Here is a 72,089-nt window from a genome sequence, read left to right as displayed (position 1 = left end):
CTAGAAAAGCAACAGCACATTAACAAACCATAGACAAATATGCTTTCCCCTCTTCTTTGTATCGTTGTTTGATGTTCCTCAGGCAAGAATGAAAACTGTGGTGCACCACATGTTGAGGACAATGGGTTTTTATTATGTATAAAACTTCTTAAGGTTTGTGCATAATGAGTCTTGACAAACATCGTCACCTTTCAACAGAGAGAGTACAAGGAGCGTAGTTGTAACAAACACCAGCATACCGTTGTTCAATGAATCCATTTGACCACAGTGAAATTCAGTTCCAACTTCCACCAGAGGAGGGCAGTGTTGTTCAGAAAACGTGTTATTGAGAAAATAGCATGAGGGTACATTCTTCTGAACTTCATCAAATAAAAAGCATGAGAAAATATTAGCATACACCTATTTACTGTACTGTACCTGTAAGATAAAACATAATCATGTATAGACTTGGTTTCTTGTAAAGATTATGATTATTAAAGTATGCTTATTTGTCTAATTCTGTTTTCTCCTTTTCTTCAGAACAATCCTGCCAACATCACATGGCCTGTTCCTTGGAGGAGTTGATGCAAAAAGTAATTCAGCTTATTTTAGTTCACTTCCTACATTAACATGGGAATAGTAGTTAAAGCCAAACCATATCATGTCAGGAAAAATTAAGTCATACAATACTGTAGTAAAAAAATTAATGTCATAGTATTGTTGTTAATAAAGAGTCATACATTATTGTCATAGGCTGATACTTTGTTCCTGTTAGCCTAAATTGTTATCTGTTTTTGTAATGAATTAATTGATCTTCATTGCTACATAAAATGGAAGTGGTTGGGTTCAGTTTACTTAATTTATCCGAGTCACTAGAATAGCACAAAACAAATCTATGCAATTCAAGTATTGGGTATAGTGTATAGTATAGTGTTTGTCAAATGAAATGCTAGTGTCCTGTAAGTCCATATGGGCTGGGCTTCCTGAAGCATGACACTTTAATAAAGAAAAAATCAATCAATCAATCATATTGGGCTGTTATTAATCACTGATTTGATATGCTGCATCCCATGAGCGTACAGTGGTATTTTCTCAAACTTAAATCAGCTATCAAAGAGGAACTGTGGTCATAATCATAATACAACACTGTTTGAGAAACTAGTTGGAAACTTTATAGCCACCAATTATTTTAATCTATCGATCCAAAGTGACAACAGCCAGTGTACTTGATTACACAAAACCCTTCTATAGTTCTGGTTGACTAAACCTGGTTGATTAAACCTGCTATAGTTTTGGTCATGTACAAAATAACTATAAAAAAAGATTGGAAATATTAATGGCAATTGGCAACGATTCAATCAGGAAGAAGATGACACACAATTTTCATTTTCTAACCAAAGTTAGTTATACAAGTGGTTTAATTACCCATTGTGAATTTAAAAACATATTTTTGCATAAAACGGCAAAATGGACGTCATATTCACACACACAAAAAAAACTGTGATATTGCATTTCAAAGTGCATCAACGTTAAGGCGTTCAAGGTCTACATTGTGTTTTTCAAAGAGGCATATACAGTACACTGTATCTATACAGTATGAACGTAAAGACTAGCCTCCCACTTCAGCATAACAAATATCTTTCTACTGTTTTTGTAACTATTTTTAGACATATTACAGCCTAGGAGGTATGGTCAGGTAGAGCTATAGAAGGTAAACTAACAGTCTAGGACAGCGGTTCCCAACCCTTTCTGGATCGGGGTCCACTTGAAAGCGTCTGCGGCCCACCTCTCTCAGATCATGTTTAAATTAACATTCAATCAAATCAAATCAGATTTTGACACATAGTGCAAGTACACCAACATATTATACATGACACTGTAAGTTCCTATTCATCGGTATCATAGTGATGACACATTTAATGCTATATTATAATAAATCATAGTGTCTTGAAAATGATTTGAGAGACCATTTGCGATACCCTCGCGGCCCCATAGGTAGGTTAGGAATCGCTGGTCTATAGGAGGTAATGTCCGGTAGGACTATAGGAGGTAAACTACAGTCTGGTACAGCAAACGATATAGCATAACCATGGTAATTAAAGATACAGTGTATTAATGGTACCCATTCATTAAGCGTTAACAGCACTACAGTGTTAGATCTCGCTCCTCCTGTTTGTTTGTCTGTCCGTCTGTCTGTGATCCGGACGGCTTAGGTTTCTGCCTGAGCTGCAAAGACAAAACTCTGGTCTATCTTTGTATGTTAATGCTCACATTTCTACTTTAGGTTTAAGAGTGAGACTACAGTAAGACTACTGTTTAAGGAGGAAACTGCATTCAGTTCATAACCAAACCTTTTTTAAACGTAAAATATGTGTTGCAGTTAGGCCAGAAAATAATTAAACAAACAAACAAATAGTATACAGGAAGACACGGGCAGCCTTATGCCCGATTCATAATATAGCCGAAAATAGACGACCCAAAAGGTTGGCTATTTTTGACGCGAAACGGAGCATAAATGAGACTTTTGTGTGCGCACATGCATGTGTTTGTCTCCTTCTCTCTCTGTGTGTGTGTGTGTGTACCCATGTGTATGAATTTGCTTCCCTTTGTGGTTGTGCATTTGTGCTAGCATGTCCCCATTTCTGTGTTTTGTGTCCGTCTTCGTGTGCGTGTGTGTGTGTATTTATTTTTGTGCGTGTTTCTGTCCCTCTCTGTGCACGTGTCTTCTCACTGCATTACACATGCACCGCTAGGCAGGAAGTCCTGAACGTAAACGGCTACAGCCTTGGTGAGGTAGGTCATGGTGCCAAAGCGGCCACTGGGGGCGCTGTCATACAACAGCCTACACACCCCCGTGGAAGGGTCCCTCTCCAGAATGTGCTCTTCTGCACCCAAGTCCATCTGCGGATGAAGGGATGGAGGGAGGGGGAGAGAAAGAGGGGGAGAGGGGATGAAAAGACATAGTAAGAGAGACATGGGAGAGAGAGATAGAACAAGTAAGTATTTTTACCTTCATGTATTGTACACATTAGGGCTGGTAATAACTAATACATTATTTTCATTATCAATTAATAATTTTTTTAATTCAAGTGCCGCACTATGAGCTTGTAGATCTGCTTTTTTTTTAATCGTGAATGTTTTAGCAAATCTTTGAATATATATTTTTTAAAGCGAACATTTTTAACTAAATTCTTTCCTTCTGGGGATTTTTTTTAAATAAAAAACAAAACTTATGTTGCTATAATATTATGTTCTCAAACTGATATGTATTTGTCCGCGGACCCCCCCCTCCCCCATCTCAAAATATGGGGGAGCAAAGATTTTTGTTAAAAATGTATATATGTATAATATATATTCAAAGATTTGCACAAATTTTCACAATTTTGTTTTCTACAAAAAATAGCAGATCTACGAGCTCATAGCGCGGCACCGAGCTTGTAGATCTGCTCGATCGATCTGATCGATTTTTGAATAGCCAAAGAAATCTTAAAGTGACACAGATGCGTTCCCGGTCTGAATGGGTTAATCAGTCATTCAATGTAACCGCTATAGAGCATCGCAGTTCCCGCCCCTTCCGGGTTCCACCGCAAAAAACTCAATGCATTTTTCCCATTGACATTTCCAAAAATATTTATATCAATTAATTTAAGCCTAGAATCAAGCCAATAAAACATGACCATCATCATGACCATAAAACGTTTGATTCTGTGATTATTATTTTTTTAAACGGCAAAACAAAGGGTATTTATTAAATATAGTATATCATATAATTAAATATTAAAAAAAAAAAATATCACAGAAAAAAACGTTTTATGGTCATGATGATGGTCATGTTTTATTGGCTTGATTCTAGGCTTAAATTAATTGATATAAATATTTTTGGAAATGTCAATGGGAAAAATGCATTGAGTTTTTCCTTCCGGCACCAGGAAAAACCAGGAAGTGGGCGGGAACTGCGATGCTCTATACCCCTATAGTTCAGACCTGGTCTTTGTAGAACATGTCGTTGGCGATGTGCACGATCTTCTCCACGTGGATGATGCTGCCGATGCTCTGGATGTCCACGTCTGCCAGCATGGTCAGCACCAGGATGGCCTCCACCAGCAGCTGTCTGTACTCGGGCTGGGGGACGCGGTTCAACACCGTCTCCACGTGGACCGAGAACTTGATCTCCTCTGGAGTCATCTGGTGGAGAGGAGGAGATGAAGAGAGGGGGGCGAAGATAAGCATGGAGTCACAAACGGAGAGAAAGAAGAAAAGGAGTCAGGATATGATAATATGTAGAGTGTACAGAAGTTTTGTGTGTGTTTGTTTGTATACTATAGAAGTACACGGTAGGACTAGGACGCGATTCATTAAAGGGATAGTTCACCCCAAAAATTGACGTAGTTTATAGTTTTTTTCTATGGATTAGTCACCCCATGGAGACTTGAATTCATGGATATTTTTTTGTTTTTGTCGCGTTCCTAAGCCAATAATTTGATGACCAGCGGACCGATAGGCAGCGATAATTTGATGACAAGCGAACCGATCGGTTCCGGAACCGCTGCCGGTCATCAAATTATTGGCTTAGAAATGAGACAAAAACAAAAAAATATGCATTAATTCAAGTCTCTTAATTTTTGGGGTGAACTATCCCTTTTAGAGCCATGTGTTTCACACGAAAGGGTGTCCTTGTTTAGCAGGACGTCGCAGTTGATGCTTCTGAACAACAAGGCAGATGCACCTTGAGGCTCGCCTGAACGCTTAAGTGGTTAAAAAGTCATAATAGTGTAAGAGTTCCTTGTGTGTGTGTGTGTCTGTTTGTGTTCAAATTCAAGAGAGAGGAGTCAAACAAAGCGAAGACACGGATATAAGATGGAGAGGTTCTAAGCACATGTTGGGTCTGGAAAAGATGACGAGGTAGAGCAGCACAGTGATGCTACATGATACATAATAATACTTATTTATGTCCCGTGCATGGAACAACACATCATGCATATGATTCAGTACTTTATGACCTCCTTACCTCTTTAGTGGTCGAAGAAGGAAGAACAAATCCCTCTATGGAAAGTCCATGACACTGGGAAACAAAATATTAATATAATTAATAATTCATGTACTTAACATTTGAATATATGAATTGTATTAACTTCACACAGATTGAGGAGTTCAACTAGTGACTGAAAACAAAAGGAATTTTGTCTACACACCAGAGGGCATGACGAATAAACGATAAGAAAATTGACGACCAGTATTTAGCATCAAACTATTCATACAGGTTGATGTCATAGCTTAGTGGGTAGAGAGGCCCGCCTGGTAATCAGAAGGTCACCGGTTCGCCTCCAGGCCCACCTACTACGTGTCAACGTGTCCCTGAGCTAGACACCCCTAACTGCCCCTAACTTAACCCATTGATACCTGGAACGCATCTGTGTCAGATTTCTTTGGCTATTCAAAAATAGCAGATATACAAGCTCATAGCGCGGCACCGAGTGCCGCGCTATGAGCTTGTAGATCTGCTATTTTTGAAAAATCGAGATTTTTTTTTTTTTAGTTTTTTTCCAAAAACTGTTAGGATTTTGATTTTTTTAAACAATCGCCTCAGGTCTTAAAGGGTCAAAATATATGATTTATATAATATATTATTTTCAGGAGAATGAATTGCATTGAAAAAACCCTAACCCTGGTGTGTAAGCACCTTTAGTGTGAAAATTGCTTATGGTGTAAAAAGTACTAAAATGTTTTACTTGAGTAAAGGTATCAACACTGCAATGTAGAAGTACTCCGTTACAAGTAAATGTTCGGAATAAAAAAAATGTACTTGAGTAAAAGTACAAAAGTATTGGTATCAAAATGTGCTTAAAGAACCAAAAGCAGAAAGTACTCATTATGCAGGATGTCTCATTTCACTAGCCTGGCGTAGCTAGACTACATCACTGCGTGTGAGCTTGTAGATCGGCTATTTTCAAATGGCCGAAATGTATATAGGGCTGAAGTGGTTAATGTATGTTTTGTAATAATGATCAAAATCTACCAAGTATCTAGTAACTAAAGTTTTCAAATAATTGTAGTGGAGTAAAAGTACAATATTTGCCTCCGAGATGTAGTTGAGTAGAAGTAAAAGTATTGGAAATTGGAAATATTCAAGTAAAGTACAAATACCTCCAAATTGTACTTAAGTACAGTACTTGAGTAAATGAGTTACTTTACACCACTGGAAAATAGGTGTGTGTGTGTGTGTGTGTGTGTGTGTGTGTGTGTGTGTGTGTGTGTGTGTGTGTGTGTGTGTGTGTGTGTGTGTGTGTGTGTGTGTGTGTGTGTGTGTGTGTCTGGTATGGTGCACACACGTATAGTATGGTGTGTGTGATTTCACCTTCTGTAAGATCTTCCAGACTTTCTTGTAGAACCCTACAGGGACTCGGTTCAGCGCTCCGTCCAGACGCCTCCTGCGCAGCCACTGGCCGTGCCTGATGTCCCTGGCCACGGGCCCACTCATCGGGATGTCCAGAGACTCTATGGACGGTAGCCTGTACCTCTGGGATGAGTGGAAGCAGGTCGTTATTATAGGCAAAGCTATTTTCGCTATTCCTCTTAAGTTTGTACTGAGAATTACATTATTTTCCATTCCAGAACGCAAAATAAACACCAAATATTTGCCTCGTATTTAAACATGCCGCAAAAGAAATGCTACAATTGTGTTGGTGAAAGGTTTCTTACCCCAGATTCAATGTTATCTATGTCCAGCATGTGGGGGGTTAAGCTCTGAGGAGAGAGAGAGAGAGAGAGAGAGAGAGAGAGAGAGAGAGAAAGAGAGAGAGAAAGGGAGAGAGAAAAGACAAATACAAAGTAATTAATCTGAGTGAAAAAAGGTAGATCTAAATAAATAAATTAAATAAATAAATCTTGAAGCTGCCATTTTTAACTATGATTACCTACCCGGGATTCAAACCCGGGTACGGCACCAATAGTTCTACTGCTGAGTTAATACAGAAAGTCTGTTTAGAGGCAGAGGATAATATTGAGCTTCATGCAATAACACTTCTCAACCAGTAGGTGTCCTACCTGACCACAGGATATGCGTTTGTCAATAGAAGAGTAGATCAACCACCTCCACCACAGTTGTAAATTGTATGCATTAACATACTCTATCATACAGATTGGTTAAAAGTTATGGATTGCGGCTTTAAAGGGCAATCAATTGCAGATCATAGTGCCGTCACATCTACAAATAATCACTTTATATACCAACCCAACACCCAGTGGAGTGAAAGAATCGTGACTTTCCACATGCTTTAAGTTGGTGAAACAACATTAGGAGTGGAACGTGAGACATTTCACGCTCAAGTGTGTCATTACAGAAATCACATAAAAACAAAAGAAAAAAACGAATGAATTGACAACTTTCCATTCAAATACGTAGCAACATTATTAATTGTGCACCAACACCAATAACAACCATCTGGGTGTGTTGTGATAATTAGCCATGTGAATTGGTGAATTAACACCCAGAGAGACAAGTGTTAACAAAACGGTCATTGTCTTCACCTTACGATGGACTGTTGTGGGACAGTCGAGCTGAAACACAATGCAAACAACTTTCATTCACCATTCGTGAAACTATTCACACACACTAACCTTATAGATCAGAGAACCAAATCATGTTTACATGAACCAAGCTAGAGAGTTTCTTCTGAAGTCACAAATTCCCAGTGGTGGAAAAAGTGATTTTTTTTTTACTTAAGTAAAAGTATCAATACTTTTATGTAGAAAGACTCTGTTACAAGTAAATGTCCGGAATTAAAAATGTACTTGTAAAAGTACAATATTTGCCTCTGAGATGTAGTGGAGTAGAAGTAAAAGCACTGAAAACTGGAAACACTCCAGTAAAGTAAAAAAATACCTCAAAATTGTACTGAAGTATAGTACTTGAGTAAATGTACTTAGTTACTTTACTTTACACCATTGCAAATTCCAAGAAATTAAGACATAAATGATCATTATCAGTAATCTATTTTTATTTTATTTTATTGTGAACCTTATTCTCCATCAATATAATCATCATCACCTTTAAGGGCTCCGCCAAAGACAACCTGTGTTCCATCTGCAATAAAAAGACCACACTCCATAAGATCATGTTTACCTGCTCCGTTTCTACTGCCATTTATTGAAAATATATTGTTTTTTCATTCTTTTGTTGCCAGGTATCCAATTACATTTGATTCCAACCACAATCAGCCTCCTTTCTGTTCCTACTGATTGCTCACCATTCATCTTTTTTCCCGGACACGGTCAAGGTGAAGTATTTATTTATCCAATAAAGTTAATGTTTGCCACCACCTGTAAGATGACCAACATCACCTTATATGCATCTGTTAAAGACAGCCTCTGCTCCATCTTGGGCAGAAAAAACAGTTTAAAACCAGTTTCATCCTGTTACTACCAGTCTTTTCCCCCTCTTTTAATTTTTTGTTCGTGCTTTTAACCCCCTTTTTCTCCCCAATTTAGTCGTCATGCCAATTCATTTCTCCCCATACACATTTTGTGTGTTTTGTGTCACTGCTGCTGTATCCAACCGACTCACCAGCCAGAGAGGAACCCCCACCGGGAGGACGTAGGGCCTTCGCCCTACTCCTCCCACCCAACGCTCCCTGCTGACAGGTGCCCCCCCCCCCAGCCCGTAGGAAATAAGTACAGTGACAATTATCACCCTCCCTGAACACGGGCCAATTGTGTTCTTACAGACGCTTGACACAGCCGGATGCACCACGGTGGATTTGAACCCATAACTTCGGCGGTGGTGGGCAGGCATCCGCTTCATCACTACCAAGTCTGACCGTTCACTATACTGACAAGTAGAATAACTAATCATCTCATAACCTCAGGTGACTGAAGACCTCTAATAGGTCCACATTCATTTTCAATGTAAAACATATGATTGCAGAGCTGTTTAATGAATTAAACAAATCAAACAACTAACAACATCGTCATCACCTTAACAGTGTCTATCAAAGACAGCCTGTGTTCCATCTGCAACAGAGAGATACATCCAGTTACAGCCTGTATCTATTGTAGGCGCCTCCATTAATGCCTCATAATCTGCCTCTAGTTCTAATTTCTAGTTATTTTCCGACTACGTGCAGATTTCTGGGGACTTTCCAAAAATGCTAATCAACAGCTTAACCCATTAAAACCAGGAAAGCATCTGTCTAAGCGCTTTAACCATATTTTATACGTTGGCTATTAAAAAATAGCAGATATACAAGCTCATAGCGCGTCACTTTGTGTCGCGCTATGAGCTTGTAGATCTGCTATTCTTGAAAAATCTTGAACATTTCTATTATATACATTAGGATATCACCACCAACAGCATAGTCTGTGGGGTTCACCGATTACTCTCATCAATCGACCGATTAATTTCCTTAATTTGAAATGATCTGTAATACCGTTGATAAGTGCATGCACTATATCTAATACTGTAGTTGTTCCTCCTCATTGCGTCACCTTACTGATATCCGGCAGAGACAATCTTTGTTCCAGCTGCAAAGAGAGGTCCGTTTGACAGCAAGGGTGAGTGAGGTTACAGTCTCTGTGTGTCACGGTGGCAGTAGAAAAGCATTCAGTAGCTCTAGTTAGGGCTGGGCAATATCGCATTCAAATCAATATCACGATTATTTCAAACTTTTGCCAACATCTTTTTTTTAATGGCAAAAATACAAGCTCACAAACGTGTTGCATCGTGATGATTTGTGAGCTTGTAATTATATTCACAATTTTTGCAAGTCACCTTTGGACAATAAAGTATAATATAGGGCTTAAGGGGTTAATCAGATTAATCAATTTAATCGACTACAAAAATCTATTGAATTTTTTTCATGTTGATTCATTGATATATAAGAATAAAAAACATTACTAAAAATAAAGCCTTGTTTCTCGATTATTAGATCAACCTATTGGTTCTAAATGTTGGTTTCGATTTAGCTTCGATTAATTGCCCAGCCATAGCTCTAGTGTCGTGACAACTGGTGTGTGCACCCACTCACCAAGCCACCCACGTTGACACACACACACACACACACACACACACACACACACACACACACACACACACACACACACACACAGACACAGACACAGACACAGACACACACACACACACACACACACACACACACACACACACACACACACACACACACGTGAAAAAGAGAGGAAGACAGAGTGGTTAAAAGACAAAGAAAAAATAGGTAAAGAATGAGCGTGAAACATTAACAGGAAACAAAGCATCACCACCCAACACACGCACACACGGCACGCACGGCATGAACCAGTCCTTACCAGTTTCATGTCACTTTTCAGTTTACTGATGCCAGCTCTCTCACTCTTGGTGGCTCCAGCGTGGCCTATTTGATGGATGGAGAGGGAAGAACTGACGCCAGTATCAATCTCTCGAACTGCAGGAGGAAAAAAAACACAAACACATTTAAACACATCTGGTTCAGGAATTATAGATAATAAAGAACTCATACAATTTGGTTTAATAAGTAAACAAGAAACACAGCCAAAAGTACAGTTGGCTGTGATGTTCACAAGGCTCCAGATTAACATTTTCACCAGCGTCCCAAAACTACAAAAATACAAATGTAGCTGTCCAAAAGTGAATGTAAACCGTACCAAAAATTGACAGGTTTCTTCACTTTGTCTTTGTCATCTGCTTTGACTGCTATTGGCATAAAAACACCATTCAAATGCTTAGGAAATGAATGTACAAATGTATGGTCACATTCTCTTTTTTTTGTTTAAAGGCTATGTTTATACCATGAAATACGTAGTGAAACATTTTACACTTTCTTTTTACACCAGAAGAAGTATGTTCCAGCTTTCACCACAAGATGGAGATTCCTCTTAGTGAGACAGGGTGTGGTACACTTTGAAAGTGAGTGAGCTGTTGTCTTTAGTATGAATGCGGAAACAATGCGAGGACAGCTCAGTGCCAGTGATCCACTGTTTACTGGGTGCACGGCTCAAAAGAGTTCAATATCAGCTAAAGAACTGCCAGCACTCACAGAAATGTCGTTTGGGCACTTTTATTCAGAGCTAGGCACGGGCAAACCTCAGCTACTCGCCTTCACCTGAAGGGCAAAAGTATCTAGAAGGACATTTCTGAGAGTGCTGGCAGTTCTCCTGCTGCTTTAGAATTAATAAAAGTGTAATGAAAAGCACAGAATTAATGTGACACAAAGTATCACGTTTCATTGGATAATGTCAGACTTTTTCATTGGATCTGGTTATTTTGTATGAGACTGGAATGTTATTGGTAATGTTGTAGGAGACTAAAATGCGGTGGTGTAAAGTAACTAAAAACATTTACTCAAGTACTGTACTTACAATTTTGAGGTATTATTTTACTTTACTGGAGTATTTCCAATTTTTCAATTTTTCAATACTTTTAATTCTACTCCACTACATCTCAAAGGCAAATATTGTGACTGATGACTGACCACTCTTCTGCACGCCAAACTCTTTCCCGCTGAGGATGTGATGAAGAAGATTCTTCAACTCTGACGGACTGAGACTCATCAAACTCTCTGTCGCCTCCTCTCCTGTCTCACACACACACACACACACGAAAAAGAGAGGAGGACAGAGTGAAAAAAATGTGAAAGATGGAGAGAATGTGTGAAAAAGAGAGGAAGATAGTGGTTATAAGACCCACGCACACGATCAATGTGTCACCAACTCTGCCATCACTTCTCACGCTCTGTTCAGACTGCAGGCCAATGCATGTTTCTCAAATCGGCTCTGCATGCCCACACTGCTATTTGCAAGGGATCAGATAGGATTCGTCTGCACTGGTTGCTGTGTAATGCTTCATGTACACTGCACTGTAGTCCGACAATGTCGCTTGTGTGGTGAACTTGTGGATCCGCTATTTTTGGCAAGCGATGCCGTTGTACGGCTAACTATAAACCTGGCCTCAGTGTCCGAGTGTCCAGACGGACACACATCTTTAGAGATCAGATTTAAATTGCATTTCAAACCACTTAGGAATGTGGTTTGAATCTGATTCACAAAAATCTGTTTCCATGATTGTGTTTTGTTTGCTGTCCAGACTATATCTGATTCCAATCTGGAAAGGGCAAAACTCTGATTTTGGCTGCCAGTCTGAAAACAGCCCAGAGTGACTCTCTGCTGTGTTATCTTCATCTTCAGTCCATGTGTCCTTACCAGAGCAGTTGAGTGACTGGGCCAGCTCGGTGGTCATGACCTGGATGATGAGTCCAATCCTCAGTCTCATCATCTCACCGAACAGGCTGGGCTGAGTCCGGATGTTCATGGCCAGGAACACCATGATCTCCTAACAGACAGACAGACAGACAGACAGACAGACAGACAGAGGGAGGGATGGAAGGAAGAGAGAAAAGACAGTATAAGAATGACAGAGATGTGAATGTGGAAGGTAGGTTGATGATTAATTAAATTTAGTTTATTTCTTTTTACTATTAAAGCTGCTACAGGTAACTTTCACGTTTAAACCCAAGTACCCCCCGCCTCCCCCCGAGAGTCCTGAAGTTTTTACTGTTGAGCAATAAAAGTTTGAGCTCTCGTCACTTTTTTAATGCAATACCTCTTGTCAACCAATAGGTGTCTCAGAGGAAGAGTTGGGAGACCACCTCCAGTTATATTGTAACATACTCCATACAGATTTGCTTTATTCTTACCAAAAAATGAGGATTGTGTGTGTATGTGCATGCGTTTTGTACAACAAAAGGAGCTTGAAAACGTGTCCAAGCTGCAGGAGTATATGAACAAAGGATGTGGTTTGAGAACTCACATGCCTCCTTCGATATACATGTAGTCACTAGCCATGTATTTTCACCTGACTGTGAAAGGGAGTTTATAACATGTCGAGGAACACGCTATCCCTCCAAGTTCTGCTCCCTGCTGAACAGTTGCCCCTAACAACCTTTAGAAGTCACCAGTGCAGTAGTCTTGTGTGGCCAGACTGTTGCCTCCCACAATTTTCAAATGCTTCCGGTCATACAGTCTGGAGCACGGAAGCTCTGATCATGAACAAGCGATAAAGCGGATGTGAAGCCCACGGTCCCTCTACATTAGTGAGTGACCCACCTGTGTGAGTATAGCTATCGTTATGTTGTTCTCGCTGGCTTCGTCTATGAGTTTGACCAGCTGGTCAGGAGGGATGGGGGCGGTGATGGTCTTCTCTCTGGGCTCTGGAGGCAGACCCACCGTCAGGTGCTTCTGGTGGGCCAGCAGATCAGAACAGGCCTAGGAAGAGACCACAGCTAATGACAAAGAGCTCTGGAAATATTACATAAAATCATAATCTGCAAAAATACAAATGAGACTTTGTGTGAATTTAACTGAATTATGTGCCTGTGTGTGTGTGTGTGTGCTTTACGTACCCAGTCTAGCTCTTCCACCTTCTTCCTCAGCATGCCAGAGATCATTCTGATGAGACCCCACTGTTTGAGCTCTCCTGCCTTCTCATACAGGTCAGTCAGCAGAGAACGCACCGTAGAGCCATTACCATGCAGACATGTGTCCCAGTCCATACCCCTGCGCGCACGCACACACACACACACACACACACACACACAGTGTTAAGTGAGCAATGAGCATACACACTGATCAACGATAACATACGGTCAACGTGTTGAACATAAGTGACGTGTTGACTGTGACACCCTGTACATAGGGAGTGATTTTGATTGTCTGTATCAAGTCACTCTGAAAGTGATCCTAAAACTTCCATTATAGTTGTGGTGTAGACTCCTTAGAACCATTTAAAATGCTATATTCATATTAGTTACTGTTATAGTTATCATTCTTGGTGAGGAGAGCCCTTTATGTCTTTTTGGCTTCAGAAAAATTAGCATTATGTCAATAACTGTGGCATAATTATGGAAAGGCTGACTGACTTGTCCTTGAAGAGAATGTAGAGTATGTCAGCCTGGTCCTGCAGACTATGTGTGTCCTTCAGCAGCTGAACCAGGGCCTTGTAGTCTATGGCTCCACTGGCATCTTTGGGTATGTCACTGTCTGTGGAGATCACTACTGGACAAGCCTGCAGGAGACACAAGAATGATAATATGGCATTAACATAGATTACATTTCACTTTAACCTCAAATGAGTACACATCACAGCACTGAGAATGACCGCTTAAGCTATTTTATACTTTGTTGTTGTACAACAATACACATAAAGTATGAGCGAGTGCACACACACAAACACACACACAATGATGACATTGCTTATCACCAAATTTGGGTACCACTTCACTCCGATCCCAGCCCAAACCCCCACACACACACACACACACACACCTGGCTCTCTTGTGGTATAGTGGGATCCGCCAGATTGAGGCTGAGCGAAGAGTGGCGAGTACGGACAAACAACCTGTTTGGCAGGTACATGTTCACATCTGAGAGAGATGGGGAGAGAGAGAGAGAGAGAGAGAGAGAGAGAGAGAGAGAGAGAGAGAGAGAGAGAGAGAGAGAGAGAGATGGAGGGAGAGAGATGGAGGGAGAGAAAGAATGACAAAAATAATGAGAGAAATCCATCCATCCACCCTTCTCTCAAGATAGTAGATAGGGGTCACAGATATGAAATACAAACAAACAAACAAAAAACATATAAATGTGGCCTAATGTTGAATGTGTGTCAACTGTGGGTCATTGAAATTAAAACAGTTGATAATCACTGAGTTCACTGAGAATACATAAACCAACCAACCTCGCACTGCGAGGCGTTGTGAGCTTGTAGATCGGCTATTTTCACAATGTTTGCCTATTTCTTACGTAATATTTGACAATTTGGCCAAATTGGTAAGGTCTTAAAAGTCATTAAATTGTAACTTTAGAAATGTGCAGACACCCTGTATTGTATACACATATACTGTATGCTGGTTTGTTTACTGTTGAGTGAGAAAACAATGTTGCACATTAAGCTAATGATCTGGGGACCCTCCAAAACTATTTGGGGACCCTCCCGATCCCCAGTTAGGGAACCCTAGATGCCTTAGATGTAACCACAAACCAAATTGTGTCACCCAATCTCCTACGAGATAGTTTCTCAAGCTGAATTCACACCAGCAGCAGCAGCAGCAGCTGTCTGTAGTGCGGACATTCACAAATTACAATAAACTGGGCGTGTTGGAGGTTATGAGTGACACCCTCGTAAATAAGTGAGAAATGTGCTACAGTAAGAGCTTTGCTGGTACGAGCGGATCAAAGCGAACAGCTGTGCCCTCCTGGGGAGCTCACATACAGGGAGGAGGAGAACAGACACTCAGTCCTCATCTCTGACAGCTTGTTTGTAAACTATTTATAGGTTTTAGGTAAGGAATAGGCCATGTAGTTGGCCAATCTTAATTAATTTCTACAACTGCAAATTCAAAACTTTGTTATCAATATGCTGGAACTTCCATACAGTTCTTTTTCTGTGGTCGTGTATGCTTATGTTCAGAGCACAAAGCGCTACTGATTGGCTTGCCGCTCTGTCGTGAAGTGCCAGAGTTGGACTTCACTCAACTTTGACGCTTTTCTTTTGTTTTGCTTTCATCTGTCACCCCTCTTTATAGCCAATGCATTAAACCTCAACGCTTTATTAGAACACGGGCAGCGAAAGTCCACTGTTCCTGTGAATACAGTCGTGGTGTAATAACGTGGCGGACTTATCCCTCACTGTGAACGTCGAGTTCGTGGGCCGTTTTCATCAGAGAAACCATCTCTTTGGTCTTGGTGGCAGCAGCCCTGAACCGGCCCAGTCCTGAAGCCACCTTGGGACTGTGTTTCCTGGGAGCAGCGTGCGCAATCAGCTGGTCCAAGTACTGGGCCAGGTCATCTGATTCTGGAGGGATGGAGGGATGGTGGGAGAGAGAAGAGAGAGAGAGGGAATATGAGAAACATACAGTAAGGCCACCTCACTACATCCCTCTCCTAGGCAGGGTTGGACCAGCTGAACGTAACTTCAGTCGTTAAGTTAGTAAGTAAGTCCCTACTACTGGCTACAAGTAGCTACTAGTTAGTTTGTAACTAGTGAGTTACTAAATTATGTTGCACCACAACTATTTATGGCATAACTCAGCTAGTAGTGCGTAGACTGTTCGTAATGTAATGTCACATAAAATGACATTTGAATCATCTAATCCAATGAATACTGATTTCACCTGTAAACCACTTCTTAATGACTGAACCCAAAGAACAGAGGCACTCGATTCACTTAAATTCTTTAATGACGAGGTTCAAACAAACTACTAACTTTTCGACACATACCACGGTGAAGTCTAAACAATCCGTGGTGTGCTCACACAGGGCTAGTGCAACCCAGTGCACTTGCCCTACACACGGAGGATTTGTGGATGTGTCTTTCTTGGAAAACCATCATACATAATGGATGTTGTATAAAGTTACCTCTTTAAGAGTGTTGACAAGGATGGGGTTGTTTGTTAGATTCAATAATTCATTAATTCATTGATGCACTCAAAGCGGTCTACCATTATAAGTAGATGTTAGCGCTGCTTCAGGGCTTGCGTAAATATTTAGTTATTACTTAACGATACTTTAAATAGTTATGCCATTAAAGGGATATTTCACTTTCAAATAAAATGAACATTTAAAAAATATATTAAAAATAAATGAAAAAAGTTATGGAAAAATCACGGCCCCCTCACGCATTAGAGTGTCCTACTAATGTGTGAGGGGGCCGTGATTTTGCCATAACTTTTTTCATTTTTTAAAAATATTTATTTTTAATGTTTATTTTATTTGAAAGTGAAATATCCCTTTAATAATAATAATAATAATAATAAACTTTATTTGTATAGCACCTTTCATGACATGAAATGCAGCTCAAAGTGCTTTACAGAGCAAGAATACAATTACAGTTAGAACCAATTTAACAATAAAGCAAACAAAGATAAATTAAAATAAAATAAAAGCAAGCAAAAGCAAAGGCATAAAACAACATTAAAATAGGGAATACAGTGAGGAATTAAAAATCAACCAAAGAATCAGCTAAAAGCAAGAGTGAAGTAATAGGTCTTGAGCTGTGCTTTAAAGCTATCGACAGAGGCTGCCTGTCTTAGGTGTAATGGGAGTTTATTCCACACTGTCGGTCCGTAAAAGCAGAATGCTGCTTCACCGTATTTTTTATATGTCATTGTAGGCACCTCGAGCAGGTCAGCACTTGAAGACCTGAGGGCCCGGTTTGGAACATATCTCTCTAGGCAGTCAGAGAGGTAGGTAGGTGCCAGACCATTTAGAGCTTTATAAACTATTAAAAGAATTTTAAAATCAATCCTAAAAACAACCGTTTAAGTAGTTAGGCCATTTATTTATGCTATAACTAGGCTATGTTTGAACTTAGTGAGAGGTGGTTCACCTGGCATAAGGGCTATGTCTACAACTATAGTTAAATAGCACCCATCCATCCTTCCTTTCATCCACCTCTCTTACCGTCGTCAAACCGTATTTCAGGCATGTTAGTCGGGGAAAAGTCACCAATACTGGACTCTTCATCCTCATCCTCATCCTCATCCTCATCCTCGCCGTGGTGGTGGCCGGAGGAGGACCTGCTATCCAGGAAGCTGAGGTGAGCGAAACAGGAAGTGGTCAGGAACTCTGACAGCTTCCCCGTCTGGATCCTGGGGAGAGAAGTGGTTGAAGAAGACAAATAAGACATGAATGAAGAAGAAAGACATTATGAAACATAATTTTAAAAAAATCTGTGAAATGTAAGCTTTTTGTCAGTTAATCTGTACATTTTAGCAAAGATCATGAATAATCAAACACCTGATGTATTTGATTTATTATAACGCATGGCTGTAAGACAAGTTATCTAGATTAGAACATGATTTGTCTGTATGTACAGTATGTAGTATGCATGTCTATCCCCTCAACAGTAGACCAATCACAGCTTATGCTGCTACACGCATGATGTCATAAAACTAACCACTTTTGACCATGACCGCCTGAAATACCGGGTTACCTAAAAGTGGAACTTATGAAGGGTGTGAAAGTTATGTCACAGCTGAAAATCTATGCATCTAAACACACCATTATTGTTGTTGTGAAGCACTTTTGTTCTTATTTATAAAGAAGATCTCTATTTCTATTTGGTCAAATGCAGCATAGACCATCACCACAATAGGGCAAGAACACCAGAATACACCATAATAAATAGGTAACATTTGGGCAGGCCACAGCGTTATTAGACTCTATGTCTGGTTTAACTGATGTTATTAACAGTCCATATTATTCTCTCAGAATAAACCTCACCTCGCTCCTCCAAAGTATCCATCCTGGAGTTTCTTCAGAGTGGCCAAGACTGCAGGGTCCAGATCTGAATGGTCCTCCGCTGGTATGCACACGCACATGCACACACAAACAAAGGTAAGCTCAAGCACAAACTCATCAATTGTAAGCGTTTTAACTTACTAATCGACTATCGAAAAAGAAACAACATGAATCTATGAAACTAACCACAACCTAACACTAACCTAAACTCTAAAAGGTTCTATACAAAGTGCAAAGTTATCGGATGATAGGAGGGTTAGCCATTGTCAAACCTAACCCCCTCATGCTCATATTTTACTATACTTGTGGGGACATTGGTTTCTCAGAAGTATAGTTCTTCCCCTGGCCAGTTCACCATGTTAGTTTTCTTTGAATTGTGTTTTTCTGTTATTCCTTCAACGCTTGTTTATTTCTTGTGCTTTACTCACTATCCAGGCAAATAAATCCTCTGTGTGTGTGTGTGTGTGTGTGTGTGTGTGTGTGTGTGTGTGTGTGTGTGTGTGTGTGTGTGTGTGTGTGTGTGTGTGTGTGTGTGTGTGTGTGTGTGTGTGTGTGTGTGTGCACTCACTCAGCATGGTCTGTGATATGGGGAAGGTGACGGTGGGTCGTCCAGTCAACCTCCATCTTGATGACAGGTAGGACAGATCTGTCCTCAGCATCTCAACGATCATCCTGTTGTCCAACGCCAAGTAGAACTGATGGTGATCTATGAACTGAACACATGTAGAACTGATGGTGATCTATGAACTGAACACATGTAGAACTGATGGTGATCTATGAACTGTTACTGAACACATGTAGAACTGATGGTGATCTATGAACTGTTACTGAACACATGTAGAACTGATGGTGATCTATGAACTGTTACTGAACACATGTAGAACTGATGGTGATCTATGAACTGAACACATGTAGAACTGATGGTGATCTATGAACTGAACACATGTAGAACTGATGGTGATCTATGAACTGAACACATGTAGAACTGATGGTGATCTATGAACTGAACACATGTAGAACTGAGGGTGATCTATGAACTGAACACATGTAGAACTGATGGTGATCTATGAACTGAACACATGTAGAACTGATGGTGATCTATGAACTGAACACATGTAGAACTGATGGTGATCTATGAACTGAACACATGTAGAACTGATGGTGATCTATTATCCATACATTTTATTCTACATTTTAATATCCTAAATTCCTCAAAAAAAAGTTTGTAACTGTGTGTTTGTTTGATCATATCTTTGTTGTTACTGTTAACTGTTGTTACCAGTTGTAAGGATCATGCATTTGTGAGATGAACAAACTGTCGTGCCAAAGTCAAACAGTGTATTTGTCCTGGTGGCATCGACCCCATTGTCACCTGACTGGCTGCTGGGTCGTGCTCTACGTGTTATAGAGTAGTCTAATAAATACAACCACGTTGGCTGACCTTTGCTGGATGGAAGGAATGGAATGCCAGCCCACACAGCAACATGTGACCAGGCTGGTGCTCAGCATGAGGAGGAGGTAAAATGCTGCTGGGACTTCGTATTACTTTTCTACCCGATACTGAGGCTTTAGACTATTGTTTGTTCAATGAATAAAGCATCAAATTGCCAATATGTCCCGTTTATTTCTTCTTATTGATAGGGAGTTGGTTGTTCTGTTGAGTACAGATGATGGCAACTTTGTTTACCTGTGGTGTGAACGCGAACACATTGTTTCTGATCATGTAGAACTTGGCGGTTCCCAGAACTCCCATTCTCCTGTAGGGCCGACCTGTCAGACCCAGCCTCTGGTTACGACCTGAGGAGAGAGACAGATTGATTCATTGATTGATCACTCAACCAATAACTCACTCAGTTAGATCAATCAATCTTTATTGTCACATCAAGGTTACAAGGTAAAAGCGGGTGAAATTATTGCTTGTGCAGGCTCTCACTATTGCAGTTAACCCATTAAGACCGGGAATGCGATCTGCTATTTTTGGAAGAATCGTTAACATTTTTGCAAATCTTTGAATATATATATATATTTTTTTAAACATGTTTTTTAACTAAAATCTTTGCTTCTGGCGATTCTACAAATATCTTCTAAATCCTAACAGTTTTTTGATTGTTGCTATAATCAGTGGTTCTCAAACTTTTTCATATCAAGGACCCCCAAAATGATATGTATTTGGCCGCAGACCCCCATCTCAAAATATGTTGTTCCAGGGACCCTCCAGGAGCAAAGATTTGATAAAAAATATATATATTCAAAGATTTGCAAAAAAAATCTAAAATAGCAGATCTACTAATAGCCAAAGAAATCTAAAATGACACAGATGCGTTCCCGGTCTAAGACAAAGTAGGGTTAGAGAGAATACAAATATAGTGGAAAGAACACGTACAGTGCATGCAGGAAGGGATGGAGAGATGGAGGTTGGGGCGAAGGACAAAGAGAAGGAGGGATGGGAGAAGGAAGACAGTTTACCATAGAAATGCAAAGCAGAAAGGTGCTGGTACAGTAGCAAAAAAAAGCGTTGAACATTGGAACATATGAATACAATTTAAATTTCTGTTTTGTTTTTTTAGGCTTGTAATCACAATTTGCACAGGGCAGATATGACAAATAACTTAAATATACAAATAAATATATATATTTAATACAAATAGTGGAAATAGCTGGGTAAGCTTGTAGATCTATTATTTCTGCTATTTTTGGAAAATGTTTTGAAACTGTATGAACATTTTTCAACATGCAAACGATGATGCGATTATGTAATAATTGTGACAGGCCTCCTAAAGACACATAGAAGCTGTTCTAGGTTTTTACCCAGCCTGGCGTAGATGTGGCTCAGGACTTTGGAAGGCTGGACGTGTATGGGATGGATGTCAGCTACTGTCTCCACCTCGATGCCGTTCTGCAACAGCAGCTCTTTGATCTCCTCATTCTCGGCCAGGATGGACACTGCACAAACAGAGATGGAACTTATTAGGCACGCAAGCACACACACGTACAGTATATAGGAAAAAGTGAAAATTCATGCTATTGGCCCTATATGGATTGTTTCTGGTCCTGTGTGAAACAAGTAAAGTAGCTGTCCCTTAATGTGTAGGTGAAACTGGTACCTATCATGTCCCTAAAAAGACATGCATGTTTGCATTTAGTCAACCTACTCTTCATAAATAAAAAGTGAATAATGTTCGACACAATAAGCTATTAAAACATTCTATCTTTCATTGCCAGAAATAATTGCTTATACGGGCGTGTGCCGTGCGTGTGTGGTTTCAGCCCCATGGACATAGTATACACTATTACTTTATTTAATAGTAGCCTTCCCTTGTCTAACCAAATTAGACCAAGAGGTAGAGAGAAGAAAGGAGAGAATGTGTGCAAACAGAGGAAGAGAGTCATTATGAGAAAGAAGAGAGAAAACCTATTCTGTGAAAAAAGAGAGGAAGAGATAGTGGTTATTACCGAGAAAGAAAGAAAAGAGAAAAACAATGAGCGTGAGAAACAACAGGAAGTCCCCCCACCCCACACACACACACACACTCACACAGACACACACGCACGCATGCATAGGTTCATACATACATACTGTTGCATACTGACTTTGTGCGAAGAGTCTTTCAAACTATTCAGCTTAGTAACTAGCAGAGTTATTATAGTTTTACAATACAATACTTTTAGATTTTTTTATTTAGTTTTTTTGTTTAGTGTTTGATTTCAGTCTAGTTTTATTTGTAGGAATTGAGCAGTTTTAGTTTATTTTTAGTTTGAGGCTTATTTTTACTTTTTCAGGTATGTGAGGAAGGCCTTGGTTTATAGAAGCTGAATAATGTAGGATGAAATGACATCAAATATGATGGTGGACAAAGTAAAACCAAAGATCATTTTACATGCAATTCAATTTAGTTTCAGTTTAAGAGCACAGCAGTGACGACGTAGAAATGTCACAACATTTGTGAAAATCGTAGGATAAATAGGGACTTATTTCGATTGGTTAAAGCTGCGATCCATAAGATTCATGGCCTACCCGGGGTATGAACCCAGATCCCCCGTGTGAGCACCAAAATGTCTCTTTAGCTATAAGGGAGAGCCTGTTTGGGAAGGTAAAACATGTACCTTTGACATATATGCAATACCTATTTGAACCAGTAGGTGTCCTACAGGATCTAAACGTCTCAATGGAAGGGATAGTTATGTTAGGTTCAGTGGTGGAAATTAGTACTTTACTTGAGTACTTCCAATTTTCGATACTTTTACTTCTACTCCACTACATCTCAGAGGCAAATATTGTACTTTTACTCCACTACAATTATTTGAAAACTTTAGTTACTAGTTACTTTGTAGATTTGATTATTATTACAAAACATACATTACCCACTTCAGCCCTTCATTTCTACATTGCAATATTGATACTTTTACTTAAGCAAAACAATTAAGTACTTTTTCCACTGGTTATGTTAGTTATACTGTATCAACACACCCAACCATATAGATTTGTAAAAATATTGGTACCTTCTATTTACAAAAAAACTAAGTATGGATTTCAGCTTTAATACCACCACACGTGATGTTTCGAGCATCAGCTCTTCATCAAACAAAGGAGCTCTTTTGAAACTGGTGGTAATACATTGTTATGGGAGCATTTTATATATATATATATATATATATATTATTTGTGCAAACTTTTCTTTTCACTGATGTAATCATCATTCAGTAATCTACAGCTGCATCTGAGGGTGCGCCTGTAGACGGAGTTTGGCTCTCTGCCAGGCATTCTTGCGGCAGACAACCACCATAATCTATGACAGAGCCGATGAACTGTTTTATTAGCTTAAGCCCTATTTTATACTTTGCTGTATGATGTGTCGTGTAGTAGATCAGCCATTTTAGCTACTTTTAGAAACTTTTCGCCTGCAATGACATGCCCAAAATGGAGAACGCTGAAAGTGGTTAAAACCTGTGTAGACATATGTAGACACGGCCACCCACCCTGTACGACAACATCAGGCTTGGGGATGGTAGAGAATCTCCTGTTCAGTGGGTCGATCTCTCCAGGGGCAAGGAAACCCTGTAGCACAGGAAGAGAGGTTGAACATTGAAAAACATTACCCTCCCTCTGGAGTTATCACAACCACATTTTATATTATTACAGTTTAATTACATAAGATGAAGTATTGTGTATTACATTAACATGTATTATTAATTCAGATGGAATGTGTTCAATCATACTATCAGCTATCAGCAATCATCAGATTTTAAAACCTTGTGATGACAGAATTTGTGCCTCATTTATACTAGATACCTATACCTATTTTTGACCTGCTTTTGTCTTCACTTTTTATGTTCAGCATCTGAAGTTGAATCTGATGTATGACTTGTGCTACATGAATAAAGATTGATTGATTGATCCGATTGATTTTTTTAAAACATGTACGGTTAACAATAAAAATGATACACCCGCACACGTCAACCTGCACGGTACAGGAGCAAAATGTATTAAAGAAGCAACTTTCGGTCTGAAGAAGGCCATCTGTGACTGAAACTTTGTGCCGCACTGCGAGCTTGTACTATTTTAGATTTTCTTTTGAAAAATCTTGAAAGTGTTAGAACTACTGATTTAGAATGTATTTGTAGAATCGGTCTTAATGGGTAAAACAAAACATGCATGGTTAACAAGTAAGCATTCATGGTAGGTATGCTGAGCATGAATGTACCTTTTCAGCAACGTCCTGCCCAGTCACACACAGAAAATGGATTGACTGACTGACTGACTGACTGACTGACTGACTGACTGACTGACTGACTGACAGACTGACAGACTGACTGTTTGTTTCAGGTTTCAGTGTAACAGGACTGATAAGTGATTCCTCACCTCAGACAGTAGGTTTCCCAGTATGTACAGAGACTGGCCCCATTTCAGAGGACACTTCCCCATAGGAATCCTCTCCACAGTGTGAGGATTCATGTACTCCTCCTCCACCTGAAAACACCAAACACAGGAGGAATAAGGTTATATGGGCACCGGTCAAGATGACATGACAATGAAAGTGACATAGAAGCATTGTCATGTGATTTTGTTAGGATTAAATTAAGATTGCATCTGTTATTTAGCCACAAGATCAAGATTTGACTTTGAAAACACTGCAGAACCCTTCAAATGTCACTATAAAAACGACTTATCTTATCAGCTAGATAACAAGCTATTATCTAGAATAACAAGATGTTAAAGCCTGATTTATACTTAGTTGAGCTCTGGTGTTGCACGGCGAAAATAACCGATCTACAACATCACAACATTTCGCACTGCATCGGGTTGTGAGCTTGTAGAACTAAATCTTGCGTTAACGTTCTGACCTTGTCAGCAGGGACACTGTAGAGTTCTGGTACCAGCCTTATTCCATCCTTCTGTTTGATCAGAATGCCTTCCAGAGCCTCCTGGTACTCTTGAACCTACGTGGGCAGGAAATATACAACATAAAGCATGTTAAATACAATATCATACATGTCTTTACCCTGAAGAACGTAGATATCAATAGTATGAGAAAGATAATAGAGGGACAAGTTTATAACACCATTTTTTTAAATCTTGACTAAGGTCGCACACGTGCACACACACGTGTACCTGTTCAGGGCTGTTGATGAAGATTCCATCTAGTATGAGGTACGTCCAGAACAGGGGCCACTCACACTCAATGTTCTCAAACAGTTTGAGCTCTGCAGACTCATAGTACAGACGGTTAGGGTCCTGGGAGGGAGGGATGGAGGGAGATAAAGAGATAAAGAATGGACAGTAGAGGCATGAGAGAGAAAGAGTGAAAGAGAGAGACAGGCAGGGGGGAAAAAAAGAGAAAATGGGAGACCAACACAAACAGACACAAACAGATGTGTGTGTGTGTGTGTGTGTGTGTGTGTGTGTGTGTGTGTGTGTGTGTGTGTGTGTGTGTGTGTGTGTGGGCAAGACTTGCATGAGAGAGAGAGACCAGTACAAACCTGCTCTACCGCAACCGCTTCTCAGAGGAAGCAACCTTACATCCACTTCCTGTTTCCACAGGCCTACACTTTTGTTGCGCTTTACTTTTTTTTTTTTTAAATCAACTTTAGCTGCTCGTTTTAAATCCAAAATGGTTTTAGTTTCTGAACGTAAACGTTTTTCAGCAGCACAGACAGATTTCTCCTCTCACAGAGCTACTTGCTCTGTTAAGCCAAAATCCTCATCCCTCGCTTAAAGCAAACAGGTCCCAGGTCCTAGTACAGACAGTACAAACAGATCCATTAAAGAAACTAGCACCTTGCTTAAAAGCACACCTAAACGGTAGCCGTTCTCATTCAATTACTACTGGCTGATTAGCTACTCACACAAAAGCACACACTAAGTCCAGTTCCATTAGTTCTGCCACTGTGCATTCACAAGAAGTCCTCAAATAACCTGAACGCTGGTCAATGAGATGCTTTGCAGCAGGTTCTGTAAATACATCTGATACCTTTTATCACCATTTGAGACGTGCTGCATATTGGACTGTGAGTGTTGTGTTACATAACTTTTTTTTTCTCCTTGTAACTGTCACCAAGTGATTGCTCAGGGGGGAAACATTGGATCTGTGCATGAAATATAAAGCGTCTCGAGACAACTTCAACATTTTTGGTCTTTAAGGTCTGATAGTTTAATAGTGTTTCCTTTAAAAAATGCTGTCTAAAATTCTATTCACAGCCAGCATACTTGAAGTTTCATCGTCAATTGACATCACATGGTATGAGAATGTTGTACACCACCTGAACATACACAATCACAGTGTTGAGCATGGAGCATGTTTTGTTGTTTACCTCTTTAGGAGTTTTGTGTCCGTCTCTGAGAAACCTGCAGCAGCCGTACCGACCCTGAACAGACAGAAAGAAAAACAGAGGACAGGGCTTTAACTATATCAATTTAAAGTGACAATGTAAGCACATAGCAGACGCTCTATTCCATATTACACAGTGTAAGATCAGAGTAAATGGCATGAACCGCAGTCAAAGAATGACATGGTAAATGGTCATGTAAATAGAGCGCAAAGAAGGCAATTCATTAACTAGGATACCAGGTAAACATCAAACCTAAACACTGTTTACACTGTCACACTGGGGGGGGGGGGGCATAAAAAAAATCTCGCCTGCCCTAAATGTAATTCCTGGGGACACTACTATTTATGTGTGGAACATGTCCTGAAGGTAAAGGGGGGGGGGGCATGCCCTTGTAGGTAGCAGGTGTAAATAACTATATGCAGTCCCAAAAGCCTCACACCTCCTCCTCATGCTTATCAACAGCTTGGTCACATGTTGCTCTGGGATGTCATTCCATTCCTCAACCAGGATTCATCACAGGTCAGCCAGTGTGGTTGTATTCGTTAAGACTATTCTAACACGTACAGCATGACCAAGCTGCCCATCAGATGACAATGAGTCAATATATACTGAAGGGTTGGGAAATGATATTCCGTTTTATTCTGAGCTATAAAGCAGCAGAATGGTAGGAGTGAGATAGTGAGCAAGTCAATTTCACAGCTTAAAATCTGTAAGATTTATGCCAAATGTCTCCCTGAAATTTCTACCACTGAGGAAATAGCTGCTTGCTCAGGAGAAATATTGCCTGACCTTTGGGCAATAACACTTGTCAACCAGCAGGTGTCCCATCTCATGTCACTGTACTGACCTGCAGCTTGGAGATGATCTCCTCTTTAGTGATGTTGACCAGGTTGAGGTCCTCCACAGCGAAGGCAGGGTAGGAGATGATGGCCAACACGCCTGCGTCCACTTCCTTAGATATGGACGCCTTGGGCAGCATGGAGGTCAGGATGGACTGAAAGACCGGAAGGAGAGAGAGAGAGATAGAGAGAGAGACTTATTTATTTATTTTTTACATTTTATCCAACACGAGGTTGATTCGTAGACCGAAGATGATGCACACCAGAATATAAACATATGTTTTTTTGTTTTAATGTATTATGAATGGATGGATAAGTGCACGTGTGCGTGTGTCATGGAAACTGATTCTTGTGAATCAGATTCAAACCACATTCCTAAGTGGTTTGAAATGGAATTTAAATCTGATCTCTAAAGATGTGTCTCCGTCTGGACACTCGGACACTGAGGCCTGATTTATAGTTAGCCATTCGACAAAAGTAGCGGATCCACAAGTTCACCACGCGATCGACATTGTCGTACTACAGTGTACATGAAGCATTACACTGCAACCAGTGCAGATTAATCCGATCCCTTACAAATAGCAGTGTGGGCATGAAGAGAAGATTTGAGAAACATGCATTGGCCTGCAGTCTGAACAGAGCGTGAGAAGTGATGGCAGAATTGGTGACACGTTGAACGTGTGCGTGGGTCTTATAACCACTGTCTTCCTCTCTTTTTCACACATTCTCTCCATCTTTCTCATAATGACTGTCCTCCTCTCTTTTTCGTGTGTGTGCGTGTGCGTGTGCGTGTGCGTGTGTGTGTGCGCGCGTGTGTGTGTGTGTGTGCGTGTGTGTGTGTGTGTGCGTGTACCTGACAGTGTTGTATATCATCAACCAGTGCATGGACCACAGAGCTGGGTCCTCCTTCAGCTCCAAACAGGTTCAGGTCATCCAGGGCCTCCAGGGCTGCCTGCAGGGCAGAGTCAAACACCACAACACAAGTATTACATGACAGCAGAGTATTACACATGGTACTAGAGAGGCCCTCTGGGAATCAGGAGGTCACCAGTTCTTCCCCACCACCAGTTCACTCAGGGACACTAAACCCCTAATTGCTCCCTGAGCACTGTATTAATGACATCCACTGTTCCTAATATAGTTAGGAAGGATGGGTAAATGCATTTGTGCAAACTAAATGAACTGTAGAAAATACCCTAACAACAACAACAGTCAACTTGCGGAACTACTTGTGTTGGTGATCATAATCTGTAGTCGCGTATTACTATTAACTAATAAATGGTGCTTGTACAATTGTTGCATAAAAGTAATATCACACTCATGCTGTTGAACTGAATATCAGCATTATATTCAGCACTCAGCCTGTAATTTCATGCTTATTGACTGGATCATGACTGTGTTGACATACAGTACAACAGCACTCAGCCTACAGCCTCACGCTTATGAATGAAACACAGTTGTGTTGATATACAGTCCAACAGCACTCCTTCTAGTGTGATATTGTTTACTGAACTCTAGTGTCCCTATTTTGGGCATGTAATAAAAGGTAAACAGGTGAATATGCTGCAAAGATATAAAAAAAATATATCACAATTTAACATAAAACAAAGTATATTGTTATGTATGTATGCTAAAGTGGTTAAGTAAATCAGAGCAGAGGGAAGAGTACAACAATATAGTATTGTATAGAACTGATAACACAGCAGCACAACATGAGTTCAAATCCAAGCTCAGAGAAGAAAAAACAAAAGCATAATATAGTACAATAGTATAATTACAGTAGTATATAGCATAGCATTGCATAGAATAGAACAGCATAACAGCAGAGTACGGTTTTAAATCCCAGCTCAGAGAAGAACAGACAAAAGCATAATATAGTACAATAGTATAGTATAGTATAGTATAGTATAGTATAGTATAGTATAGTATAGTATAGTAGAGAATAGAATAGAACAGCATGAACAACGGCAGAGTATGGGTTCAAATCCCAGCTCAGAGAAGAATAGACTAGTACAGTACAGAACAGATAACAGCACAACAAACATCACAGCGTGGGTTCAAAGCTCTCAGCTCATGTTGTGTTGCTGCTGTCAACACCACTGATGATGAATGTGACCTCCTGACAGGGCGAGTAGAGAATGTACCACTGTGGTGCCCCTTTCCATTAGGTCTGAAATTAGCCTGTGTGTGCATGTGTACTAGGTTATGTTGACATTCTTGGAAACCTCTGAGGTTTTACTACTACTGTATGAACCTGATACCCTCACAACCAACTGAACCAAGGATAACACGGGGCATGCCATGTGTGTGTTTGTGTGTGTTAGGGTTAGGGTTAGTGAGCAGAACTGCAGATTTACGTTGCATTCATGCCTACAGTATGAGTAAGAGACTGAGGACACATTGAATATATTGAAAGAAGTCAAGATTGTCTGCCTGTACACGAGCGAGCGAGCGAGAGAGAGATAGTGTGGTGAGTGTGACGAAGAAAAATAGCATGCGCGCGTGTGTGTGTGTATGTGTGTGTATGTGGCTGGCAGGTATATCAAAGCAAAGTATTCATTATCTCCTCAGTCATCCACGAACCATTACATTCTCAGCTGCCCAACAGTGCTCTCTCTCTCTCTCTCTCTCTCTGTTCTCTCAGTGCGACCCCGGGGTCTGTGCAAAGGTCACATGTGGTGACTGAACTGAGGTTTCTATGCTAGTAGTAATGTTTATGGTCATACAACAGATATGTGTTAGTTACTTGTTCAGACCTTTTTGTATTCAGATTAACAAATGTGAAGAACGCCATTTAGATAGCATGTTGTTTAGGCAGATGCCAGGTTCATTGTTTATCTGATATCCTAGTTTCTTTGAGACACTACATTATTCTCTCTCCACTCTACTTATGTGACTGTTTACCTTGTTGTTTCTCGACTAGGGTTCATGCTTACTCTGCTTATTCTGATCTCGCTCTGGGTAAGAGAGTCTGCTAAATGCGTAAATTGTCATTTTAACAGGCATTATGCATGCTGGTTTGCATAATCAACATTTCTTCATGAAAATGAATATAGTGGAGATTCACACAGACAGTTTGATATCATCTGGATTGACAAATGCCTTCTTTTCTTTTTAAATTGACAAGAGTGTATGATGAAGAGCATAAACGACTCTGTGGGATGGCTGATGGGAGACTCAGAGTGAACTAGATGATGTTAAACTGTCTTTATGAATCTCTGCCATTGGTGTGTGTCATTATGTGCATTCATACCAACCTTGGCCATGCCTATGGAGCTGGCATTCAGCTCGGTGATGCCCTGGTTCGTCTTGTCACCTCTTTCCCACATCCCATAATCCTGTGGGACACCAGAAGACGACAAAGTACTGTCATGACAAAACAACCTACTGTTAACACTTTGGGGTGAATACGTATGTTTGTGGCACCTTTGTGACACCAAACGCCTAGTACCCTTGTCCCGCTTTCTTTTTTTAACCCCCTTCCCCCCCATTTGTTTGGAGCGCCCAGCCAAGCTGGAGGCACTAGAGGATTCAAACCTCTAATCTCTACGGTGGTGGACAGGACCTTTACCCTGTGCAACCAAGAATCCCCCTGTTTTAGCTCTTGCTCATTTGATTTTCCTATTTGTATCATCTGTTTAAGAAAGTAGGTAGCTGATATATTGCACTTTTACTTTAGCGGTAGGTACACTCTTAGTTGCTTGTTTTAGAAGAGAATGCACTAAAGGTAGGGTAAGTGATATTTTTTGGTTAAAACAAAAAGTATTTTGTTAAAAGGTTAAAATACTATATTCTGATAGTAATCATTGCTATAGAGTGTTTTTTCAGTAACAGATGTCTCCCTGTCTCTCCAGCTCTTTTATAAACAGAAAATACATTTTTCGGTAGGTGTCAAAATCTCAGCCAATCAGGAGAAAGTACCCATTTTTAAGCTTAATTTGTATAGTGTTCCAGTTCCAATTTCGCATGCTCATTTCTTAGTGTCATCACTTCCAATTTCACTTGTTTAATCTGTATCCTGATTGAGTTCTCTGTCCTGATTGGATAAAATTGGAAATGAAACTGAAGCTGAAACGAAAATGCATTTTCTGTTTAATAAAGAGGTGGAGAGACAAGGAGACTCCTAATACTGAACAAACACTCTATAGCAATGAGTACTATCAGAATATAGAGCTATTTAACAATTATTTTAACCAACGCAAATCACTTACCCTACCTTTAAGACTTCTGGTGATTAGTAGTTTCCTTGCCTACCTATGATGAATGCACTTATTGTAAGTCGCTTTGGATAAAAGCGTCTGCTAAATTAATGTAATGTAATGTAATGCTTTCTTTTCAAGAATATAAACAAAAACCACCACCTGATTTTTCGGTCCCTGTATCTCTCCCAGCTCTCCAACTGTCTGAATGGACGTGCAACATTTTTTGGGTATACATTATACAGTACAAAGAATGCTTACAGCAACTTTGTAGGCAGCCTCTATGTAGAACATCAGGTTCTGAACCACATCCACTTCGTCTAGCGTGTAGACAATATGGAGACCTGGAATGTGCACAACACACACAGAATTTGTTAAAAGGCAAATGGACCGGTACTCTCTTCTGCTATGTGAGAGTAACTGTGCATTCTATTATTATATAAATATTAACCAGTTTGTTGTTTAAACTAGTAGCCATGATATAGACCTATTCAAAGTGATGAGGATAAGGACTATAGAGCATTCTGCATTGTAACACAGGCATCATCTGTGTTATATTCCAGTCACATGAGACAACACGATCAATACTCAGATCAATACCCTGAGCATTCAATCCAAGGCTAAAAGCATTTCATTTGCCTCACATGGTTTAACTACTGTTTCAGAGGAACTACGCCAATGAGAGGGAGCATCTGCCTCTCTCACACACACACACACACACACACACACACACACACAGTCTCACCTGAGGCAGTCATCTGAGCGAGGAAGAGGAGGAACAGAGAGGTGGCGTCCACCTGCAGATGTCCCCACTGGTCATCAGACACCACCGTCCCACACGTCCTGATGTTGTACTTGGCATGCAGAGAGTCTGACGTACTCTTACTGTACTTAAACTTCTCCACCTTATCCAGCTGTGGGCGGAAGAGAGTTAGAGGAATGTATGGGTAGGTAGGTGGATTGAGGGGTGGATGGACTGATATATTGATGGATAGATAGATGCCAATTGGCTGGTTTGTGAATTGTTTCTTTCTGCAACCTGTGTGCACATGTAGTCTCAATGTTTGTATACAAAATAACTGGTCAAACACAGACACTAGGGGGCGGGGCTCTATTTTCATTTCTCCCCAAGGGAAATTAACCATTGTCCTTAATCTGTGCATGTGTGTGTCAGAGAAAGGGCGTGTTTGATACACTTATTTGTTTTAGCTCTTGCTCATTTGATTTTCCTATTTTGTCTCATCTGTTTATGAAAGTAGGTAGCTGATATATTGCACTTTTACTTTAGCGCTAGGTATACTCTTATTTGCTTGTTTTAGAAGAGAATGCACTTAATACTTCTGGTGATTAGTAGTTTTGTTCCCTACCTATGTTGAATGCACTTATTGTAAGTCGCTTTGGATAAAAGCGTCTGCTAAATGACTTTAATGTAATGTAAATGTAATGTGTTTAGTTGTGCGTTGGAAAGAGTGTGCGTTTAGCACTGTTGACATACCTGTCTCATAATGCACTGAAGAATCCCTCTCATTAGTTTCACCACACTCTAGAGAGGAACACAGACACAGACGGTGACATTTCCAACACAGCATCCTCTGTAGGCACTCGGGCACAGAAATATGACACTACTGTACTCCATGCCAACTGGAACGCTCTCTCAGCACAGGGACGCAAGCATGCGCGCACCCACACACACCCAAACACTCACACACACCCACACCCACACCCACACCCAACCCCCCCCCCCCACACACACACACACACACACACCACACACACACACACACCCACACATATAACCCCCAAGCCCCCAGAGTTGCTGAGAAACATTGAAGCTGCCACCCCAGTGGCCAAAGCTGGAACTGCAGGCGGGGAGAAATACATGCACGCGCAAAATATGCTGAGAGATATTTATATATATAGATATAAATATGTAAACATATTATACATAAACACATATGCATTTAGTTATACATAGGCATCTCGAGTGTATTTAATAAATATATCGCGTTCAATCCTTGACACACGGGCTGCCGTAGAACGCAAAAAGGACACTAGTGCGCATGCTCATAACTCTATGGGGGTACAAAATCAAACCAATAATTCTACTTCCGGCAGGTTTCCGGGTGCTTCAAAACGCCACTGAGCACATTCATTGAAATGATAGCTGGGGGCGGGGCAATCCGCCCTCTAGTTATATTATACCTCTATGATAACCCCTGACTGTGCTTTCCCTGCAGGATAGGCGAGACACAATCCTTGAGCCTGGACCATATCTAAAACCAGGGGTGGGCAACCTTTTTGGGCACCTGATCACAGCCGTTTTCTAAGGCTTACGTGATCGCCCAGTACCAGACAGTGAAAAACAAAATAATTAAACCTAACAAAGAATGAGTCAATAATGTAATATGAGTAATAAAGATACATTCTGTATAAATTCTCTATCTAGAGAGAAAGGTTTTATGGAAATCATACAATAACGGTATTTTTTTTATCAACTCAATTGATCACATCAGTAGCCAACTCTGATCACCTGGTAGATCAATAAGAGGTGGTTGCCCACCCCTGTCCTAAACCATTTTCAATTAATCCTAGTCCCAAGCGAACTCTACACACGCGCACACACACACACACACACACACACACACACACACACACACACACACGGCCTACCTGCTCCAGTTCGTAGGCCTTGGCCTTGTCCTCATCTCGATCAGCGTTCTTCCTGTAAGCCAGACTGAGAGCCCAGACTGACAGGATGCTGTACACGTTGTCTCTGACCCAGGCATCAGGCTGCTCTGTGCTGGCTGGTAGTAACCCTGTTACTGGGTCCTATAGACACAATAAAACACAAAGTAACCCTGTTACTGGGTCCTAGACACAATACAACACAAAGTAACCCAGTTACTGGGTCCTAGACACAATAAAACACAAAGCAACCCTGTTACTGGGTCCTCGACACAATAAAACACAAAGTAACCCTGTTACTGGGTCCTAGACACAATAAAACACAAAGTAACCCTGTTACTGGGTCCTAGACACAATAAAACACAAAGTAACCCTGTTACTGGGTCCTAGACACAATAAAACACAAAGTAACCCTGTTACTGGGTCCTAGACACAATAAAACACAAAGTAACCCTGTTACTGGGTCCTAGACACAATAAAACACAAAGTAACCTAGTTACTGGGTCGTAGACACAATAAAACAGACAGTAACTTTGTTACTGGGTCCTAGACAGGACAAAACACAGTCACAATAACCCTGTTAATGGGTAATCTAACGCTTAGATATATTATCCCCCCCTGCTCAATTTTCTTGAAATGTGTGTTCTGAACAGGATAATCACCCCTAACTTTCTGTTGCATGGCCCAAATCCATTCATAATCCAATATGTGGTGTGTGTGTGTGTGTGTGTGTGTGTGTGTGTGTGTGTGTGTGTGTGTGTGTGTGTGTGTGTGTGTGTGTGTGTGAACCTACACGGAGTGATGATGCTATTACCATCATCATCATCATCCCTTGCTGCCTGCTGTTATGACATAACAGGCCTGCATGAGTTTGGGAATCGGTTAATCTGGATTGGAGACACAGTATAGTGCAGAGGTTTAATCTCCTCACAGCAGGACAGATGGAGAGGTTGGTTTTAACTTAAGTTAGCAGCACAGAAAGCAGCACAGGAATCATCGTGTACACTTAACAGTAGGAGCCAGGCGAGAATATATTTTGTTTTTGGGGCGTTTTACCTCACAGACTAAACTCTAAAAAACTACATTCCCTTTCAGAAGATTTTAGATAGTGACGACTAGTCAAACATGAATTTCTCAATCCCCAGTGTTCTCCTGGCTCTGAAGGAGTCTAGCCGTCTATAAGAGTGTCAAATCGTATTGTGTGTGTGAGCAGCACACTGCCAGCAGGCCACATTCATTTCTTCAACCTCATCTCCATATGATCCACCAATGCTCTCACTATCAGACGGTACTTTTACTGTCTGCTCACTGTGTTTCAGGGGGATAGGCTGTGGAAAGCGCCAAAGTTTACAGTACATGCCGGTGACATTATTGCCAGGGATTTGTCTATTTATTTATCTTTTACTGATGCAACCACAGGGGCTACTAATGGCTACTATTTAGCATGCCGACATTCCTGGAAGTAAAAAAATATAGTTTTAGCTTGAAATCCGATGCCAATGCCAAACACTAAAATACCTCCCAATCAAAAACAAAGCATGCTTCCTGCATATTTGACAGCCATTATCATTGTTGGATAACTAGAACTTAACTTGCAAGGTTCACAACTTGCTTAGGCTACATTTTACAACTGGACGACAAAGGACACAGCAGAAGTTCATGACTTTGCGTTTCAACATCAAACTAGCTTTCCTCACTGACAGATGTAGGCCACATGTGATCAAACAAGCTAGTGAGGTTACATAAGCAAGCAAGCACTGCACACCAATTGATTGGCAGAGTCTAAGCATGGGGGTGTACAATTGAATTCACCTACAAACAGTTGCAAATAATGCCATGGTACTTCATTTGTGCTGCTGTGCTGACTGCCCTGACTTATGACTATTTTCATTGAAATATGTAAATACATGATTTGCAGGTTTTTTTTGCACAATGCTGACATTAGAACTAAGCAGCTGGTGATTCCTGAAAGTGTCTGTAAACTCAGTTCTAACAGGTAGACCCTTCACTACATTGCTATCATCCTTTAAAGATCATTTTAGGGCAGTTGTGGCTTTATTTCACACAGGACAGTGTAGAGACAGGAAGCTAAGGACAGACAGGGGAGAAACATGCACGTTTCAACACAGGTTTACATACAGAATCGAACCAGACATTGCAATAACCGCTGTCCCTCACATCATCTCTAGTGTCACATGTTTTGTTGGAAGCATAATGTAAAAACAATCCTGATAGTTGTCAATTTGTACACTTTTAGAGTTTAACTCAGGATGTTACTGTGTACCTTTTGCAAGATGTTTCTCCTAGTGGTCCAAATAAACTAAAAACATGAGCTACATTCCAGAGAATTGAGTCAAGTCCAATGCTAGACCAGATTCAGAATGCATGATCTGAATCAATGGTTGTCCTGTTTACATTTTGCAGTGTGCAGTGCAAGACTAGGGCTGCTAGCCTGCTACTATCAATTATCTTTTAACGATTATTCTATTGATGACTTTTTTGATTGACAGAGAAGTTTGTTAATTGTTTTGTATATTTTCTATGCATTTGTGTATTTATTTATCAATGAATCTACAAACAAATCTGAGATTGTTTTTTCATAATCGACTAAATCAATTTGTCTGATAAACCACTTAGCCCTATTTTATACCTCTTTGTACAATAAAATAGCAGATCTACCAGCTCACAGCACATGTTGTGAGCTTGTAGATGCGCTATTTTGATGTGCTATGTATCATTTTATTAAAATCCATTAAATCAATTAGTTCAATTAACTGTTAACTTGCACCGCTATGCATTTAACCACATCTCAACAACTGTCAGACAGATGGATAGATTTATACACTCCAGTCTTCTCCTATCCAGTTACTGTCAGATCAGTGCTGTTCTAGGAAATGACTGGAGAGGAGATGAAGCTATTCTAGTCTATGGGTTCAAGTAACTGCTGTAAGGAAAACATTTGTGTGTGTGTGTGTGTGTGTGTGTGTGTGTGTGTGTGTGTGTGTGTGTGTGTGTGTGTGTGTGTGTGTGTGTGTGTGTGTGTGTGTGTGTGTGTGTGATTCAGCTGCAGAATGATGAATGACATGGCATGTGAGTGCACGTGTGTGTGTGTGTGTGTGTGTGTGTGTGTGTGTGTGTGTGTGTGTGTGTGTGTGTGTGTGTGTGTGTGTGTGTGTAACATGAGGCAGCAAGGAAATAATGTTTAACCCAACTGAACCATTGTGACATGAAAGCTACTGAAACCTACTACTACAATAATACATGCTTTATGAACGTTATACAGAACTTCTTACACTTATTATAACTGTCTACTACAGTGTGTGTGTGTGTGTGTGTGTGTGTGTGTGTGTGTGTGTGTCAGTGCAGAGTTGAACAGTTACCATTTTCTGCACTTTCAGTGTCAACAAAAGGTTTACACTGAACACCCCCCCCCCACCCCCCCACCCACACACACACACACACACACACACACACACACACACACACACACACACACACACACACACACACACACACACACACACACAACTAAAGCAACAACACTCACTTGGTATTTCAGGATGGTTTGATGAACAATGCGAGCATAGTTGTCGAGTTTCACGCCTGAGTTACTTCTGCTTCTCATGTTTGATCCTCACGAAAACCAAACAAACTTTAAACTTTGCATTCATTAAAGTACAGCCATGACTACATCCACGTCCAGAACATAGACTGTAAAGAGTCCCAAACTCTGATAGCAGTAACACGGAGGACGGTGAGGTTTTTGAAGTGTGTCTGTCAATAGAAATGAATTGTTATGACAAGAGAACCGACAGAGCTGTGTGGCAGGGTTGCCAGGTTTGGCGAGAGAATCAAGCAAACAGGTCTATGAAAACAAGCTCGAGCTTGTAGATCGGCTATTTTCGAACAAAATCTTGAAGAAAAAATTGGAATATTTTTTGAAACATTTTAACACCACACATCTTGTATAGGGGTCCCTGGCATAAAATATTTTCAGATGGGGGTCCGCAGACCAATACATATTGATTGGGGGGGGGGGGGGGGGGTCCTTGACATGAAAATATTCGAGAACCACTGGTTTAAACAACATTAGGAAACAAGCCCAAATAAGCAACTACACTAGACACAAGCCCCCCCCCCCAAAAAGTCGCTTATAATAAGCAGATCTGGCAACGCTGCTGGGCGGCTACTAACATCACGTCACCAGGCTTTCCACACTCTGTCCAGTGGTGGATAAAGTACTCACAGTTTTTACTTTAAGTAAAAGTCTAAGTATCAATACTGCCATGTAGAAATTAGCCCTGAAACATAACTGTCATAGCGTCACGTAAACCATGGCTATGTAGTAATACTCTGTTAGGGCACGCCACGGCCACACCAAACTGATAAACTATTGTGGGCAGCCGACTGTTTTTTGCAGCCAGCGCATTCTAAAAAACGGAGTAGCTTGCAGCCAGAGTGTTGACGAGGAATACAAGAAGACTCACTCCAAAACCAACTCACCCCAACTCAAAAAGGAAAACTCACCCCGGAGCTAGGAACACTCACCCCGGGGGGTGGGTAAACTCACCCCAGGACCTGAGAAAACTCACTCCGGAACACTCACCCCGGGGGTAGGAAAACTCACCCCGGGGGTAGGAAAACTCACCCCAGAAAAACTCAATGGTGTAAAGTGCAGTGAGTTTTGTTTTGTGGGTGGGTTTAACTTTTCCCCTCTACACCAAGTCTGTATGTTTAAAAAAGGCACATCTACCGGCTTGTGAGCTTTCCTTTTTCACAGAATGCTTTCATAATGAGACATGTTTAATCCATACTGGATTAAATTCTTTCTTTGAAGGTATAGAATTACCAAATTATGTCGTTCAATGATATTTTTGTGTTTAAAATATTGTCATCATTGTCCATGTAGACAGGAGGCAAGATTATATTGATTTCAGCAGAAAAGCCCAAAACTTGTAGAAACACTGCTCTAAATATCAGGTTTACACATAAGCTACAAGTTGCTGTTCACCATAACACAACACAAGAGGTCAAATGTAGGAATAGATCAGTTTATTTGACAAAAGAGGCAGTGTAAAATAAGATGAGTCTGTTTGTCAATCTGTGTCTCGCACAAAGATCCGGCGTTTAGAACCAAAAATCAGACATCAGGGCGCGCTCCCACCAAGAGTTGGCTGGCCGCTGTTAAACGCAGGTTGTGCACGGCCACAGTTTTTTGCAGCCAGCGGATTCTAAAAAACGGGAGTGTCGCGCCTGTCACTCACCTTCTTCAGGAGCCTCCCCGTAGCCCGCACCAACTCTATGCTGCTGCCTTGAGCACCATGTTGCTTCCTGAGTCTTGAGACGGTCCGCCTTCGACTCACCCGATTGGACAGAGGGAGAAAATCAGCGCCTGCCTCCAGCAGTTTTATGCTTAGTCGCGGAGAGCAGATAAACGCAAGGTCTGCGCGAGAGGCGGAAAAATCTGCTCTTGCGTGAATCAACGCATTTGCATTGACAATGCATTGGCAGATTCTGCAAACAGCGGCCAGCCAACTCTTGGTGGGAGCGCGCCCTCAGGCAGCTTTTTATACTGTTCTAATTTCCATTCCTTGTTTCTTGGCCCAAAACATCTCTTCTGCTTGTTGCCTCTCCTAAGCAGAGATTTCCAAGCTGATATTTGACCATGAAGGCCTGATTATTGTAGTCATGAAAATGGAGGAAACACATTGAATCAGATGGTGTTTGCCAGGGTTGTGTCCAAACTTTTGGCCTGTACCGTAATACATACATAGACATACATACATACATACATACACACACACACACTCACTCTCTCTCACACACACACACACTCACTGTCTCTTTCTCTCTCTCTCTCTCTCTCTCTCTCTCACACACACACACACACACACACACACACACACAAAGAGTAAGGCATCAAAATGTACCAAAAGTAATATTTCTAAAAACTAAGTTCTCAAACAATGTATGTGTGCAATGCAATGTTCTATAATGTTATCATTTATACCAGCAAAGTAGTAGGTAACTAAATATCCTAGGTAAAAATAGGGAAAAGTGTTTAATGCATGTTTTACAATAGTGAAATGTATATCTGATAGTAACTAAAGTTCAATAATGCTTACAATAGTGAAATGTATATCTAATAGTAACTAAAGTTCAATAATGCTTACCAAAAGCTTTTCTCACAAATGTGTTCACACAGAAAACAAAACATTATACCTGTGTTTTACCTTCACTGGAGTTTTTCTTAATTTTTCTTTGTTAAGTTAGTATTTGTTTGCATTATAAACACATTGGAATGTTCACTTTTCTGATGAAATCTACCTTGTATTTAAAGCACTTTAATTAGCTAAATATAATTGAACAACATAATTTGGTAATTCTATACCTTCAAAGAAAGAATTTTTATTTTTTATTTTTAAAAAAAAACATTTTTCACCATCACATTATGAAAGCATTCTGTGAAAATGGAAGGCTCACAAAGTTAAAAACCATTGGGGTGAGTTTTCCACAAAGTTAAAAACCATTGGAGTGAGTTTTCCGGAGTGAGTTTTCTCAGGTCCTGGGGTGAGTTTTCCTACCCCCGAAAATCTTGGGGGTGAGTTTTCCTACCCTGTGGGGTGAGTTTTCCGGAGTGAGTTTTCCTAGCAATGGGGTGAGTTGGTTTTGGAGTGAGTCTTCTTGATACCCTGTCGAATATGACCCCCCCCCCCCCCCATATATTGCGAACCCCCCCTCGTATATGACCCCCCCATTTATTGTAAACCCCCCTCCCTCCCACATATTTATATATAAACACATGTAATAAAGGAGCCCAGATGTGAACTTAGTTTTTTTTCGTTTTATTAAAATAGTAAAAGAAAGTTACAAATGCATAAAGCAATCACAATTGTACAAAGCAGGATGATGTGGGCTATCACAGTTCTGTTGGGCTTCTCTTGTCTGTAACAATAGTCAGTGGTGTAAAGCATTGGTTCTTGAAGTGGGGTCCTTGGGGGGGTTCCAGGGGGTCCACAGTCAAATGATTGATAGGAACCAAATGGACCCTTGTGGGTCTGTAACTCTGAGAGTGTACAAATGGACCCTTGTGGGTCTGTAAGAGTGTACAAATGGAACCAAATGGACCCTTACGGGTCCATTTGGTTCCATTTGTACACTCTCAGAGTTCGATTAACATTGGTTTTACAGTGTATATTGGGGTCCCAGAGGTATAAATGCCATTAAATTGGGGTCCGTAGCCTAATGCATGTCAAACTGGAGGTCCTTGAAATTAAAATGGTTGAGAATCACTGCTAGAGAGCCGTAAAAACCTTCTCTTATTGGGGTCCCTGGCTTATCTTTTCAAATGGGGGTCCACGGGGTAATAAGTGTCAATTAGGGGGTCCTTGACATGAAAAAATTTGAGAAGGACTGGTGTAAAGTAACTACGTTTATTTACTCAAGTACTGCACTTAAGTACCATTTTGATGTATTTTTACTTACTGGAGTATTTCCAATTTTCAGTACTTTTACTCCACTACATCTCAGACAAACATTGTACTTACTATATTTTTTGACAACTTTAGTTACTTTGTAGATTTTGATTACAAAACATACATTACCCACTTCAGCCCTATATACATGTCAGCCATTTGAAAATAGCTGATCTACAATCTCACAATGGGTTGCTATGTAACACATTGTGAGCTTGTAGATCTGCTAGATTTATATACATTTTAGACCATTAGGACAGTCTGCATAATGAGTATTACTTTTACACAAGAAACGTTTGAATTCCGGACTTACCACAGTGAGGATATGCATTTTCTCAATATGTCAAACAAGCAGTAAAATAAACCCCACAATACCATACCATACCAGCATTAGAAAAGAGATAAAACAGTGCAACTACATACATGTGTATCTATGACATTGTAAATACCATCATTGACAGTTATACGTATTTAGTCTTGCTGTAGACAGATTGCCTGCTGCTAACCCTAAAAATGTATTATAGTAAACAGAAAGAGGACTGAGGCCCCATCAGAGCTGACATTGACCAGAAAGAGTATCGTTTGATGTTGGTCCACTATAAGAGAACTCAGTTTTGTTTGTTAAAGGGATATTTCACTTTCAAATAAAATAATATAAAAATATTTAAAAAAAATGAAAGAAGTTATGGCAAAATCACGGCCCCCTCACACATTAGTAGGACACTCTAATGCGTGAGGGGGCCGTGATTTTTCCATTACTTTTTTCATTTATTTTTAATATATTTTTTAAATGTTTATTTTATTTGAAAGTGGAGTATCCCTTTAAGGGTCTGTATGTTACAAGGCAATGTAGCCTGGTACCACAGACAATTGCTTTTAGAAGTATTTCTTAAAACTAAATTAAGACCTAAACATCATTATATTGAACATTATACTTTGCTGATAAAACATTTGGTCCATTAATTGAGTTTTGGACTCTTCGATTTGATCCAAAACAAGAAAGTCCTTGGAGTGAAGTGATGAGCAGAGCAGCTTTCATTCAGTAGGCAGCAAGGAGTGTGTAGACATCAGATGGTCTGGAACAGCAACCATTAGACACCAACAGCTGAAAAGCAGAGAAAACACATATTAACCACTTTAGCCATAGGCCATCTCCTATTTCTGTAGCCTGAGGTAGCTTGATGAACAAGTACACCCCCTGGAAATGACGCAGGGATCCCAGTCTTTTCTTGACTAAATGTGAAAGATTTTAACAACACATCCTCGATGAAACATTACCGTAGCAAGATTGTCTTTGGGAGTGATGAGTAGATTTCATTCAACAGAGTAGAAAGAACAGCAACACCACACCAATAAGACAGCAGCTGAAACAGAGAAAACATGTTATATTGACCACTTAAACCCTCTAGACTTGGTAAACTTCATTGCAGACTAAACTAAAATCAGAAAATATAATTCTTACATCAATATAATATGATGCTGACTCGTACAGTCCTAGTTGGTGCATTTGGAGGGTGGATAGTGGGTACCTTGCAGCCTTTCTCGCTGTCGGGGAGGTAGCAGTGTCGAGGAAAGCCTCTGGCTGTGTAGGGCTTGCCTGGGTTCGGGTGCCTCAGGTCCCTGGTCAGGGAGAGAGAGGGGTCACATCAATTAATTTATCATCATCAAAGTCTGAACTTTTTTTTATTTTTCCTTTTGCAATTTATTTGGTTCCGGCCACAGTCATACACCATACACCAAGATCATCTCTGCTCAGACAACCTAATTGTTGTGGTTTTGTGAACAAACTAACATTCAATAACACACTTAACAATACTAAAATACATACAAAAGAAAAAATACTACACCAACCTAAATAAACTAGATTAGAAGAGGGCTGTTATGGGCTATAATAGTTCCAATCGTTGGAACTATATTGAAATAGACAGAGCACTTCCGCTGTCCATTCTTTCATTGGGAGTCAACGCTAGTGTCATAACTCTTATACGGCTCTGCTTGCAGCGCCTTCTGTCCCAATAACCAGTGACGCACCTGTCACTCACTTTCAGGACCCTCCCATGCAACAGCTACAACCAGTTGCTCTATCGCGAGCCCTTCTCTTCGCAGATGAGTGAGGCTGGGAACGAGGCTTCCTGAGTCTTGGGACGGTCCGCCTTCACCCGATTGGAAAAGCAGCATCTGTCTCGAGCATTATCTGCTTCAAATAGACAAGGTGTATGAGCAATTGGTTCTTAAAGTGGGGTCCGCGTCCGGGACCCCCAGGGGTCCATGGGGGGATACCAAGGGGTCCCCAGCAAAATAATAAAGCGTCACAATCATTTTAACACTTTTATCCATATTTTATACTTTGACTATTCAAAAATAGCAGATCTACAAGCTCATAGTGCAGCAGTGCCGTGCTACGAGCTTGTAGATCTGCTATTTTTTTTAAATCTTGAAAATGTGTGAAAATGTATCTTCACATCTTTTTTAACACAAACATTTGGAACACAAATCTTTGCTTCTGGGGGTCCCTGGCACAACATGTTTTCGGGGGATGCATTAACTTCTGCCTTATCCTGACTGTATGTGTGCTTTTAATCACCTTTTTTGGTGCTATAGGCTATAGTGTGTGTGTGTGTGTGTGTGTGTGTGTGTGTGTGTGTGTGTGTGTGTGTGTGTGTGTGTGTGTGTGTGTGTGTGTGTGGTGATGTGTGATGTGTGTGGTGCGTGTGTGTGTGTGTGTGTGTGTGTGTGTGTGTGTGTGTGTGTGTGTGTGTGTGTGTGTGTGTGTGTGTGTGTGTGTGTGTGTGTGTGTGTGTGTGTGTGCGTGTGTGTGTGTGTGCGTGTGCGCGTGTGTGTGTGTGTGAGCAAGCACCAAGGTGTGTGTGGCTGAGCGTCTTACCCTTATCTTTTACTATGGTCTTACCAGACAGGAAAAGGTCACTTCAGACAACAAGAAGCAGCAGAGAGGTCTATGTCAAACATCGTAGCTGTTACTCTGTTAGTGAGTTCCAGTCAGTTTGTCAGAATGGAATTTGCATCAACCTATATAATATCATGTGAGTACTTTATGTCCATTTGATATTTGGTTGACTATAACCATTGAACTTTATTTAGTTGAAGCTATAGAGCGTTTTAGAACACAGTATTATATTAAATGGGACAGGGATCCCTATTTTATTACCAACAAAGGTTATTAAGGTGCTGGAGAGGTACGTCTTTAGTCCTCTCTTGAAAACATCAACAGACTGTGGAGCTCTCAGGTGGTCCGGGAGAGAGATCCACAGTCGAAGGCCCGGTCGCCCATGGTGCCGAGCTTGGTTTTGGGTGGTCGGGGGCAGTTATTGTTTCCAGAGCGGAGGTTGCGAGTCGAGGTTTGTGGCTTGAGCAGTTCCTTGATGTGGGGCATTACAGTGGATGCATTGATAGTGGGGTACCAGGACACTCAGTCATTTCAAATTCATGTGAAAGTTTATTTTTCACTTCTAATTTGTAGATAATGGTCTATAGAATAATTTGGTCGAGGATCAAGAAACCGGATTGAAAAGAAATATTGTATTGCTATAGCAAGTCAATACTATGTGAGGAATCAAATATGGATGTTTTGAAAATTCTGGTATGGAAAAAAATAAGATGCTGCCAATTAACATCGAATTACTTCAAATTACACCTAACTTATATTAGGCCTGGACAGTCAGTCATTTCAAGTTGTTGTGTTTTCATTTCTAATTTGAAGTGAAGGGTCTATTGAACAATTTTAGATTAAAAAAAATCTTAACCCTGAAGGCAAATTGTGTTAATTTATGGCTGGAAGATCAAAGTTATGGGGGACCAAAAGTTATGACAGTTCTCACACACGAACCAGAAATGTTCTATAGGCCCTTACTTTCAATTTAGTAGTGAAAACAAAACTTTCACAATAATTTTAAATTAAAACAACAAATTACCCATACTCGGTCCCCTACTATATATCCATTTTTGATGATATGCGCCAATACTGGGAAATGTATTATAGGTAATATGCTTGAAGTACCAAGTGCTACTCCTGATCCTGAATCCATACATATCTCATATGTTCAGATCGGATAATCCAATCAAAAAGTTAACATATTTTTCTAGGGCTGGTGGGGAGTTGGCAACTGCCGACGCCCCCCTAGAAGCCAATTGTTTTATCTGGGTGTTTTATCCTGGACCAAAATTGTACTATAGACCCTTACCTTCAAATTAGTAGTGAAAACTGAACTTTCACATGAATTTGTAAATGAAAACAATAAATTACACTGACACGGAACCCCACTATGATGAATTAACAGAGAGATCTTGTATTCTGTCCGGGAGGTGATGGGAAGCCAGTGCAGTCAATGGAGTATGGTGTGATGTGTTCATATTTACGCACTCTCATCAGGATCTTAGCAGCGCTGTTTTGAATGTTGCTTGGGATTCCTATGAGAAGTGTGTTGCAGTAATCCATTCTGGAGGAGACAAAGGCGTGGACAAGCTTTTCGGAATCAAAGAGAGTGAGGTGCATGCAGAGTATGTTCCTAAGGTGGAAGAAGTAGGTTTTGCACTGGTGTTTATTGTGGGCCTCAAAGGTGTGGTGGGGGTCCATTCCTACACACAGGTTGGTGACAACAGAACAGAAAGTCCTGGCCAGAGAAGGTGATGCTGGTTAAGGGGGATGATTGGCAACTAGAAGGGCTTTTGTTTTGGAGCTGTTGAGTTGTAGGAAGTTTTGTTTCATCCACCACCCAAGGAGACGCACTCAGTTCTACCAACAAATGACTGGTTCCGAGGTTTATCTATATGTAACATTAGTCGACCTGAGGTTCTCTCTGTATAACCCCAATTACTTTTTCTTATTTCATAGTATTCTCTAGTTGGATAATGAAATATTATTCATGTACTTTGAAAACAGAAAGATTATTGAAATGAACTTAAAAACAATTAAAATTAAATGAACTGAACCATGAAATGAAATGAACAAATTGGAAGTCTGAATTGATTACACAACGTTGCACTTTACATGAAGTTGCATAACACTGGATTCAAATAAGATAAGTGTGCAGTTTAAAAAAATAATGATCTCATTAACTTTCCACACAGTGTTGTATCTTCTCATCTGCTGTGGACCTGCTCAAACAGATGGTGAGACAACTTCAATGCAATGCATTATGGGTACCATCCTGTTTATATACCCTAAAGCCTAAACCTTAATTCAGGGATTTTCAAACCCCACATAATCCACCTCAAATGAATGTACTGTATAATTGATATGATTCATAGAAAGTAAATATATTGGTCATTTGAATAGTCTGTATTAACATTGTGTGTAATTCCTTTTGACACTATCCTGAAACACAGGGCACTCTTGTTTCTCTCTACCATAAAACATGGTTATCTGTTCTTTAATGGTTGCTATAAAAACCCTTGTGGGCATGTGTGGCATCATGACAACATTTAAAACAAGGCATTCATTAGTAAACATCTATTTGCTTAATGTAACTCAACAATTATGTAATTGCACAAAATCTAATTGATGCACAGCATAGCATAAGGGATTTCCTCAGTGGGTGATTTGTTTTAGAAAAAACTGAAAAAAGATGATATATGCATCCTCAACTGACTTCCAAAGATGAACACATTGCAGTCAGTCAGTTGTTATTCTTTCATCTAATAATAAAAATGCTCAACTTGGGATTATAGACATGTTGGTGTGCACCTTTTCCAACATTAATAAAACATGAGAATGCCAAATTAGAAAACAAGCTCTGTTTTTTCACGGTATTTGAGTATACAGACCTTAAAATGATTGGTTGGCCTGCCTTTAATGTTATTTACAGTGACAATTAGCAGCTCAGATCTGATCAGAACATAATGTCTACAACAGGTATAGAATGTATCTCTCACTCTCATCCCTTCTTTCCCTCATCCCTTCTTTCCATCTTATCCTTTCTTTCTTTCTTTTTTTTCTGCCCCCTCCCCTCTCCCTCTCTCTTCTTAGTGTCTCTGAGAGTCGGTCCTGAAAGAACTCAGTTCTTTCAAGGTGAGTCCATCTCACTGAGCTGTGAGGAAGAAGGGAATTCTATGCCAGGCTGGTCTGTGAATAGACAGACCAGTGCGAGAGGGACTGGAACCTGCAACGATGGATGGGGAAACACCAAAGGTATGTAGGGAGGGAGGTAGGAATGGATAGATAGATATATGATGTATTTTTACTGTAACTGAAATCTTCTTTCTTTTCATTGTGATTCTGTGTAGGAGGGTCCTGTATCGTGGTGCTGTTTCATTGGGATGGTGGAGTTTACTGGTGTAAGTCCACGTCAGGAGAACGCAGCAAGTCCATCAACATTATGATCTCTGGTACAATCAATTACATCATAATCAATATATTGTGGTACAGTAGACAGACATAATTGACTTACTATCACTGTTAACACACAGACAGTTCAGTACCATTCAAGAGGTCAATGTTATATGTGTCCTTTTGCTAACGTTGACAAGCCAATCCTACGTCTGTTCTCTTGATGAAGTTTTAAATATAAATCAGGGGTGGGCAACTTTGATGATAGAGAGGGCCACTATATTTATATACTCACTCCAGAGGGCCACATTGCATATACTGTCATTCTATGTCACACAAAAATAACAAAAATAGCAGATCTAAAAGCATAAAACGTGTCACAGCAGATCTGCTATTTTTGAATTGGAATTCAGATTTATTTTTTGCTATTTTTGAATTGAAATCCAGATTATTTCATTTTAAATGCATTTCGTTATACTTATGTTAACTTTATGAATACAATTGGACATAAAAAAGACAACATTTTAATACTAGTCATTAAGCTACTACTAATATAGTAGTAGTAATTAAAGCGGGTCATGTTTGCAATTGTAACAGCTGAAATCAATAATGTATGAGTATTTCGAAATGTACCTGCGGGCCGCATTAAGTGATGGTGGGGGCCGCATGTGGCCCCCGGGTGGCCAGCTGCCCATGTATGATATAAATTATCACTCATCTCCCGGGTTACTTCCAACAAATCTATGTCAGGAGAATTAATAAATTAATTCAACTCATTTTAATAAGCTTAATTAATACACTGCTGTTGGTTCTAGATGGAGATGTGATCTTAGAGAGCCCCGTACTTCCTGTGACGGAGAGAGGTGTCACACTCCGCTGCCTGTCCAAAGACAAGAAAACTGGTAAACCATCCTCTGGCCTCCCAGCTGATTTCTATAAAGATGGATCCTTCATCAGGACTGAGTCTACAGGACAGATGACCATCGACAATGTTTACAAGTCTGATGAAGGATTATACAAGTGTATAATATCTGACCTTGGAGAGTCAGCAGAGAGCAGGATGGATGTGAGAGGTGAGTTAGTCATACAATAATGCAAAATAAATAAATAAATTACACACTAAGGACGCTATCTTGCACCGCCTGCTGCAAATCGGAGCTAAGCACAACACAGATGTCATTGCTATACTGTAGTTTCAATCCAACGCAGCTGTCATTTTCACAGCCATCGTCAACATTCCCTTCTTAAAAGGAATTGGAGACCCTGATTTGTCTAATTTATGTTATGCCCAAAACACACCCATATTTCAGAGATTATGTTAAACCCCCTTGTACTGTGCGTCTAGCTTCTCTTAAGAAAAAGCACTGTTTAACTACCAAAATTGGCGCTGGATACCCAACACATTTAAAACCTGCGCCAAACACATAGATTGTCTAATATGGAAAATCCCTGTTAGCAGCCCCTAGAAGCAGTCCTGCTCTGTTACACCCCAAATGATCAGAGTGGTTTGTACCGACCAAACAAGTGTCCGTTCAACATTGAGATCACACACACTCACTAGCAGTGCTAAAATAAATAAACGCAGTCTGATTTTCACTGGTGCTTCTGCCCTTCAAAATACAAATCTGTAGATAGAGACAGAATTGAAATGAATGACATTTAAAAGAGATTCACAGCTCTTAAAATGTGTGTTTGAATATGTGTCTCATTCTGCTTCAGATTCTCTTGTCTCCAAATCAGACCCTCCCTCTTTCTCTCTCTCTCCCCCTCCCTCTCTTCCTCCCTCTCTGTCTCCCCCTCCCTCTCTTCCTCCCTCTTCCTCTATCCCTCCATATTTCTACCCACTGATGTGTGCTGGAGTCTTCATCTTTCTGCTGATTCTGGGTCTGTGTCTCTGGAAGAAATGCAGAGGTATGTTAATGATGTTCAGACATAAAGCCATTTAGAGAAGCTGTAAGATGGACCCCTTTAGCATCAACGTCATTACGTCAGTGTTAGCTGGAGGCAAAACAAAGGAATAATGCATTGGAGGCAATAGGAATAACCTCAGAATAGTAGCAAAGTTATTTGGTACTGTCGTAGGCTAGGCTAGCTTCTCACCTACTGAACCTGCCATAGCTGTATTGTTGGGTTCCAAAATCGAAGGAGTACAGTATGAATGAATAAGAATGGCTCCAACTTGAAGAATTTTCTCATAATAAACTCACATCTGCAGGCTTTCCTTGGTTTCACATACATTACACGCACACCACTATAGACCCAGACCAAATCGGCAACCTGCAAAGCAAATTGATCCCAGTCTAATCACAAAACAGCTGCCACTGCCAGTCAAATAAAATCAAAGACAACTAATAAAATGAAAGGATTGGACTGAGGCGATGATAAAAAATGCTTGTGTTTCTATATACTGTTGTAGGTATGGATATATGTCTACAGGTTTGTCATGTCCATTCATCAGAAACAGAACTAGGAAGAAAATAATAGATTACCGATATTTCTCGTAACTCAGCCCACGTTGTGATGTGATAGTCAGGTGTGTGTTCAAGAAGACGTAGTCCCTTGTTTTCTTCTGAATCAGAATCAGACTTTATTGTTCTTATAGAGGCATGTAGTCCGGGCGTTTCGGGCCATATTTTGATGGAATCGTGCACTTTACGATAAAAGCATGAAATTTGGCACACAGTTAGGGCATGCCATAAGGAACATTTTTGGCTATAGGGCCATCGCAGATTTGTCCTGTGGTAACCATGGCAGCCATTTTCCAAAATGGCCTCCATCTGCTGTTATTTTACCAATAACTCAGGTTCTAGACCACCTAGGATCTTGATTCTGGTGACTAATCCTACATTTTCAAGGATGAGGAATACAGTGGCACTATTTACAACATGCTACTACCTAACTACATATATCTGGCATTCAGTTAATTAAATAATAGTAAACCCATCAAAATATGTAATGATGTAGTACAGTACATGTTTACAAACTGACACGTGAGAGTCAAGAATGCAGTACTTCACTGTTTCTTTTATTAGTAGTAGTATTGCATAATTATTTTCAATGGACTATAAGACACAACAAAGGCAGAGTACTCATGAGTCATGAGACCTGATAGAATGGGTTTCATTTCGCGCATACTGGTTCCGCGCATACTGGTTCCGCGCATACTGGTTCTTATCAGTGTGACGTCGTCTGTTAAGGGGTCTATTCAATAAAGCCAGATAATCTACACAATGTTAGTTGCACAGTCCACCACACAGTAGCAAAGGGCAGTACACTGAAGTGCTGCCTTAACACATCTGCATTGTCCACTGCATCCCTTTTTGCAACCACAGCGGAGGAGTTCCCGACAGGCCAGGCTCATAGAGCAATACCACAAATCGCTCCAGAGGCTCCATCCAGTCATCTGTTTTGTCTGGGGTGGCAGCTAAGGAACTGAAGGCACGTGTGACGTCACCATAGGTTTTCCAGGTCTCCCATGCCGAAAAATGTAGGATTAGTCACCAGAATCAAGATCCTAGGGGGTCTAGCACCTGAGTTATTGGTGAAATGACAGCAGGTGGTGGCCATTTTGAAAAATGGCTGCCATGGTTACCACAAGACAATTCTAAATAGTGCCACTGTATTCCTCATCCTTGAAAATGTAGGATTAGTCACCAGAATCAAGATCCTAGGGGGTCTAGCACCTGAGTTATTGGTAAAATGACAGCAGGTGGTGGCCATTTTGAAAAAACAAACTAATTTCATGGATTGGCATAGATGTGTTGAGTGTCTACTGTGTTCAGCAGAACTAGAAAAAGTGCTCCTCGGAGCATAGGTCTCCGCCAGGTCAGGTAGGGTATTGTAGGCCAGCAATGTTCGGAATTCGCCAATCAGGATGGAATATGAAAAATCAGACAGATCCGTCTTGATCACTTGACATCACTTGTGTAGGAGTGATCTAAATTTGTTTGTGTGCAAACATCGGCCTCCTAGTGGCGCTATAACATGACAATGTGAAAAGGGTGGCATTTCTGGAAATGGATCGTTTTTTTTTCTTCAAAAATCGGCCTCCTGGTGAAAAATGCAGAGCAGAGGTTTTTTTTTTGGCCAGGGAGTGTGCGGGCAAAGTTTCACACCGTGCTGTTATAGGTAAAAACGCGGCCTGTTATGGCGCCACCATGAGTCTGATTTGAAAAAATTCGGGTGGCATTTCTTCCTCAGCCTTGTGGGAATGTGCCTGTAAGAAATAAATACTCCTGGTGGCCCTTGTCAGCAGGGAATGTTGAGTAGGAGGTGTAGGTGTAAGGCTCCATACGTCCTCCCAGTGGGGGCTTTTCACTGGTAGGTGAGCCAGTAGGGTATAACAGCAGTGGCACGTTGTGGGTTGACAGACTCTTTCTCGTCCGCAGGCTGTAGGACAGTCAGTGCGTCAGACAGACAGAGTGAAGATGTGACTTACGCTACTGTGACTGTGAAGCATGGAGCTAACCACGCTGCAAGGCCAGGCAGACAGGGTGAGGATGTGACGTATGCTGCAGTGAGAGTGAAGCAGGGAGCAGCCAAACACACTGCAGGCTGCAGTACAGACAGCCAGAGTGTAGATGTGACATATGCTGCTGTGACTGTGAAGCAGGAAGCTAAACACAGGAAGAGGAGAGGTAGAGTATCTCACACCACACTGAGCTCACACACAGAAACATACTCTGGTCTCTTTTTGTTGTTTTGTGTGTGTGTGTGTGTGTGTGTGTGTGTGTGTGTGTGTGTGTGTGTGTGTGTGTGTGTGTGTGTGTGTGTGTGTGTGTGTGTGTGTGTGTGTGTGCGTCAACTATTTTAACACAAGTGTTGCACATGAAATGCTCAGACATACAGTAGTTCAGTCCACAAAGCATAGGACCACAATGGAAACAAATAACTTTTTTGTGTTATCCTTTTAGGCTAAATGTGCTCCGTGCTGTTTACATTTCTGACTAATAAAGTATTCAATCATTCAATCAAAGTCAGGAAACTTTGCAGTTGCTGCCGGCCGACTATTGGTCAGTCTCAGCTCTACGCATCAATTCACAACCAATTAGACACTCACTTCACTAATAGACTGCCCCATTTAAACGGGGAAGTTTGCATTGCTCATTTGAATGAAAAATAAAACGTCTTTATTATAGAGCCAAATCACAACAAGTTGTCTCTAGACACTTTACAAATGTGCTGAGACACCCCCCACCCTTAGTAAGCATTTCTTCGATGGTTGCAACGGGAAAACTCCCACTTAAAAGGAGAGTAAATGGGCCCTAGACGATCTATAGTGCGTACCAAAAAATCCTGAAGGGGGCGTCAACAAGTGTCATTTGGTAGCGCGGACATCTTGGTGGGGTGTAAACAGGTTGACTTAACATTGACCCCCACCAGTATGTCTGCAGCTACTATGCCACGCGCCCCGTGGTGACGACACGTTGGCAAGCACTATAGTGCAAGGTCTAAAAAGCACCCCTGCTTTTCGCGGGGTAGTAGCGGTAAAGATTATTGGACTTCATTAGAAAAAGTCTCGAAGCAGTTACGCTATACATATACATTTACATACCTTCTCAGAGTTGCTGTGTTTAGACCAGTGGAGTAATATCTAGTCATGTAAACACTGCGTTTCAAATGTAAATTTCACAAACCTCTTAACTAAGTTTTGCTGTTGTCATTCTCCACCAACCTATGTTGCATGAACATTAGCCTAATCCATGCATGATTTCAGAGAGGGTTGATGGAAATCCTTTATGATTTTAGATTAGAGTAGGCTTAATCACTGCTTCGTTTCAAGTGGGTTAATGAGGCTTATTGAAAACAGCTGAGAAACCTCTATTCAAGGAAATATACATTATGTCAGAGGGCCCTACAGGAGGGCTGGGGGGCGGTCCACATATTTGAGTGTTAACCTACGTATATACTACGTGTACATTTAGGTTACATTAACTGCTCCATTGGCCCAGTCCATAATCCGTCATTGCCTAAAAGCAGATACGACAAACCAAATGTACTGCTCATTTTACATTCATAAAAGATATGTATTCTCTTTCATTTTTCTCCAGACCAGACCTCTGAAGGACAAGACATCTACTCCACTGTGAAGATAAATACAGGTCAGCCACACATGTACACACACAGCTATATGCTGATGGGTTTTAACCAAAGAATCAGTCTGGTTTACATGAAGGAAGAACAGTCCTAGGTAATGATAAAAAAAAGTATAATAATAATAATGATAATAATAGTAATAATTTTCATCTGCACATGAGTACACACACCATTGTAAAGCGTCCTTGGGTCTATGAAAGGCGCTATATAAATTCAAGCTATTATTATTATTATTATTGGTAATGTAAGTCAAAGAACCATTAAACCACAATGTATTTGTTTCCTTCTAATATGTTACTCTGTTTTGTATGGTTTTATCGTGTTACAGATGGAGATGTTTGAGTGAAGAAGAGAGGACGAGTTCAATGTGACAAGTGCAAGGTCAACAGCTTCGGTACCTCGCAAACACACACACACCTACACCCACCTGTTTGTTAACCGCAGTGGTAGGAACAGTTGTATGAAAATCATAAAACATGTCATTTAAAAAAAAAAACGCAATAAAGGGTATTTATTAAATATAGTATATAACATAATTAAATATTCAAATATCTTTTTGACACAGAATCAAATGTTTTATGGTCATGATTCACCAGGAGCCTGAATGGATTGGTTCCAGGCTTAAAATATTTTATATAAATATTTTCTGAAATCTCTATGGGGAAAAATAATGGGTCTGTGGCACCACAAAATGGCCACCACTGCTATGCCCTATTTCAGAGATGAAATGCAACCACCTTGCACCTTACTTTGCACCAAGTATCCATCTATTGTACATAGCAAAATAGGACACATCCCCAATGCATGTGTGCCATGTGCTTTTTAGACCATGGGGCCCTGTAAGGTTTTGTGGTGGTGGAGGACCTTACTGAGGTGGACAGCGAGGTGTAGAATGATGAGCCAGGCAGAGATGGTTTCAGAGTTTTGCCATTTACTTATATGCCAAAACCTTTTACAAACATTTGGCCATGACTAGTGCATGGTTACAGCATGTCTCAGGCTGGCAGATAAAAAACAGACCCCGCCTGGTTACCCAAGCTGGTACACATATAACCCCTGTACTATACCATCACCTCAATAATACTGTCAGGGCACTGTCACATTCCCCCTCTAATACACCCTTCAAGAGCAACATCTACAGACACTCAATTACCAATTACAAATACAATGCCAATACAAATCAAAACATACGTCTAATCAACTAAAGAAATACCAAACAAAAACCCAAACCAACATAACCCTTCCAGCCACACCCCTCTCTCTTCCTTGGCCCTTGCTACAACCTGACAAGTTAGTTGCCAGGCTTAGGACCTTGAATGCTAACATTATGTACATTGTTTGATGTTTCTTGGGTGTTTGGGACTGTAGACTGTAGATTATATTGTAATGTAAATATGACATTGTAACTATGTTGTTACTTGAGGTATTATTAACATTGTTTTGTTATGAGTTATTACACCATATATTTGAGATTGATTTTAAAGATTTGTTTGAATTTTACGTTTTGTAATTTGTATTTATATAATATAATGTATTTTTTTTGTGTGGACCACCACATAGAGTATCTGCTGCTATTGTAGTAGCTAATAAAGATCCAAATAAACGGAGATCGAAGATCCAAAAAGAATTTGGCCGGAGATTAGCTGATCACAGACAGAAGGACACACGGACGGTCGGACAGGGGGTAAAATATCTCGCCATGCCTTTCGGCCTGGCGGAGACAATAAATAAACGGCCTTCTCCTGGGTGCATTGTGCACTCCCCTTAAAACCCTGCCTCCAGGAAGCAGACCTCAAAGAGAGGATTATGGATGCCCACAATAACAATACAACATAATAACTCAATAACCCAAATAAACGTAATGTATTAATTAGCATGTCTTGTCAATCACAACAGTCGATATGCATCTGTTGCGTCTGTTATTCACCTTAGTGAGGGGGTGTTCTTCAGCGCCCTCACAGGCACCTTGTGCCATCTTCTCTACCAGTGCTTATTTTATGTTAAAGGAGTACTTCACCCAAAATATTACTTATTTTCTATCAATTACACACCCCATGAAGCATTGAATTCATGGAGATTTTTTTGTTTTTGTTCCATTCCTAAGCCAATAATTTGATGACCGGGTGTATTTCCGGTAGGAGACACAAAGAGACTCTTTTGAGTCTCCTACCGGATACATTAGCATCTTTCCGCCGCTAATCAAATTATTGGCTTACGAATGGGACAAAACTAAAAATATCCCCATGAATATTCAATGTGTGTAATTGATAGAAAATAAGTCATCTTTTGGGTGAACTACTCTTTAAGAAAATGAGGTGCTGGATCTCATGAGCCTGATTTTGTTAAACATATTTTTTCTATTTCTATTTTCTATTTTCTATTTGACCATAATAGCCTAAGAAAGGCCAAAAAACAACAAAAGGGCTACTGTTTCCACATTAAATAATGCATTTATTTAATGCTAAATATTATTATTCATGAACGATTCTGTCCAGTACCCTTTGTTTTGATAATTACATAATGTAGCTAATATTCTGCATTCATAACAAATGCTCTAATCACTTCAGATTTTCATGTATACAATATAGATATATGGTAAATATAGATTACACTCAAACGCGATGGGGACAGATGGGCGGAGGCAGTGTTAGGGGGTATAGGCATGTAGGAACTAGTAGTTGCTGAGGAGGGCTTAGTAAGGCACTTACACACAAACTTAGAAATGGATAATAATAAAAAATAGCTGGTGCTATCGAGTCCAGATCAGCATAGGGGTTAATGTCCATAAATTATTCTAAACCATATTGTCTACTTCTATATCTTCTGTACTTTGGCAGGACAGAAGATAAACTACTTTGGCTTTGTAGAGCGATTCAGTAAATGCATTGCGACCGAACGCAGGAACTAGAGGGATCATTCTTATTTAAAATGTCATGCATTTTGTCTGTCAAAAGAGGGTGATCACATGTTGCATATCCATTTACATTTAACCCTAAAAAACCCTAAATAAATCTCCTGGTGGAGGTAATGAACAAGGCTATTATCATGAGGAAAAAAAACAGCTCAAAATCTATAAATTAGACTCAACAGGATATGTCATGTGACTTACTTCTGCACCAGTCAAAGACAGTGATATGGCTATAAATGGGGTGGAAAGTAATTACATTTACTCAAGTACTATAGTGACATTACTCAAGTATTGTACCGACTGTACAATTTTGAGGCACTCATACTTTAGTTGAGTATGTACATTTTTCAACGCTTTAGACTTCTACTCCACTACATCTCAGCGGCAAATAATGAAGCATTGTGTTAGTTCATGCAGGTCATGGGAGTCATAGCTGGCTGTTATCAGCAGTCAGTCTGCTCATTCGCTCAACAAGGCAGTCCGTTTAAATATGTCTTCCTCTTACACTGGATCTATGTGTTTCAATTGCTGCCACACACATGCTGCATGTTGCTGGCAAAGTTTGGCTCCACCACCCCAGCCTTCACCTTCTAGTTAGAGTCTTGAATGGCACTAAAGTAAATATAGTAAAATAAAAATTAAATGTATGTGTGCATGACTCCGAAGTAAACTGCTATTCAAATTTGCATGACTCAAGTTAATCTGATTAAATGTCTTGCCCGCTCTTGTAAACCTATGTGGGGTTTTGCATAGCATTCTTAGCATGCTGTATTCTATTTGTTGCAATAAATGGTTAAATCTATTTATGATGTGAGTGGTCCTGACTGAATTGTAGTTTTTACTCCACTACAGTTATTTGAAAACTTTTGTTAATTGTTTTGATTGATTGATTGATTGATTGATTGAATGAATACTTTATTAACAGTTTGCAATACAGAGGTACATTTATACAACAATGCTAAAAGGATAACACAAAGCCCTGAGGGCTTGTTTCCATCGTGGTTACTTTGTAGATTGAGCTTATTACTACAAAACATACATTAACCAATTAAGTCCTATTTTATACTATTATTTTCGAAAACATTTTACACATTTTGAAAACTTATAGTATATGGGGAAAAAAGAATGAGTACTTTTACTTTAGCTACTTTAGGGCACAGTCACACCGCACTTTTATTGTACCTACTGTATGAGGGTGGATTCTGTCAATGCATTTCAATGGGAATGGAGCGTTCTTTTTTGCAGAAATCCACAAATGACTCCACGTGTTTAGTGAACTCTAGGCAATAAACAAGGTAAATAATCACACAAATAGAGTGCAGAGAGAACCTTGCAGGGTCTCAAAGAGACTAGCAAAACAGGTAAGCAATGAACCTAGCAGCTGTCTAAAAAAATATCATCTAAGTAATATTATGTACATTTTAAACTATAGGATACAAGGAAATCAATTAACCCAGATCTGTCTAAGTAACATGCTATCTAAATCACATTATTGATATTTGTGGTTAAAATAAATTAATACAAAATAATAATAATTATAATCTAAATCTGAAAAAACGAACAAACAAACATAAGAACTAGTGACCAAGATAGTCTGCATAGTAGTTCTCCTATCATGGTGAATCGCTATCATCAATCGAAAGAATAGGTGGCAGAGAAAGTGAAGTGCTAGGGGGCTGAGGTGACGTGTTCTCTGTATAGATGTAACATAGCACATAACAGGTCTACCGGTATCATAGAAGGTGCATCCCCTCTGCTGTAGAGAGACCAAACTTTCTGCCAGCCTGATAGGTCCCAGGTTTTAATTAGTGTGGTTGCCCTAACAGGGCATTTTTTTGACAAAAATGGTACACATGATCTCTGGCCCCTAGCGATAAACATATCCAAACGGCATTTTGATAGTCCTTACAGTTCGTCCGTAATTGGCTTCCAAAGTTAGTGGGAGGGGCCCGTTTTACAAAGAATGCCAAATATCACGAATGAAACGAAATCGCACGTCGCGCGGCCTCCGACGGTAATCCTCCCGGCGTATTCCTCACGTCCCGGCGGCCGCCTGCGACCCGCGACCGGCGTTGGCGCAACCACACTTTGCAATTTCCCAGAATTGCGACGCGTCTAGTTTAAGCTGCTGTTGTGGATTTTGATAGTTATAGGCCAAAACGTGAATTGGGCTAAGGCCACCATGAGGCCGATTTGAAAGATTTGCGGCGGAGTTTCTTCCTTGGCCTACTGTGAGTGTGCATGCAAAGATGCACGGCAATCAGCCCTGCGTTCAAGATTTGTGGCATTTTGTGCAAAAAGAGCCACTGATAGAAGAATCCTCTGCCCCCCACCAGTATGATGCTACTGAGTTTTATTCCAATATGGTTTGTGTTGTAGAGAGAACGAAGCAACCAGGTGCTCACCGGAGACATAGAAGTCAACAGAGTTAAAATAGAGAAAATAGGAGATCCGGGCACTCGAGGTTAAAAGAGGGAACAATCTTTATTTAATTCACCAACATGTTTTGACCAAAAGTGGTCTTCATCAGCCCTGATGAAGACCAAAAGTACAAAAAGCAACGTAATTAATCTTTCTAAATTAGGTTGATTTTTATGGCGAATAATGAATGAGGCATGACCAAATTAATATTTTGAAGTGAAATATTCTCTACGCATTTTCCCATCGCTTGTTTGTCAAGTTCCCTTCGTGTAAGGACCTTTAGGATACACATATAATATGAACAAATAATCAAGGGTAAACAAGGTTAGGGGACATATTTGAAGGAAAGATTCGATTGACATTTTCTCATTTGCAACAGCGATTGCTTTTTACTATTCATTTAAGTGAAACTTTGTTTTTGTTTTCAACCTGGGCCTTTTTTTGCATCATTGGGGCCATAAATGAAGGTTGATGTTGGAATTTGTCCATTTGTTTGCTTCCATACAGTACATTCTACTTTCCGGAGGGGCAAGTCGGTAATTCAAACTATGCCTTTCCCCCCCAAATAGGCATATATTATTTTATTTGTCTGAAAACATGATTTTGCCATGAATATAGAAGTTGAGTTGAGTTGTGCTGCTGGAAGTGGTCGGTTCAGGGCAGAGGAGTTTGTCGTTTAGCGGAACAGCATCCTTAGCATTTACCACTACTTCTAGACTCAAGTCAGAATATTCTTCTCAGTTCTCAGAAGCTAGCGTATAGAATAGATGAGGTACTTGTGGGCGGAGGTGTTATGTGTTTACCTGTTTATGTGTCAATCTGTCTGTGTGAGTATACAAGGCTAATCTTAGAAACAGCTAGACTGTTCATCAGTGTCAAATTACTTTATGCACACAGCCAAGGGCGTATCGTCATAGAGGCCAATGGGGCCATGGCCCGGTCTGGAAAACTCTGCTCCCCCAGGGGGAAAAAAACAAAAAATCAACATAACAACATTAGCACCCCCTCACCCTATTCTCTTGTAGCCAACCACAGAAATTCACCTTTGTTTTCAAGTCGGGCTTATTTGCATTCGGCCGAATTGTTAATGGGTGGCCATTAAAAAACGGTTTCCCCGTCAAACCGGTTCTCTTGCCAGGTAAACAGTATAAAGCGGGTCCAGAAATAGCTCTACATTTCATTATTGTTGTGACTAGTCTACTACTCTACAACATGAAGAAGCTCAAGCCACCAACCAAAAAACGATTCGTCCAGAGCAGCATGCTACTACACTTCGCCGCCAGCTCCAGCAAGACGCCAGCAAAGGAGGACAGCAGCAGTGCCAGGACACCAGCGCTCATCACCATGCCAGCGGTGACGACTGCCCCACCAGCGGCTGCCAGTGGGGCCAACCAATATTGTGTTTTATTCACGTTTCTCTCTCTTGCATTAACGCTGATGGTAATTCTCAATAGACTGTCACTTATCAGCCATCGTTGCGCGAGCCCCCACCCGCCCCCGCCCCCCCGCGAGCGGGGCGGGCGGGGGGGGGGGGGGGGTTAAGAATCTGGCCCGGTCCACGTTAGAACCCACCATACGCGCCTGCACACAGCCAGTAGATCAAGGAACTCCACCCAAGATATTTTCACATCGGCCTCATGTTGGTGAAATACCAGCCCGCTTTACATTTTGGCCTATAACTCTTGAACCGTAGCCGTAGCTCGTACAAACAACCCTGGATTCCTTGGATCATGACGCAACTCCCCATGTAGGCCACACCCATTTCCACCCAACTAGGTTTTCTGTCATTCTGTATTTTCTGTCTTTTCCGGAATTTGTCCAAAACTCACTAATCATTTCCATTGTTTCGGGTAGCTATAGCCATTGTTTCTTTTCTCTATACATACACACACACACACACACACACACACACACACACACACACACACACACACACACACACACACTTCCCTTGATCAGTTGTGGTTAGCCAGTGGCAGCAGCTAGGGGCGACAAATCACTCGCCTTATGCTCAGGCTCACGAAAGACTGCATTAGAAGCACCATCCTGTGGTCACAACCAATAGCACGCACGCGTGCGCGCGTGCGCACACACACACACACACACACACACACACACACACACACACACACACACACACACACACACACACACACACACACACACACACACACACACACACACACACTTTAAAGTAAGCAGGTAAACTCCAGTAATGCTGCACAGTACTATTCTAATTCCTCTTTCTGTGTGTAGTGAAATAACAAAATAACAAAAACTAGAAACCCAAAACACATTCTAATTAACTGAAATATGAAGCTTAACAATAAAGTGAAAACTAACTAAGTCAAAATAAATAAACAGAGAAACTGCCCTTAGTTTTAGACTTTTCAATATTTCATATGTATAAGGCTAATATTTTGGGTTTATATGAAATCCTACCTTACAATATGTTTTAGCTGTGGAGATTAGCTGATTAGCTAATATATTTTGGCTGTGCCAGTTTTAAGCTCTGATTTAAAAAAAAGAAAGAAAACAAATCTAAACTAAATTGATTACATAAAGGCAAAATAAAATAAAATATTGAAATTAACCAAATGGAGAGCTGAATTAATTAGCTTTACGTGAAATTCAATAACCCTGGATTACTTAAGATACTATATTTTGTCATCTCATGTCTCTGTCTATCTCTTTCTCTCTCATACACACTCACACACACTAGAGTTTATTTTACACATCTGACTGACATCACAGCCAGTCAGATATATTGATGTTCTTTCATCTAATGTTATTTACAGTGACAGTTTTGTATGTGTGCATTTGTTCACTTTTTTTGGTGCTCTCTGTATAGGCTTGTACAGTGTGTGTGTGTGTGTGTGTGTGTGTGTGTGTGTGTGTGTGTGTGTGTGTGTGTGTGTGTGTGTGTGTGTGTGTGTGTGTGTGTGTGTGTGTGTGTGTGTGTGTGTGTGTGTGTGTGCGTGCGTGCGTGCGTGCCTGGTGTGTGTGTGTGTGTGTGTGGTGTGTGTGTGGTGTGTGTGTGTGTGCAAGCACCAAAGTGTGTGTGGCTGAGCGTCTTACCCTTATTTTTTAACTCTATGGTCTTACCAGATCAGACAACAAGAAGCAGCAGAGAGGTCTATGTCAAACATTGTAGCTGTCACTCTGTTAATGAGTTCCAGTCAGTTTGTCTGAATGGAATTTGCATCAACCTATATAATATCATGTGAGTACTTTATGTCCATTTGATATTTAGTTGACTATAACCACTATAACCTTTATTTAGTTAAGGCTATAGGGCGTTTTAGAACACGTTATTATATTAAATGGCACAGGGATCCCTATTTTATTACCAACAAAGGTTATTAAGGTGCTGGAGAGATAGTTTTGTGTTTTTATCTGGAGCAAGTGGAGGCCCAGGCTGAAAATAATAATACATTTTATTTATATTGCATTTTACATTTGAAACAAATCTCAAAGTGCTACAGTAGAGAATAAACACATTCGCATAAAAACAACACACAAGACAAAAGAGTCTAAACCTGGGGAATAAAAACAGAAAAGCTAACCGAATACTTTATTGAAAAGGTACGAGCTTGGTTTTGGGTGGTCGGGGGCAGTTATTGTTTCCAGAGCGGAGGTTGCGAGTGGAGGTTTGTGGCTTGAGCAGTTCCTTGATGTGGGGCATTACGGTGGATGCATTGATAGTGGTGTACCAGGACACTCAGTCATTTCAAATTCATGTGAAAGTTAATTTTTCACTTCTAATTTGTAGATAATGGTCTATAGAATAATTTGGTCGAGGATCAAGAAACCAGATTGAAAAGAAATATATTTTTGTATTGCTATAGCAAGTCAATACTATGTGAGGAATCAAATATGGATGTTTTGAAAATTCTGGTATGGAAAAAAATTAAGATGCTGCCAATTAACATCGAATTACTTCAAATTACACCTAACTTATATTAGGCCTGGACAGTCAGTCATTTCAAGTTGTTGTGTTTTCATTTCTAATTTGAAGTGAATGGTCTATTGAACAATTTTAGATTTAAAAAAATCTTAACCCTGAAGGCAAATTGTGTTAATTTATGGCTGGAAGATCAAAGTTATGGGGGACCAAAAGTTATGACAGTTCTCACACACGAACCAGAAGTGTTCTATAGACCCTTACTTTCAATTTAGTAGTGAAAACAAAACTTTCACATAAATCTGAAATTAAAACAACAAATTACCCATACTCGGTCCCCTACTATATCCATTTTTGATGATATGCGCCAATACTGGGAAATAAAATTGATTCTATGGGTAATATGCTTGAGGTACCAAGTGCTACTCCTGATCCTGAATCCATACATATCTCATATGTTCAGATCGGATAATCCAATCAAACAGTTAACATATTTTTCTAGGGCTGGTGGGGAGTTGGCAACTGCCCCCTAGAAGCCAATTGTTTTATCTGGGTGTTTTATCCTTGACCAAAATTGTACTATAGACCCTTACCTTCAAATTAGTAGTGAAAACTGAACTTTCACATGAATTTGTAAATGAAAACAATAAATTACACTGACACGGAACCCCACTATGATGAATTAACAGAGAGATCTTGTATTCTGTCCGGGAGGTGATGGGAAGCCAGTGCAGTCAATGGAGTATGGTGTGATGTGTTCATATTTACGCACTCTCATCAGGATCTTAGCAGCACTTTTTTGAATGTTGCTTGGGATTCCTATGAGAAGTGTGTTGCAGTAATCCATTCTGGAGGAGACAAAGGCGTGGACAAGCTTTTCGGAATCAAAGAGAGTGAGGTGCATGCAGAGTATGTTCCTAAGGTGGAAGAAGTAGGTTTTGCACTGGTGTTTATTGTGGGCCTCAAAGGTGTGGTGGGGGTCCATTCCTACACACAGGTTGGTGACAACAGAACAGAAAGTCCTGGCCAGAGAAGGTGATGCTGGTTAAGGGGGATGATTGGCAACTAGAAGGGCTTTTGTTTTGGAGCTGTTGAGTTGTAGGAAGTTTTGTTTCATCCACCACCCAAGGAGACGTACTCAGTTCTACCAACAAATGACTGGTTCCGAGGTTTATCTATGTGTAACATTAGTCGACCTGAGGTTCTCTCTGTAGAACCCCAATTACAGTTTCTTATTTCATAGTATTCTCTAGTTGGATAATGAAATATTATTCATGTACTTTGAAAACAGAAAGATTATTGAAATGAACTTAAAAACAATTAAAATGAAATGAACTGAACCATGAAATGAAATGAACAAATTGGAAGTCTGAATTGATTACACAACGTTGCACTTTACATGAAGTTGCATAACACTGGATTCAAATAAGATAAGTGGGCAGTTTAAAAAAATAATGATCTCATTAACTTTCCACACAGTGTTGTATCTCCTCATCTGCTGTGGACCTGCTCAAACAGATGGTGAGACAACTTCAATGCAATGCATTATGGGTACCATCCTGTTTATATACCCTAAAGCCTAAACCTTAATTCAGGGATTTTCAAACCCCACATAATCCACCTCAGCAAACAAATGAATGTACTGTATAATTGATATGATTCATAGAAAGTAAATATATTGGTCATTTGAATAGTCTGTATTAACATTGTATGTAATTCCTTTTGACACTATCCTGAAACACAGGGCACTCTTGTTTCTCTCTACCATAAAACATGTTTATCTGTTCTTTAATGGTTGCTATAAAAACCCTTGTGGGCATGTGTGGCATCATGACAACATTTAAAACAAGGCATTCATTAGTAAACATCTATTTGCTTAATGTAACTCAACAATTATGTAATTGCACAAAATCTAATTGATGCACAGCTTAGCATAAGGGATTTCCTCAGTGGGTGATTTGTTTTAGAAAAAACTGAAAAAAGATGATATATGCATCCTCAACTGACTTCCCAAGATGAACACATTGCAGTCAGTCAGTTGTTATTCTTTCATCTAATAATAAAAATGCTCAACTTGGGATTATAGACATTTTGGTATGCACCTTTTCCAACATTAATAAAACATGAGAATGCCAAATTAGAAAACAAGCTCTGTTTTTTTCACGGTATTTGAGTATACAGACCTTAAAATGATTGGTTGGCCTGCCTTTAATGATATTTACAGTGACAATTAGCAGCCCAGATCGGATCAGAACGTAATGTCTACAACAGGTATAGAATGTATCTCTCACTCTCATCCCTTCTTTCCCTCATCCCTTCTTTCCATCTTATCCTTTCTTTCTTTCTTTTTTTCCTGCCCCCTCCCCTCTCCCTCTCTCTTCTTAGTGTCTCTGAGAGTCGGTCCTGAAAGAACTCAGTTCTTTCAAGGTGAGTCCATCTCACTGAGCTGTGAGGAAGAAGGGAATTCTATGCCAGGCTGGTCTGTGAATAGACAGACCAGTGCGAGAGGGATTGGAACCTGCAACGATGGATGGGGAAACACCAAAGGTATGTAGGGAGGGAGGGAGGTAGGGATGGATAGATAGATAGATATATGATGTATTTTTACTGTAACTGAAATCTTCTTTCTTTTCATTGTGATTCTGTGTAGGAGGGTCCTGTATCGTGGTGCTGTTTCATTGGGATGGTGGAGTTTACTGGTGTGAGTCCACGTCAGGAGACCGCAGCAAGTCCATCAACATTATGATCTCTGGTACAATCAATTTAATTACATCATAATCAATATATTGTGGTACATTAGACAGACATAATTGACTTACTATCACTGTTAACACACAGACAGTTCAGTACCATTCAAGAGGTCAATGTTATATGTGTCATTTTGCTAACGTTGACAAGCCAATCCTACGTCTGTTCTCTTGATGAAGTTTTAAATATAAATCAGGGGTGGGCAACTTTGATGATAGAGAGGGCCACTATATTTACATACTCACTCCAGAGGGCCACATTGCATATACTGTCATTCTATGTCACACAAAAATAACAAAAATAGCAGATCTAAAAGCTCAAAACGTGTCACAGCTGATCTGCTATTTTTGAATTGGAATTCAGATTTATTTTTTGCTATTTTTGAATTGAAATCCAGATTATTTCATTTTAAATGCATTTCGTTATACTTATGTTAACTTTATGAATACAATTGGACATAAAAAAGACAACATTTTAATACTAGTCATTAAGCTACTACTAATATAGTAGTAGTAATTAAAGCGGGTCATGTTTGCAATTGTAACAGCTGAAATCAATAATGTATCAGTATTTCGAAATGTACCTGCGGGCCGCATTAAGTGAAGGTGGGGGCCGCATGTGGCCCCCGGGTGGCCAGCTGCCCATGTATGATATAAATGATCACTCATCTCCCGGGTTACTTCCAACAAATCTATGTCAGGAGAATTAATAAATTAATTCAACTCATTTTAATAAGCTTAATTAATACACTGCTGTTGGTTCTAGATGGAGATGTGATCTTAGAGAGCCCTGTACTTCCTGTGACGGAGAGAGGTGTCACACTCCGCTGCCTGTCCAAAGACAAGAAAACTGGTAAACCATCCTCTGGCCTCCCAGCTGATTTCTATAAAGATGGATCCTTCATCAGGACTGAGTCTACAGGACAGATGACCATCCACAATGTTTACAAGTCTGATGAAGGATTATACAAGTGTATAATATCTGGCCTTGGAGAGTCAGCAGAGAGCAGGATGGATGTGAGAGGTGAGTTAGTCATACAATAATGCAAAATAAATAAATAAATTACACACTAAGGGCGCTATCTTGCACCGCCTGCTGCAAATCGGAGCTAAGCACAACACAGATGTCATTGCTATACTGTAGTTTCAATCCAACGCAGCTGTCATTTTCACAGCCATCGTCAACATTCCCTTCTTAAAAGGAACTGGAGACCCTGATTTGTCTAATTTATGTTATGCCCAAAACACACCCATAACTAATTCAGATATTATGTTAAACCCCCTTGTACTGTGCGTCTAGCTTCTCTTAAGAAAACACGCTGGATATACCCCCAACACATTTAAAATCTGCGCCCGGTGTCCTGCTCCAAACACATAGATTGTCTAAATATGGAAATATGTGTTTAAAATCCCTGTTAGCAGCCCCTAGAAGCTGTCCTGCTCTGTTACACCACAAATGATCAGAGTGGTTTGTACCGACCAAACAAGCGTCTGTTCGACATTGAGATCTCACACACTCACTATCAGTGCTAAAATAAATAAACGCAGTCTGATTTGCACTGGTGCTTCTGCCCTTCAAAATACAAATCTGTAGATAGAGACAGAATTGAAATGAATGACATTTAAAAGAGATTCACAGCTCTTAAAATGTGTGTTTAAGAGGAATATGTGTCTCATTCTGCTTCAGATTCTCTTGTCTCCAAATCAGGCCCTCCCTCTTTCTCTCTCCCTCCCTCTCTTCCTCCCTCTCTGTCTCCCCCTCCCTCTCCTCCTCCCTCTTCCTCTATCCCTCTATATTTCTACCGACTGATGTGTGCTGGAGTCATCTTTCTGCTGATTCTGGGTCTGTGTCTCCGGAAGAAATGCAGAGGTATGTTAATGATGTTCAGACATACAGCCATTTAGAGGCTGTATGTAGTAGCTGGAGGCAATAGGAATAACCTCAGAATAGTAGCAAAATTCCCGGACCGCTGGTCTTGCGGTCCGGGCATCTAGCCTGACAGTGTGTTGCAGGTTCGAGTCCCAATCCCGGCGACCTTTGCTGTGTGTCACTCCCCGTCTCTCTCTCTCCCCATTCCCTGTCTTAGTATCTACTATCAAGCAGAAAAAGACAAAAAATATATATTAAAAAAAAAGAATTGTAGCAACGTTATTTGGTACTGTAGTAGGCTATGGTAGCTTCTCACTTACTGCCATCTAGCTGTGTTGTTGGGTTACAAAATCAAAGGAGTATAAATGAATGCGAATGGCTCCAACTTGAAGAATTGTCACATCACATTTGCAGGCTTTCTTTGGTTTCTGTTTCAAACAAACCACCCAGCCCCACCAGCCCACCTACTATGTCCGGTAGCCTAATTTGCACACACATACTGTACACGCACACCCCATTTCCATATCTGCTATATAATAGGCCCAGACCCAGACCACATCGGCAACCTGCAAAGCGAATTTGTCCCAGTCTAATCACATAACAGCTGCAACTTATAAAATGAAAGGATTGTGTTTATAACGCACACTTCAAATCAGGTAATGTTAAATAACGTATTATATTGTACTAGGTAGAGATATATGTCTAAAGCTTTGTCATAATATTGATCATATTGATCACACTGAATATATTGATCACACCGAACACACTGATAAAATTGATCATATTGATCACACTGATAATATTGATAATATTGATCACACTGATAATATTGATCACACTGATAATATTGATAATATTGATCACACTGATAATATTGATCACACTGGCCATCTATGAATATGTGGGTAAAGTTTCAGCCTGATCAGAGCCCCACTTGACTTCCATTATGAAATCATAAATAAATATATGATATATAACAAACCTCCGGTACTTCTGTGGCCTAATGGCAGTGTGCACAACGAATTTAGCACTGAACGCTCCAGCAGCAGATTAGCTCCGGACACACACACACACACACACACACACACACACACACACACACACACACACACACACACACACACACACACACACACACACACACACACACACACACACACACACACACACACACACACACACACACACACACACACACACCCTCTTCTATAAGGCTCTTCCTTTTAAGTACCTTAAAATACTTAACATCGAACCCTGGTCTGTTTCTCTGCTGCAGACTGTAGGACAGACAGTGAGCCAGATAGACAAAGTAAAGTGTAATATGCAGCAGTGAGTGTGACACACAGAGCTTAACACAGGAGAGGTAGAGTAACAACACCACACTGCAACTGAGTACTATTACATTTCATGGATTACATCTACAGGATAATAACTTTGTTCCTGTTCGCTGATGACTCGGCACTCCTGATCTCGGGAGAGGACAAGTTGCAAGTTGAGGAGGCGCTCAGCTCCGAACTCTCAAAAATCCGTACTTGGCTTACCGATAACAAACTGTCACTACACCTTGGGAAAACTGAATCCATTCTCTTTGGGACCAAACATTCCCTCAGACAGATGGATGTAAATGATTTCAATTATCTATAGCAAAGAAGAGATTACCTATTTGGGTTGTGTTCTTGACAAATACCTGACGGGTGAAAGCATGGCTACAAAGGTGGTCAAAAGAGTAAACCAGAGAACCAAATTTATGGGCAGAGTTTCCTCTTTTGTCAACCCTCAGGCCCTCAGGACCCTCTCTGGGGCCCTGATTCAACCACTTTTTGACTATGCTTGCACCTCCTGGTACTCCAACACCTCAGTGTCACTGAAGACTAAGCTTCAAACCTCCCAAAACAAACTGATTCGGCTACTCCTCGGATTGGGGCCCATGACCCACCTTTCTCCCACCCATTTTGCCAGCCTAGGCTGGCTCAGGGTGGAAGACAGGGTTAAACAACTAAAAATGGGACTGGCCTTCAAAATTGTAAATGCAAATTTGCCCGATATGCCCCCTATTCCCGCATATCTGAGTAAATACCTCCAAAAGGTTAGCGACACCCACAGTCACAATACCAGAGGGAGCGTTAACAACAATTTGGTACCACCCACCCATAAAACAAACATGGGGAAATTCTCCTTCTACAGCACTGCCACCCAGGATTGGAATAGTCTAACTCCATCCCTCAAAAAATGCAGTTCGCTGGGCTCATTTAAAAGAGCCTTAAAAAATCACCTTTCAGGAGGCCAAAGGAGGAGGTAGTACCATTTTCCTGTTAGACAGCAGACCCCCCCCCCTGTTCTTGTACATATTTTTATTTCCCCCTCTTTTTTTTGTTGTTGTTGTACATAGTGTTATTTTTTTTGCTGTTTATTTTGTAATGATATTTGAACTGTGGTGCCACTATATATGCCTATGAATTGAATACCAAGGCCCTTATTGGAAACAAGTCCGCAAGGACTTTTATGAACGGACCTGTTAGACAAAGTATTTTTAAATGTAACTGTGCTGTTTTACATTTTTTGCCTAATAAAATATTCAATCAATCAAAATAACTGAGCAGCTCTTAATAAAACATACTGTACTGAGTAATATTACATTAGATGATTACATCTACTGTATATTATAATCAGTGAACAGCTCCACATAAAACAGACTGAGTACTACTACATTTGATAGATTACATCATTACAATAACTGTCCAACTCGCCATAAACCATACTGGTGAGTACTAACAACAATTTAAAGGTTCAAAGATTTATGGTCCAACTTATCTTTTTAATTTACAGATACATCTTGTGTCAGGTAAGTACAGTATTGATCTGTGTCTATCCATTAACATGACAGCAGTAGATTCCATCTCGTTTTCTACTTTATTTCTGCTAAATATTTATTTATTATAATTACAGTCCTGTTCAGTCTCAGGGGACCAAACAGAGCTCACCTGATAACCAGAACACCAATCAAAGTGGGGCTCCTGATGATGTGTACCTCCCACTGCAGCATGGTCAGTTTTTGTACCAATAATGTTGATTAAGGACACTTCTGACCAGTTCTTCTGACAAGGAAAACTGGTTCTAATTTGAATCTAAATGAATGTAAAAAATAAATCTTACATCATTAAACAATGAATGCCCTTTATCGAAGTAGTCTGTTTAGCAGAAGAATTAAGTAAATTATAACATGTTTGACATGAATGCTTATGTTTACCTTTAGGCGACACCAGCGTCTATGAAGTAATCCAGCACCATGATGACTATGAAAATGGTACAGCATACTTTTTAAAGATCCAATCCAATGATATTTGTCTAATTTCATTTGGTTTTATTGTGAAATATTAATGTTAGGAGTGTCATTTATTTCAGGTTCAAATACAGGTATATCACTTGATTTTTAGGCATGTATGTTTTTATTTGGTTCAATGGTTTATGGTATAACTTACCCTAATCTTTTTTTTATAGATCCACTTTATGTCACGTAAGTACAGTATTGATCTCTGTGTATTCATCATCATAACAGCAGTAGATTCCATCTCGTTTTCTATTTAATTACTCCCAAATATATATTTTTTAATTACAGACCCGTTGAGTCTCAGGGAACCAAACAGAGCTCAGATGCAGACCAGAGGACCAATCAAAGTGGGGATCCTGATGATGTGTACCTCCCACTGCAGCATGGTCAGTCTTTGAACCAATTATGTTGGTTAAGGATACTTATGACAAGGCCAACTGGTTCTATTTTTAATCTAAATTAATTTAGATTAAATCAGAACTCAAATAAAAAATAAATCATTAGTTAAAGTAATACAATGCAGAATCCCAAATAACGATTTTTAGCAACCTCTGCTGGTCACTACCGTCACTGCATACAATTTCCGTAATCCTCGATTACCCAGAATTCCATTCGTTTTCACCGGAAGCCGGAAGCGTTTCAAAAAGCGATCTTTTAATTGTTTTATACTATCTACGGATCGTTTCTCTTAGCCAGTGGAGCATTAGTTACCATGAGCTGTGCTTTCTTTTTCTGTTCTTTTTCGATCTTCCAATCCTACATTATCTTAACATCAGCGTGAGGTTCCTTTTTGTTATAGCGCGGTAGTTCCTGGCCAAACAGGAAACCGTTGCGGTAGTTCCTGGGGACGTCGGCCACGACGTCATGACGTTGGCCAGGAACGTCATTTCCCCGGGAATGTCCCCCCAGTCCACTTTCAATAGAAAATATATAAATAAAAGGCTTCCGGGGGTGAAATTCACGGAGTGGGTGTTGTGAAACTTTTGCCACTCGCAAAAGATATACAATTTAACTTTAGTTTTGTTGAAAACGTTACCTAGTATTACTTTAAACCAGGGGTTCTGAAACTTTTTTTATGGGGGATTTTATGGGGGATATTTTTTGGCGACCCCTTGCTTTATTTATAGAGCAATTTCAAAGTGGAAATAAAGAATATCTTAAAGTAAAAAAAAATCATACATTGCCGGCCTTATATATGAATATGTATTAGATAATGAAATTAAAGCAG

The 72,089-nt window shown here is 40.2% G+C and overlaps 2 protein-coding genes across 5 annotated transcripts; one reads left to right on the top strand and one right to left on the bottom strand.

The window, feature by feature from the left end:
* Positions 1–1,044: 1,044 nt before the first annotated feature.
* phka1a (phosphorylase kinase, alpha 1a (muscle)) lies at positions 1,045–37,620 on the bottom strand. 4 transcript variants are annotated; one of them, XM_080450546.1, is made up of 33 exons: positions 37,377–37,620; positions 33,815–33,973; positions 32,640–32,687; positions 31,890–32,058; positions 31,406–31,488; positions 30,203–30,283; positions 27,799–27,897; positions 26,954–27,100; positions 26,089–26,142; positions 24,890–25,012; positions 24,622–24,717; positions 24,140–24,247; positions 23,257–23,335; positions 21,088–21,222; positions 19,967–20,076; positions 18,848–18,992; positions 18,262–18,340; positions 17,440–17,627; positions 15,668–15,832; positions 14,308–14,405; positions 13,902–14,047; positions 13,386–13,539; positions 13,090–13,248; positions 12,187–12,316; positions 11,460–11,561; positions 10,297–10,412; positions 8,027–8,062; positions 7,507–7,536; positions 6,679–6,723; positions 6,335–6,496; positions 4,988–5,041; positions 3,964–4,164; positions 1,045–2,880 (listed from the first exon to the last, which is right to left on the bottom strand). In XM_080450546.1, exons 1-33 carry the CDS (start codon positions 37,452–37,454, stop codon positions 2,707–2,709), a joined length of 3,753 nt encoding a protein of 1,250 aa, XP_080306672.1. In that variant the 5' UTR covers positions 37,455–37,620; the 3' UTR covers positions 1,045–2,706. The 4 variants fall into 4 exon arrangements, with proteins under 4 accessions (XP_080306672.1, XP_080306675.1, XP_080306673.1 ...); XM_080450549.1 differs by lacking the exon at positions 33,815–33,973; XM_080450547.1 differs by lacking the exon at positions 7,507–7,536 and having other exon boundaries at positions 1,046–2,880.
* A 27,761-nt stretch (positions 37,621–65,381) lies between these two features.
* Positions 65,382–70,415, top strand: LOC308101193 (uncharacterized protein). Its single transcript, XM_080450578.1, has 5 exons — positions 65,382–65,463; positions 65,567–65,668; positions 66,430–66,687; positions 67,351–67,533; positions 70,360–70,415. The coding sequence occupies exons 1-5, from the start codon at positions 65,385–65,387 to the stop codon at positions 70,377–70,379; spliced, it is 642 nt and encodes a 213-aa protein (XP_080306704.1). The 5' UTR covers positions 65,382–65,384; the 3' UTR covers positions 70,380–70,415.
* Positions 70,416–72,089: the final 1,674 nt, after the last annotated feature.

Source organism: Gymnoscopelus braueri (assembly GCF_963280865.1).
Source record: "Gymnoscopelus braueri genome assembly, chromosome: 15".
Classification (NCBI taxonomy): domain Eukaryota; kingdom Metazoa; phylum Chordata; class Actinopteri; order Myctophiformes; family Myctophidae; genus Gymnoscopelus; species Gymnoscopelus braueri.
This window is presented reverse-complemented; position numbering and strand designations above follow the sequence as displayed.

What these genes read in the sequence shown, in the direction of transcription:
- phka1a (XM_080450546.1), bottom strand. Translation starts at nt 37,454, where the DNA reads ATGAGAAGCAGAAGTAACTCAGGCGTGAAACTCGACAACTATGCTCGC. An exon ending in AAACCATCCTGAAATACCAA is followed by an intron (nt 33,974 to 37,376) that starts GTGAGTGTTGTT and finishes TTGTGTCTATAG; the next exon opens with GACCCAGTAACAGGGTTACT. An exon ending in TGGGAAACCTACTGTCTGAG is followed by an intron (nt 23,336 to 24,139) that starts GTGAGGAATCAC and finishes CCTGTGCTACAG; the next exon opens with GGTTTCCTTGCCCCTGGAGA.
- LOC308101193 (XM_080450578.1), top strand. Translation starts at nt 65,385, where the DNA reads ATGCCAGGCTGGTCTGTGAATAGACAGACCAGTGCGAGAGGGATTGGA. An exon ending in CATCAACATTATGATCTCTG is followed by an intron (nt 65,669 to 66,429) that starts GTACAATCAATT and finishes TGTTGGTTCTAG; the next exon opens with ATGGAGATGTGATCTTAGAG. An exon ending in GAGCAGGATGGATGTGAGAG is followed by an intron (nt 66,688 to 67,350) that starts GTGAGTTAGTCA and finishes ATTCTGCTTCAG; the next exon opens with ATTCTCTTGTCTCCAAATCA.